Below are 72,089 nucleotides of genomic sequence, written 5' to 3' on the forward strand. Positions count from 1 at the left end.
CATCCCAAATCTCCTTTGCAGTACGAAGAAATAAATATCCTTGACTGATCCTTGGTTTCATAGAATGCACCAACCAAGACATGACTGTAGAGTTCTCTGCCTCCCATCTGTCATATGTGGGATCAGTCTCTAAGGGCTCTGTGATTTTCCGATTCAAATAGCCCATTTTCCCTTTACTGCGAATAAACATTAATGCAGATTGGGACCATGTTAGGTAGTTTAGCCCGTCCAACTTTTGAGTTGTAATCTGGAGAGTTGGATTCTCACTGAGGGAGGTCACTTGACTCTCTACCCCTCTAGTGTGAGTTTCGGAAGTCTTGCTAACTTCTGACTTTTCCGAATCAGCCATCCAAATAAAATAGCTCCACAACCGGGCTTAATACAAAAAAAAAACTGAGTAGCACAAATCAAAACATAGAGTAATATTCAAATAAAGAGACACATACCCCTTTTTTTTTTTTAATTTTTTTTTTAAGAATAATTACATGTGGTAAAGCTGGGCAGGAAACAGAAAACAAACCAGATGGATGACACCCAGAGAAGCTCTGATACCATGAAGAAACAAAAGAAACTAGTAACTAGAGAAGAGAGGAATCAAATTATTGTATTATTACTTGCTTATTTCACTATGTACAACTCTGATTAAATAGAGAAACCCTAAACTTATAATAGGAATACAATAGCAGAAATAGGAAATCAAATAATCTCTAATTACTCAGTTTCCTTTTCTGAATATTTCCTTCTCTAAATATTTCCTTCACCTTCACGCCCAAGATTATACCATATATAACTATCCACACATACCATACATAGAATCTGTCAACATAGCTCAACCCCCACTTTAATAAAATAAAGACTGCCTGCTTTTGCCAAATTGTGGAATATTTATATGTGTGTGCATGTAGAATTGTTTTTTGGCGTCACCTTATGTGCCTTAAACATTGCTTGAGGCACTCACCCAGGCACTAAAGGGTGTGTAGGTATATATGTGTGAGTGTATTGGGAATTTGTTTTAGGCATTGCCTCATGCGCCTTAAAGGGTGCCTAGGTGCCTAGGCATTAGGTGAACATCTCACTAAAGGTGCCTAGACTCTGAAGGTGAGCACCTCACTAAAGCCTCCTAGCTTCAGAGCTTTTGGAGGTGACCTTAGTGGCAGCTCATCTCACCTGAGCATGTAGCTTACTTTGGACCACACTGACTTTAGCTATCAAATCAAGTTATATTGCTCAAGCCCAACATAATACACCAATTAGAAGAAATTTCTTGCTCATTTGCTTATCCTGATACAAAGAAACACTCTATAAGCATTTTTTTTCATCTACTTATCATCTGAATGCCTTACATATCTCCTTTTGTTAACATTTCTTGAGAACATATAATTCAAATTTGTTTACCCTCTTTCTTTCCTTTGAGTGCCTCACTAGTGCATTCAATGTAAAATTTATGTGGCCACTTAATGCAATGCATCATTTAGTATGCATCATTTAGTAATAGTTTAGATCCATTCCAGCTTTTATTGATAACTGTCCATGAATATCTTCAGTTGTGCTCAACATATGATGTTCCTTCTTGCAGAAAGGTCAATTTCAATGGGTGTGTCATTTGCTGCATCAAAACCACCCAAAACATAGCCCTCTTTGGGACCATCCACTGCCCCTGGACCTTCTCCACTTTACCAAGGTATTACTGTGCTCATAATATTAACAGCTTGACATTACGTTGTTGTTAATAGTTTTCTCTATCTTTACTTATATATGTCAGGTCCTAGCAGTAATCCCTCACCAATAAGCGGTCATCATCGTCATCATCAGCACGTTAAACCTGATGCAATTGCTCCATCCCCTTAAAAAAACCATGGTAATATCCATCTGTCAAATTGAATTTGCCTACTTGAGAGTCTGTGTTGCTCACACGCACATTTGTATTAAAAAAAAAAGAAAAAAGAAAAAAAGATACTGAGATATCTACAATGAAATATGGCCATACCATTGTTTATAGTGCTTCACAACTTTGCAAGTGAGAATGCATACCTAATATAAGACTCATGACATTTCAATTTTGGACATGATATGTTCAGTGGTAACTAGGAGAAGTAGATGATTTTTTATGCGTGACTCTTTTGTGTGCCCAAATGTCTGTAAAGAACCCTTATGCAAAAAACATAAGTATCAAGATATTGAGAACACTTAAAATATTTATGACAGATAAATTTGACAAGTAACCTTGTTTTTAATATTTTAGTGTCTGCTGTCAAAAATTTTGCTTCTTGGTGAGGCAAATATCAATTTTTTTGGCTTGAAATTTGCAAGATTAAAAAGTTACCACACTAAAAGGTTAAGCTGGCACTCATGCCTTTTCTATTTTGTTTCAGATGTTATAATAGGTTTTTTTTAAAAAAAATTATAAATTCAAATAAAGCCAGTGCATATGAGGAAAATCAATCAGTGGCCTTTATCTTTTAAAAGAGGAGCATGTTTTGGGTGGAATACAGGATCAAAAAAATGGTAGAGAAAAAAGTCTTTAAAAGTTGAAGTCAAAGTGTTCTTATGATAAAATAGAAACTATCACTTAACAAAAATGGTAATTGTACCGGCTCTCTCTCTCTCTCTCTTAATGCCTTAAGTGTGTATTTATACTAGGGAAAATGGTTTGATTTTTAATTTTTTGGTAAAGTGACTCACATACCCTATGGAATAGAAATCGTTGGTAGTTTGAAATTTTGAACATTAGTTGAAAGATTGATCGTAATATCTTGTTCACCTCAAAAGCTAGAATGAAAGTTAAAGGTCTTTTTCTGTTGCTTGTTTTGAGTCTTTTAACCACTCATGTACTCGTTAATGGATATTTTGGCAGCTTGTGATCAAATTTGTATAGAGCCACTTACTGCAACTCCCATTGGTTCACCTTGTGGTTGTGTGTTTCCCATGAAAGTCAGACTTCTTCTGGATGTAGCCACTTTATCTGTTTTTCCAGTAATGAGGGAGATAGAGATTGAGATCCGGAAGGCACCTATTTGGAGCAAAGCTATGTTAAAATTATGGGTGTTATTGTTGATGGTCAAAATCAGGAAAGTACAGTTGTGGATATTAACTTGGTTCCACTGGGAGAGAAGTTTGATAATACTACTGCAGTATTGACATCTGACAGATTTTGGCATAAGAAAGTACCTCTAAATTCAACTCTTTTTGGTAACTATGGAGTGCTGTACATTAGTTATCCAGGTACCTACCCCGATTACCTTTAAATTTCTAGCAAAAGGGGAAAAGAACAAAAAGGAGTCCTTCAAGTATCCTTTTTTTTTTTTTTTTTTAATTATCATATTTTCGTCACTGAAATAGTTTTCATCAGGGATTCCTTCTTCACCACCTTATGGGAGTTACATTGGCAATGGACCAACAGGAAGTGTTGGAGACCTCCCAATCACGGCAAATTTTATCAACAAGAACCAGCGGATGAACCTCAAAACCATTGCCATAATATCTTTCTCTGCATTTGTGCTCGTATTAGTTTTCATTGGAGCATTCTCTATCCTTTTGAAGTGGAGGAAGGTTAGAAGACCATCAAATACCGTTGGTCCAGCATTTACACTCTCTACAAACAAAAGATCTGGTAAGTTTATGAATTATTATGTAGATGCTTTTACTCAAATGCAATGTCATCAAATGTTTTTGAACTTTTTATGGTGAACGATGCTCCATCATGACTGTATATGTGTTAGTCCTCCCTAGCTTGAAAAGTTTGGTTCCTTTGCAGCCACCATTTATTTTATATGCCTGCCTAGTGCCTAATTATTATATATAAATAAAATATCATGAATGTTCTATCATAATTTGTCATTTTTGGTTGCACAAAATCTAGTCATGCCTGGTGAATTATTACTCAAAAGTATTGATGTTGATCTTGTGGCTTGTGGTCATGATTTAATTCCACATTTGCATTATATTTCCTAGATATTCCATTTGTTTTGAGTCATCCTTCTGCTAAAAAATTTGATGATAATGTTCTTATTTTTTTTTGTTAATAATGTCTGAAGTAAAGAGGAAAACTCTTTCAAACACTAATAATTTACCAGATCAGTAATATGAACTTTGATGTGGTGAGGAGAACATAGATCTAGCGTAGTAGAAGGGTTTAAGAAGAAATTCCAATAAGAATAAGGCAAAGAAAAAGGATAATAGGAATGAGATTGGATCTCTAAGTAAAGAAATCATTGCAAAAAATAAAATAAAAAACGAAGCAAAGGGCAGCAACCCAATTACATGAGATGTAGGAGCAAAGAACAAAAAAAGGAGGGGTAAAAAAAGTCTTCAAAAGCATGCTATAGAAGAGATAGGAGATGTCATAGTCCATTCAAATAAGGTCTTCAAATGCAAAGCATAATCTCAAGGGAGTCCATGAACTTCGGCACTTTGGCCCCTCAAAGTAACATGCATTCCTTTTTATCAAAAGACACCACATTAGGCACCGAGGAACCAATTTCCAAATCCTCTCATTACTTCTCTTGCCAAAGAGCCTTGTACAACATGATAAACCCCCCATCACAAAATAAAGCATTACCTAGGAGACACAAAAGAAGCATAATATCATAAACAACTCCCAAGTCGTCACAAAATGTGGAAAGAGATCAAATCTGAAATTTCTTGAAGGCTATACAAAAAGGATGCCCATGATTTAAAAAATTCTATGTATAAAGGCCTTCAGCAACTCTAGAATTCTAATCTTTCATCTTATATATAACAATTAAATCTCTTCTTCTTTACTCTCTTCTGGATTGGAGTTCTGCTTTTAACTCTTTTCCCTGTTCTAATTTATTAGATATGTTAGAGTTTTGTAATTTGAGTGTTTGATGTACTGCTACTCAAATACACCACCAGTGTACCTGGGTTTTCTTTTCTTTTTTTAATCAATAAAGTTTTGTTACTTATCAAAAATAAATAAATAAATCTTAACCTACCAACTTCACTAAAAGTCACATGCTAGTCAAATGACCTTTTGAAATACTCGAGACATAATAATAAATGAAACATGAAATATAGAAATAAAAGAGAATGGATTGATGGGCCTTTTTTTGGGGGGGCTTAAATTTTCATTGGAGAAAATTCATCCTTAGTTGGGCTTCAATTCTCTACAATTTATCGGAGTTCCAAATAATATTTTCTATCTTTTCATTCTTTGTCTTCTTAAATGCATCAAGAAATAGTACTTATAAAAAAAAAAAAAAAAAGCATCAAGAAATAGCTACTTAGCCTTAATATGCCAATAAGAACTTCTGCTTAACAAGGTTTGGGACATTTCTTCAATTTGTAACATGAACAAGTCACATAGAACAAAGTACCGTCATTTAACACCATACAACTTTGTTCTAAAATTGGCTTAACCCCATCCATGTATCTCTTGGAGCTTGTCGAATTGTGTCTCGCAGCTCTTGCTCCATAAATTCTTCCTAAACACAATCAAATCTTGTATCTTTATCTTCATAAAAAGGAAGATTATCATGATTCAGCATTATGCCAATAGAAAAATTGGCATAATGCTGTTTGGGACTTCCTTTGGGCGCCAAGTTCAAGGAGGTATCAATATGGAATCTTATTTTAGAGAAGATGGAACAAAGATTAGTAGGTTGGAAGAGGCTTTATTTATCTAAGGGAGGTAGGGTCACTCTTATTAAAAGTGTCTTATCCTCCTTACCTACTTATTTCCTTTCCAATATTCCTATACCTAGGAAGGTTGCGAATCATGTGGAGAAACTACAAACAAATTTTCTTTGGAGTGGTAGTAATGATGATTCTAAATTTCACTTGGTGAAATGGGCTAAGGTTTGCAAGCCAATGCGGGTTGGGGGGCTAGGTATCAGACGATTGAGAAGTTTTAACACTGCTTTGTTGGGCAAGTGGTTGTGGAGGTATGGTTTAGAGGTAGATGCGCTATGGAGGAGGGTCATAGAGGCAAAATATGAGAATGTTTAGGGTGGTTGGTGCACGAAAAAAGGTGACTAGTTTGTATGGTGTTAGCCTCTAGAGGTTTATTAGAAGTGGTTGGTTGAACTTCTCTAAACTGTTACAATATGATGTGGGTGATGGCACTAGAGTGAAGTTTTGGAAGCACGTGTGGTGTGGGGATTGTTCCCTCAAAGAGGCTTTTCCAAAACTTTACGGTTTTAGCAGAGCAAATGATTCATCAATGGCGGAGGTTATGTTCTGGTTTGGTGGGCAGCTGCATTGGAGTTTTCTTTTTCATCGTTCACCACAAGATTGGGAGGAAGAAACTTTTGATTGGTTCATGGACATTGTTTACTCTTCGAAAGTGTGATGGGTTGGCCCTGATAAGGTTTGTTGGAAGCTAGCTAGGAGTAGAGGGTTTGAGGTTAGTAGTTTTTATGTTTCCTTCTACCCTCCTTCCCTTTCTTTCCCTTGGAGGTTGGTGTGGCACTCAAAGGTTCCCCGAAGGGTGGCTTTCTTCTCATGGTTAGCTTCTTTAGGTAAGATTCTTACAATTGATAACCTTCGCAAAAGGCGTATTGTTGTTCTTGTTTGGTTTTACATGTGTAAAAGGTGTGGAGAGTCGGTGGATCATCTTCTGCTTCATTGTCCCTTAGCCAGGGAGTTGTGGTCATTGGTGCTTTGTTTGTTTGGGCTGCATTGGGTTATGTCACTTAAGGTTATTGAATTGTTTGAATCTTGGCAAGGTAAATTTAGGTGACATCACAATATAGATTTTTGGAGACTTGTGCCGCATTGCTTGATGTGGTGTATTTGGAGGGAAAGAAATGCTCGCTGTTTTGAGGGATGTAAATGGTCCTTGCTAGAGAATAAGTCTTTTTTCTTACACACTCTCCTTGTTTGGAGTGTGGCTCTGTTGCATTTTTCTTGTTTTTCTCTTCCTCTTTCACTTGATTATTGTAATTTGGGTTCTTGATTTTTGCCCCCAAAGTACATCCCCAATGTACTTGGGTTGGCTATTTTGTTTATTAATAAAAATTTTCGTTATCTATCCAATAAAAAAAAAAAAAAAATTATTAAACATCAGATTATTCCAAGTAGAAGTATCCATCTTGACTAAAATTTTTCAATTTTGAATTCCATCGAACAGTACTAGGTTTTGCAAATTGTGTGTATGCAAATCCTCCGTGTCCAAAAGAACACTCATAGGACTTGCATCGAAATCTTGATGTGCATTACTTTAATAAAATAATTTCTTTAATTTGTATTAATTACTAACCCCTAAACCATCATAAAGAGAATCCCAATTTGTGACGCAAACTCTTTCAAAATTTTCATCCTTCAATTCAACTACACACACCAACTGATCTTCCAACCTACCTCATGCTGCATGCTCTATCTGGTATCAAGAAAGGAGTTTTCATCTTCTGTATCATCATTCTCATCCTCATGACCACTTTCCAATATGTCCAAGGGGTTTTAGTTTCCTTCCAAAATCTTCATGTGAGTCTCCCACTGGTTCCCATTGCTGAAAAGAACAACTAGCAATAAATCTTCAATAATACGCCTCATCTCATTATTTTTGTTTCTACTATCCTTGATTTCCTCTACCCTCGTGATCTCTACCACAGCTGGCCATAGCTTAAAGTTACCACCTTTGACTCAGATATGAATTTTTTGGCTTAGATCTAGGATCTTTTGCTCTAATACAACTTGATGTGGTGAGGATTTACGTTTAGCATAGAAACAGAAATTCTGGCAATAAGATTAAAAAAAGAGAAGAAAAATATAAATTGAAGTTGGAACAATTAGATATCAATTTCTAGGCTCGAAGCTCAAGAAGTATTCAAATATGAAATTTCATAAATGGATAGAAAAAGGTTACCCGCAACGATTCAAAAAAATGCTATATATAATTAGTGACTCACCAGGAGCCTTGTAACTCAACTAGCACCATTTGGTGTTTCCAACGAAGATATTTAGGGCCAAATTCCTCCATCCCCCCAATTATTGATTTATCAGGAAAAAAAAAAGCATTTGGTGACTCTATTTATGAAATAGGTTAAATGTTAGTCTTTCAAGACTTCTTTTTTTTTTTTTTTTTTGATATAATAGATAGATGTCTTTCTAGAATTCTAGTTTTTCTCGAATCATAATAGTTGCAAATATATGTGTTTGTTTGGATGTAATACAATTGCCAAGCTTGTCTGACGACTCTGACCATCTTAAATAATAATATTATATATCTATATATCTATATATATATATTGATGAAATAATATATGCTTGTTGAATGTCTATTGTCTATTACATTACATAATATATTATAATATAAGATATAATAGTATTTTTTATTATAAGTTCTGTATTTAGATTCGGAAATGAAGGTTTGAGTTTTGAGTAATTAGCTTAGAATTTATGTATTTATATATTATATTTAATAATAATTGGAGGTTTTGTTTGGTATTGGGTATGTAAATATGGTAGTTTACACATGGTTATGCTACTAAAAACCAGGTCTACAAGTTATATAACTAGTTTATAAAATTAACTGGTTATACAACATCTTTATTAAGACGTGTTGTACCCGTTTTTAGTTTTTTTAAGTTTTAAAAAAAATGTTCAAGCTGTGGGGTTAGCAATATATTGTAACTTTCTCAAATTTTTATTTATTTTTTTATAATCACATTTCAATTGGCTACTTGGATTGTTTTGGTGGGACATTTCCAGCTATATACATGCTAAAAACTATCCTAATCTGATTAGATCTATCTATTCTTCTTCATCGCCATCCTTCCCCTTTTTGTGGAAGAGAGAGAGAGAGACAGAGACAGAGAGTTTTTTGACATTCTGTTTTAATATATAACAAGTATTTAGTTAGTAATTTATGCAAATCATGAATTTTTTAAGGATAAATGTAAATCTTGATTGTATTTATTCTATACTACTATTTATAAGACTTCTCCTATTTATGATTGACTTTTCTATGGTTCAAAAATATCCTTACACCCTAACAAAATTTTAAGACAACCTAGTAAAATTATATTTTTTAACTCCACTAAAACATTACCTACAAAACATGACCACTCTCTTATTGGTTTTCAAATTGCAATTAGTTTATTAAAAAAAAAAGGGGGGGATAAGGATAAGTATTTTAAAAAAAAAAAATTTTGAGTAGTTTTATTTTAATTTATTTTTTAAATTGGAGGGGTTTTATTTTTGGATAAAAAGGAAAACAAAAGTCTAAATTTTAGGGGAAAAAAAATAGAATCAAGGGGTAAATGTACTTTTGGTCCCTACGTTTTTGGGGTCATTTCTATTTTGGTCCTTACATTTCTATTTTATCATTTTTAGTCTCTAAAACTAAAAACGCGTTTTATTTTGGTCCTTACCGTCACTCACTTAACAAAAATATCCTACGTGGCAAACAGAGTGCACTATTGCCACAGTAAATGCTGACATGTCCATTAAAATAATATTAAAAAATACTACATCAGCATCCATATCAACATCTAACTTAAAAAAATAAATTTATCAATTTTAAAAATTAAAAAAATTATAAAAAACAAAAAAACATAATTAAAAAAATGGTGGAGTTTAGATCTGTTATGTTTGTGCTTAGTTTCTTTTTCTTCTTCTTCCCCAAATATTTCTCTCAGTTTCTCTGTCTCCAATTCTTTCTTTTGTCTTCTTTCTCCCTCTTTCTTGGTGCTTAGCCTTCTTGAAATCTTTAAGCAAGTTCCTCCATTTCTCTCGTCTTTGATGAAATCTACTCCCACAAGTGCTTGTTTGACTCAGGCTTAGACCCACATCTCTTAGCTCTTGTCTTGGACCCACATCTTGGCTCGCCTTGACTTCGACTTCGACTTCGTTGTCGCTGCCACTGTAATTACCAAGAATCATTTGCTAGTGCTAGTGGTGAGAGTGGGAGTGAGTGTGAGGGTGAGGTTAGGAAGCATGGTGAGGTGGCAGGTTGCCGCCTCTGGCGCCATCATATGGGTTTCTAGTTAGATCTGAAACCCCTCTCCCTCCTCACTTTCTCATCTCTCTCTCTCTCTTTATCTAGGTTGAATTTGCTGCATTTGTTTTGGATTTTTGATAAATTTGAAAATGGATAATATGGGTTTGTGAAAGGAAATTTTTGGGTTTGTGATAGAGAATTTGTTGGGTTTGTGTATAAGGGGATTAGTTGGGTTTGTGAAAAATGTTTAGATCTTAGGATTGACATAAAAAATTTGGTTGGTTGTCAACTCTAGAATTTTTTTTTGTGAAACTGAAAATTTTGTTTGGTTGCCAAGAAAATGGATAAGAGTATCTTAATTTTCCTCAAAACCAATCAGAGTTCAAGGATGGAGTTCTTCACTACCTTGAGTCCATTGATTGCTGGGGTTTGTGTGTGTTTTTGTGTTTATGTTTATGTGTTTGGTTGACAAGAAATGACAAGAAAATGCTAGAAATTTTGGGTGTGTGTTGTTATATTTAAAATCTGTGTTTCTATTTATTGTGTTCTTGTTGAAGATGAATCTAGATCTAAATTTTTATGTATTTTTTGAATTTTAATTCTGCTGGTTTTTTTTTTTTTTTTTTGGGGGTTAAAAATTGATAAATTAATTTTTTTTTTTTTTAAATTAGATGCTGATGTGGTATTTTTAATATTATTCTATTTGCCACATTAGCATCAATAGTGCATTCCGTTTGCCACGTAAGATATTTCTGTTAAGTGAGTGATGGTAAGGACCAAAATGGAATGTGTTTTTCATTTTAAGGACTAAAAGTGGTAAAATATAAATGTAGGAATCAAAATAGAAATGACCCCAAAATATAGGGAACAAGTTTATTTACGCCAAGAATCAACATGGAGGTGTTTTATTTGGATAAAAAAAGGAATAAAGAAAGCTAAATTTTAGGAAAACTAAGATGAACTTTTTTTTTTTTTAGAAAGAAAAATCTAAGATGAACTTGAGGGAAAAGAAACCTAAATTTTAGGAGTTCATTTTTTTGAATTCAAAACGATTTGTTATTTGACATTGTTGATCTTATCTCTAAGGAGAAGTCACTATTTATTAATAAGGGTATTTTTTGAATCACATAAAAGTCCAGTTCAATAAAGAGATTTTTTTGGTAATAGTGTGATGTTATTGACTCTATTTTAAAACATTTTTAAGAGAAGTTACTAGAAATTAGATAAGGCCTTTTTTTACTATAAAAAAAGTCCAATTCAAGAAGGGGAATCCTCTTATATATATATATGAGATGGTTTTAAGTTACACTTGGTGTAACTCTTATAAAATTACACATTTTTTACACCACAGATTTTTAAGAGATCTAGCAGTTAAAAAATACATCATTGAATGTTATAGCTTTCCACTTTTTTTTCTCTCTCCTTATTTATTGTTTTTCCCTTGATTAAAGGGCACTTGTCATTTTCAACAACCTACTTCTTAGATGATTCATCCTAAAAGAGAAATTAAATAGATATTTGATGATAAAATTATATTATAAGAAATAAAATTTAGGCTAAAATGCAAAACTCACCCTATAAGTTTCACAACTTTTCATTTCAGTCCTCTAAGTTTGTATTTTGTCATTTCAGTCCTCTAAGTTTCAATCCTCCTCAATTCAATCCTTCATTAACATTTCATCCATTCTTGCCATTAGTTTTGACCCTAATTTAATATTTATTTCTTAATTTAAAAAAATGTTAAAAAATCCATAAATTGAAATAGCAAACCAAAATGGCTTCAAAAAAAAAAAAAAAAAAATGCAAACTAGAAGAACATGAATACAAACCCAGCCTAACCCATCGATAACTGACTAAGAGGGAGAAAGAGAGATCAAGAGACCGAGAGGAAGAGCGAGAGATTGAGAGGGATATGAGAGACAGATCGAGGGACGGCTCTGGCCAATAGTCAGCAGCTCCAGGCTGGTATGACAGGGCAACTCATTTCCTTTTGTACACCAATATGTTGATGCCGTCGCTGCTTCTTATTCTTCAGTTCATTTACTGTAAAATAGGACATTATATAATCAATCAAAAACCACACCAAAATCACAACAAACTACCCAGCAAACTAACTCATATCACACCCAAACCAAAACCACAAATCCAACCATACCAAATACAACCAAACCAAACAGAAGTTTACAAGAAAGACAGAAGCATCTCAAACTTGACCCAACCTCACCACTGCCAACATCATACCGCCGCCAACAACCTAAGTAAGCCCTGATTATAGTGACCCATTACCTACACTGTCATACTGGCCTAGAGTCACCGAGTATTGGCTGGAGTTGAGCCGCCAAAATACCTCATCTTCCTCTCCTTCTCGATCTCCCGATCTCTCTTTCTCCCTTTCAGTCTCTCTTTCTTCCTCTTAGTTTGCTATGTTAATTTTAGGAGGGAATGTGTAGAATAACGGTGGTGAGGGAAATAATATAATAAGTTGACATGCGTTAGAAATAAAACTACAAACTAGCATCTCGAGTTTAAAAGGGTCGAGATGCTTTCTAAATATCGAGCCTCAAATACTCGAATTCCACTGGCTGATTTGGTCAGTTTTTGCTAGATAGATCTCGAGTCTTATAGACTCGAGTTCTAAAAAGCAAAACTGAGTCTCTAAGACTCGATTTTGGTACTTGAAAAACACAGAGAACGATCTAACGAAGAACAGAGAATAGAGGAAAAACTGAAGAGGAACGATGGAGCTCCGATCTGAAGAGGAACGATGTGCAGCGTTGATGATCTGATGAACGCTGGTTGAATGCTGGAGCTCCGATCTGAAGAGGACAATCTACAGTGTCAAAGAACAACGATCTGATGAACGTTGGTTGAACGCTGGAGCTCCGATCTGAAGAGGACGATTTGCAGTGTTGAAGAACAAAGAAGAACAACGCTGGGTCAGTAGAACGTGAGGAAGAAGAAAGAAAATCAGATGGTAAAACTCGAGTTTTTAAAAATTGAGTCTTAAAAAGTAGAACTCGACTCTTACAAACTCGAGTTCCACGTAGAATTTACCTCCATGTCAGTTACCACCACATGCAAATCGAGACTTAAAAACTCGAGTTTTATATTGTAAGTCGAGTTTTAGACACTCGAGATGCTAGTTTTCAATATTGTTTTGAAACGTGAGAAATAACTAAATTTTTTAATATTTATTGTTATTTAGAAAAAAAAAAATTCTTAATTTTAGTCTCCTGGTTTTTTCATGGTTTGCTATTTTTTATTCCTGGATTTTTTAATTATTTTTTTTAAATTAAGAAATAAATAATAAAATAAATTTTAAATTAAGGTCAAAACTAACGGCAAGAATGGATGGAATGTTAATGGAGGCCTGAATTGAGGAGGATTGAAACTTAGAGGACTAAAATGACAAAATACAAACTTAGAGGACTGAAATGAAAAGTTGTGAAACTTAGAAGGTGAGTTTTGCATTTTAGCCTAAAATTTATACAATATGTACAATTGAGTTTAAAAGTAATCTACTGCTTTTCATTTCAACAAGAAAGAAGAACTGATTTGTGGAAAAATCGAAGGCGAAAAGCCTATTTTCGTCTCTACATTTTCACGCGATTCCCACTTTGGTCCCTAAGTTTTTTTTTTTACCGCTTTTAGTCTCTATTTAGAAAAACACGTTCTGTTTTAGTCTCTACCGTCAGTGCCCTAACGGCAAAGTCCTAGGTGGCAGACGGAACACCCTATTAGCTGACATGACACCGATGTGGCGCTGATGTGGCGATTAAGTGGCATTTTTATATGCTACGTCAGCATTTTAATTTTTTATAAAAAGCCACATCAGAAAATTTAAACCAAAAAAGAAAATAAATTAAAAATCAAAACTTAAGCTTGCCCAGAAAATCAAAACTTATGCTTTGAAACCAAACACAAAAAGAAAACACAAAACTCAAACCGGACTCCCTTAATATTTTCAAACCTTCCTCTCTCTCTTCCAAAACTCTCACAACTCTTTCTAACTCCATTGCCGGCCTCTTTGCTCATCTCCACTGCCGCCACCACTAAAACCGACAGTGGTTCATTGCCACACCACATCTGACCGACCCACTCTCACGATTCGCTCAAGTCTCTCTCCAACCACCTGTGACCGATCCACTCTCACAAATCGTTGTCTCTCTCTCCCAGATAGGCAAGTTTCTCTCTTTCATCTCTCTATCTCTCAACTCAGTGGTGTGGATCTGGGTTTGTAGGTTGTGGGTTTGTGAGTTTTGTTGATCTGGGTTTGTGGATTTGTGGTGGATTGGTGCACTGATCTATGGCGGATTTGTGGGTTCGTGGGTTTGTGAGATTTGTTGATTTGGGTTTGTGGGTTTTTGGCGGATTGGTACACTGATCTGTGGCGAATTTGTGGGTTATGATTCAAAGGCTGGGTTTGAGAGAATGGTGGGATTTGGAGGATGCTGGAGATCAGTGGGTTTCCAAGTTGGATTTGATTTTGTGTTTCAATGGATTGGTGGGTTTCCAACTTGGAGATTGGTGTTGATTTTGTGAACAAAGAGGATGCAGGTCTTTTGATTTTAATGGGTGTATGTTGGGTTAAAATTTTTGAATATGCAGATCTGTTTCTAGGTTTGATTGTTGGTGTATGTTGATTTTTGGATTTTCAATTTTGGTGGGTGTATGTTGATTTCTGGATTTTGGTTGGTGTATGTTGATTATTGTTTGATCTAAGTTCTGAATTTCGATTTGTTTGGTTACAAAGAAAGTACTGGAAAGGCAAAGAAAAGAAAAGACAAGAAACTAGGGATTAATTTACTAAAAACATGAAGAATATGAACAGTAAGAAAACGAAGAACACAAAGATGATCTTCCAACAAAATAATGAAAAGAAAAGAAAATTTTATGTTAATTATTAATTATTATTTAAATAATTAAATAATAACTAAAATTTTATTTTATTTTAAAATGCTGACGTGGCGTATAAAAATGCCACTTAATTGCCACATCAACGCCACATCGGCACCACGTCAGCTAATAGGGTGTTCCGTCTGCCACCTAGGATTTTGCCATTAGGGCACTGACGGTAGGGACTAAAATAGAACGTGTTTTTCTAAATAGGGACTAAAGGTGGTAAAAAAAAACTTAGGGACCAAAGTGGGAATCGCATGAAAATGTAGGGACGAAAATAGGCTTTTTGCCAAAATCGAAAGGTCCAACAATAGGTCTGTGTTCGTGGTTGTGATTCTTGAATAAATATGTGAAAAACAAAGCATTAAAGATAAAAACTCATATATGTTGCTGGCATTGATTGAAGATTAGACACAATTAAAGATCGAAACTCTACGTTCGTGGTTCTAGTAATATATGCTATATGCTATAAAATCTGGATACTGTATTAAACTATGAAATTCTAAACAGATTGTTTAGACCTTCAAGTTTCAAGTTACAAACAGATTAGCCCAAATCTAAGATCCCCAAGTTGCATGGGGATTTTTCGTTTTTCTTTTTTATATTGTTAAAAAGGTTGCATATATAGCCCAAATCTAAGAATTACAACCACACAAATCTTTTCTTATAAAGGGTTTTTTTTTTTTTTTTTTTTTTTTTTTTTTTTTTGAGAGAGAGATCTTATAAAGGGTTGTTGGTTTGTCCGCCATATAATAAAAAATCTTTTCAAATTATTTAATTTCTTTTTTAGGAAGAATCATTTGAAAAGTGGGTTGTTGAAAATGGCAAGTGCCCTTTAATCAAGTGAAAAACAATAAATAAGGAGAGAGACAGAAGTTGAAAGCAATAACATTTAATGAGGTTTTTTTTAACCGATAGATCTTTTTGAAATCTACCATGTAAAAAAAGTGTAACTTTACAAGAATTACACCAAGTATAACTTGAATCTAATCCTATATAAATATATATATATATATATATATATAAGAATTCCCTTTCTTAGACTAGACTTTTATGTGATTATTCAGAAATACTCCTAGACTGTTTAATAGGGACAAAACTTATGGACAATCCGGTAAATATATATGTCTAACTCTACTTAAAATACTTACAAAATAGAATACTATCCTACTAATCTATGTCTTTAAAACAAACTTATCCAAAATATTAAAAAAAAAAAAAAAAAAACTTCTCATCATTTGAAAAAAAAACTTCTCATAATTTGAAAAAAAAAAAAAACTTGAAAAATAGTTTTTTTTTTTAATTTTATTTTATCTAAACAATTTAATCTCTCTAAATGACAGCTCTAAGGTTTTTTTTGTTTTGTTTTGGTTGTGTCATAATCTAAAAATTGAAATAAATGGAAAATTATGACACAAGACCAAAAATAAAAATAAAAATATAAAAACCTCATCGCATGTGCAAAGTGCGTGTGAGGAGGCTATTGTGTGTCTATATATATATATATGAGCCATAAAAATAAATATTTGTAATTTTAGGAAAATTGTAGCTTATCAACTATTATGTATGTGTTATTCTCAAAACTTCCCCCAATCATTTGTTACAAAAATTACAACAACAAAAATTGTGAGAATTTTTAACGTTAACCACCACAAACTTTTGACAAAGAGAAGGAAGGTACTCTATGAGAAGAAAGTGGTAGATATGTCAAACAAAGAAAAAAATAAAAGCAATGGGATCAAATAATTTTTTTGGGTGGTTGCCTCAAATTTTATGATTATTTTACTGTGTGAATTTTAGTCTTTTTTCGCACATTGTTGCAATTTACTTATTTGTGTATTCATTTTGTATATATGTGATAACTTTACATGTTGAAAATTATTAATCTTTAGAAAAAAAGAAAGAAAAAAGAAGAGCCTTTGAGCATGCGCATAAGTGTATGTACTTGCATGTTTAAAGGTTAGTTATTTATAAACTATTGAAATTAGATATAATGTTTACAAGAAGTTAAATGGAAGTAACTCGTCTTTAAATTAGAAATTTATGATTTTGACAAAAAAGCAAAAATAAATTTCCAATCAATGAGGAAAGTATGGTTAAATGGTGTACAAAAGTTTTTCCTAATGGTTAGCCCAAGATCAAGATGTTGAATCCCCTCAAAAAAAAGATCATGATGTTGAACATTCCAGCGAACAGAGGAAAGAAGAAGAAAATTGATGCAAATCACGTTATGAAGAAACAAAGAGTTTTTATCGTTTTCATTTTCCTATTTGAATTAGGATTTATTTACTCTAGTACTTTGAATTAAAATCCCAATTCAACTAGGAAAAAGATTTTAATTCAAAGTACTAGAGTAAATAAATCCTAATTCAAATAGGAAAAGGAAAACGATAAAAACCGTTCCTTGGGAAATTTACTTCGGAGCTTGGTGAGTGATCATCTTAAATCATGGGATCAGCGCTTGTACCAGGCAAAATTTGCTTACAACCGTTCTGTTAATAGTAGCACTGGCTTCAGTCCCTTTGTCATTACTTATGGCTACAACCCACGCGCACCACTTGATTTGGCTCCTATCCCTGACTTGAAGCGTGTCAACGTGAAAGCTGAGGATCTAATCGCACAAATTCAAGAAATTCATATGGCTACTGCTAAGCGTTTATAGGAGACTTCTACTAAGTACAAACAAGCCGCTGACAAGAAACGTTGAGTAGTAGAATTTGAGATTGGTGATTTTGTTTGGGCAATTTTGACCAAAGATCGCTTTCATGTGGGAGAGTACAACAAACTAGCTGCTAGAAAGATTGGTCCTTTGGAGATTCTTGAGAAAATTAATCCTAATGCCTATCGGTTGAAACTTCCAAGTCATATGCGTACATCTGACGTCTTCAATGTTAAGCATCTTGTTCCATATCGAGGAGAAAATTCCAATCCATACTCCAAACTCGAGGACGAGTTTCTTCCAACCCAGGGAGGATGATGCAAATCATGTTATGAAGAAACAAAGAGTTTTTATCGTTTTCCTTTTCCTATTTGAATTAGGATTTATTTACTCTAGTACTTTGAATTAAAATCCTTTTCCTAGTTGAATTGGGATTTTAATTTTTTTTTCTTTTCCTAGTTAAATTGTTTTTTCCTTTCTCAAGTAGAAGTAGGTTTATTATTTCTTTCCCTAAAAGGAGTAGGAGAAATTCTATTTCTATAAATACTCTTTATAGAGAGGTTATTTATGTTATGTGTGTTTTTTAATAAAAGTTTGCTAGAGGGGTTTTCTCTATTATTTTGCCTATTAGCCTAGTGTTCTTGTAGAACTTAGGTTTAGTGGAAGAGTTGTAGTATTTGTGTGTTATAGATTCTTTTTCTACACGTCTATGCTGCATCAAAAATAATGGGGGAATTTGGATAAGAAGAGAAGTGATTCAAGTTAAGCAATCAAGTATATAGAGAGCCATGTTTTCCATTATGTTGTGTGATATTGATTTCAATTTTCAATTTTGTTTAAAAGAAAATGCTTGTTTCAATTTTTTATGCCAAAATTCAGTATAATAGAAAGTTATGATTTGGAATTTGATGTTATTATAATTTTTTTTTTTTTAATTTCTAAACTCACTACGGTTTCTTTATTAAAATGCTTTCAATATTTTTTCCCACCATGATTGGAAGGTATAAATTAAAAAGTTGATATCTTTTTGTAGGACTTTGGATAACATAACAGACTCCAAAATTATATCCATTGTAATTCAAAAATCAAAACCATACATATTCTTGTATTTTATATCTATAACGTGTCCAATGCAATGTGTGAGAGACCGGGAAAACTATCTCCTAATGGTGCTCTCAGAAAAGGGGTGAGGCATCGTCACCTTCCCTTTTCAGGATTATGTATGGAGTCACCACTTATTTTTTTGTTACAAAAAATAAGAAAAAAGAAAAAGAAATACACATTGTACATATTTGAATAACACAATCTCTCATTAACTTGAATGAATCACAATTTAATAAATGAAATATACATGGCTTTGTTTCCTAGATTACAATTGAGTAAAAAATTACAAAGCTTTGTTTCCTAGATTACAATCTAAAAAAGGAAAATTACAAGGCTTTATTTCCTAGATTACAATCTAAAAAATGAAAGGATAACGCACTTTCTACAAACCAAAATCTAGTTTCAGGGGCTAGGTTACAAAATGGGAAGATGTTAGGCACCCATTCTGCCCAGACGGAGTTTGGTCTTTTAGACTCTAAATGACCATTTATATACCCATTTGAATGATGCATTATAATGATATATTGAAATTCCCAAATTTAAGATTAATTCATTCTTTAAGGATTCAAAGTCTGCAATTTTATTTAAGAAGAAACACAAAAAACTTGGTGATATTCTACATTGAAGAAAACATTTTTTATTATTAAAAAAATGTTCAAATATGTATTTGATGAAAATACATATCAATTTTTTATATGCAAAAAAATTTAGATATATATTTAAAGAAAATACAGATAAGTTTTTAATGCAGAAAAATTTTCAGATCTATATTTAATGAAAATACAAATCAGTTTTGTATGCAAAAAAAATTTCAGATCTGTATTTAGTGAAAATACATATTAGTTTTTTATGCAGAAAAATTTTCAAAACATTTAATGAAAATTCAAATCTGTTTTGATTCAGAAAAAAATTTTAGATCTATATTTAATGAAAATATAGATCAGTTTTTATATGCAGAAAAATTTTAGATCTGTATTTAATGAAAATACAGATTTGTTTTTGTTGTTGTTCTTTTTTCTTTTTCTTTTTTTAATAAATGCTTTTAGTAGTTTGTTGCAGATCTTGAAATTTAAAGAAGAACTAAATCTTAAACCTAGACGTGTTAATCAACTATTAAAAAACAAATTAAACATGTGAGCATGGCCGAAAAAAATATGAACAAGATTGTATCAATCAATGAATAAAATCAAACATACATTCTTGAAAATCATGCAATGAACAAAACATATATATCAAAATCAGATAGGAAATAAACTAAAGAGTGAGATTAGAGACATACTTGCATGAATATACCATTCAATGAAAGAATAATTTAGAAATCAAAGAAGTTTAACCTCTTTGAAATCTAAAATATGTTCACTTACAGGAAAGAAATTCTTAAAGCCAAGGCTTCGAAAACGTCTTTAACACAAGGGGAGCAAGGAATTCAAAAAAAGAAGGGCCAAAAAAGGGGGTCTTGAATGTCGGGAGGCCTCCCCTATTTATAGAGGTGCTAGTTGCTTAGAAAATAATCTAGGTTTGCTTAAAAATTAAGTCCAATCATCTTAAAAAATAAGCAAAAAACGTATGAGAAAATCCTAAAAAAATATGAGATTTGGATAAGAGTAAGCTGATTTTTCAAATCATAATAAGTCTCAGTATTTTGATCATATCTTTTTACTCAAAATTCAGATTAAGCTAAAATTTTGACATCTGAAGGGAAATTCGATTCTCTACAACTTTTTCAGAAATAGCCTAGTCTGAATTTTGAGTTTCACTATGCCAAAAGTGTCTTGAAACATGAATCTGAAATTCTGCTACTTGATTAGCACATTTTTGAAGTGTTTTCCAACTCTAAAACTGTATTTGGACGAATTTTAGAGTTATTTTCATGATAAACCTCATTTTAAAGTGATAATTAGGATTTTTAAAATAATTATTTTGAATATAATTACTCCAAAAGCCTAATTATCTACTGTCAACTTATTTGTTTTAATCTCATGCAACAAATCTCACTTTAAGAAAAATATTTAACTAATCACAAAAGTTTATTTATTTAATTTTAATCATTAACCAATCAAAATTAATTTCAATTAATCACATGTGATCGGCTTCACCCCCATACAATGCATGCAGACCGTGAATATTTGATCTTGTGATATCTTTTAATCTGACAGTCCAATTTGGGAATCGGGCATACCATCACGACTGTTAGAATCTCAAGATCATTTTTATGATATTTAATGAATGATTTAATGCATGTAATGCAACTATGATTTTTGGGTATATGAAATGGTCATTTTAGCCGTCTTCCAAGAGTAAATTATGGGTGCAAAATTGAGTGTTTACACAATGGAATTGGTGACTATTTTATTTATTTTATTTCATTCTAATTTAAAATCATACATATTTCATATTTGTGCACTTTTGTTTATATGCATTTAGTTGTATATATAGGTATATACATAAATAGGTTGTTGTAATGATGTTTGAGTTTGAAAAATATTGTTTCATAAAGTTGTTAAAGTAAAAATTCAAGTTTTAGAATTTTCTAAGCGAAAATTCGAAATTCAGCATTTTCAATCGGTTGAAGCTTTGGCTCAATCGATTGAAATGGTAAGAAAATAATCTTGGAGCCTCTGGATGAATTGATTGCTATTCAATTCCTATTTGATTGATTGAAAAGAGAACTCGATTGATCAAAAGGAACTTTTGACCAATTGAAAGTCGTAAAACAGGATTTTCTACAGAATTTTCTAGTAACTGTTCTTAATGTTTGAAGAGGTATCAAGTTTGTGAACGGTTTTATGAAACATTTTAACTCCACGAAATAGTAAGTTAGAGAAAAACATAAGAAATCCCGTGATCATTCTCCAGAATTGTTATCTATAGAACTCAACATCTTGGTTGTATCCTGGAGACAAATTTAAGATAACCATTTAGCAAAAATAGTGTGGCGGGCAAATATTGTCTAAGGAAAACGATATTGTGCCTCCAAGTTATCTATTTTCTGTTTGTCTTTTGTGCTAATCTTGTTCTTTCATTATTACTTTGTGTAATATCCCAAACACATTCCACGCAATATTTTTTAAAAGTTAGATGACACTAAAGATGAATTTGAACCTAACTCTGAAAACTAAGACAAAAATTAAACAAGAAAAAAATAACCAGGATTAGAATTACAACACCTCATAAATATAGGGATGAAAAGTGCATTTTAGCCTATCAAAATTTACGTGCTTACAAATATAAAACATGATAATAATTTGAGATCATATATTTTAATCAGGTTAAAATGGCTTATGTCCGTATTAACCCACAAATAATTTCAATCAAACACAATCTATTTATTAACTAAATTGAAATGAGTCATATTTATGTTACCCAAAGATAACGTACTATGTGGGTCATATTGTATCATGCCGCTTAAAATTGTGTTCGGGTTAAAAAGTTTTTACACGATTATAAGATAGGCCATGTTGAAATTGACTGATGCAGTCAAATATCTCCATCCCCACATTCGCATATATGAATTGTTAACATTAGATTGCCCTATAGTTGAACTACTAGAAAGTACATTATGGTATTTTTATTTTTTAACGAAAATATCGGAGGTTCAAATCCCCCTTCCAAATTACCATGGTTTTTTAGTGAAATTTTGTAGTATATCTTTGTGTTAGAATCTTATTCACCCTCTTCCTTCTTATATGTTTGCTTCTAAAAAAAAATTGTTTCATTTTTTTTTTTCATTTTTTTGGGTCAAATATTCAATTATTGCAATAAATATTACTAAAAAATTTCTATCAAAAGTTATTTTGTTATGTAGCCCATTTTGACAAACTTGAGTTCCAAGTAGATGTTGATTGTTTGATGCAAACTTGAGTTACAAAAGGAATAACTTTTTTTTTGTGCAAAAACTAATAGTTGGAAAAAAAAAAAGAAAAATGAAAAAAAGAGCCCATTGTTTCAAATCTCGAATTTTCATCCTAGGCCTAAACCTTGCTAAAAGTTTGATTATTGAGTTGAATACTTTGAGTGTTGTCCAATTGTTGAATAACGATCATGTAAATTTGTGAATAAAACCTTTATTGTCTGAATGCAGACAGATAGAGCACACCCTACCATGAAGCTAATCAATGTATAGATGTTTTAGCTAGAATGAGATTGAGTGCTATGATAAGGTCAAGACATTTTGTAACAGACTTGTTAATTCTTAATCTAAGCTTAATCCCTTTCTAAAAAAAAAAAGGAATTTTCATCCCACTTGAATACGACAAACTAGAGGCAAACCATGTAAAGCCCAAACAGGAAGTAGAAAGGGAAAAGCAACAAAGAAAGTAGTACATAACAAGGAATCAAAAAGCTCCAACAGACAAAACCTTTGAAACCCAAACTCCAACAAAGCTGCAGAAGAAGAACCAAAAGCCGAAAGCAAAAAAACAACAAACAACAATGGCAGTCACATCTACTAATCTCAACCATATCGCCTCTCTCCTTGTAAATTCTCCTCTCGTACTCTCTCATCCCATCCCAAAGTACTCCTTTTGCTCTATTCCTCTCAGCGACTCTCGCGTCCTCAGAACCAACTTAAAAACCTCAAGAAGTCACAGACCCTTTTCTGTACAAGCCATGTCTGAATCCTTTGGGTCTCGCCTCGAAGAGAGCGTGAAGAAGACAGTGGCTGAGAACCCAATTGTTGTTTATTCCAAAACTTGGTGCTCGTGGGTTCAGATCTTTCTCATTTGCTATTAGTTTTTTGTTTTGTTTTGTTTTGATTTTGTAGTATTTTATGCTAATTCTTGTGTTTACGTTGTGGGTTTTGTTTGGTTTTTGGAAAACTAAAAATGGGTTATTCATCAAAACTAAAACAAAAATTAAAATGGGTTTGTGTTGAATTGAAGGTACTCTTCTGAGGTCAAAGCTTTGTTCAAAAGACTTGGTGTGCAGCCTTTAGTCATTGAATTGGACGAACTCGGTAAGAGTTTTTTCTCTTTTAAACTTAAAAAAAAGAAAAAAAAGAAAAAAGATCTTTGTTTGCATTGTTTTTGTTATGCATTTGAATATTATGGATTTAAAGTAAGTTGTTCATCTAGTTCCAGTAGGTTGTTTCCCACAGATATTGAATGTCTGTAGGGTTGATTGGTAATGATTAAAGTTTCAATAACTTATGTCTCTGTGTGTGTATTTTGTAATTGGTACGTTACAATGTGCAATGTGGGGAGGGGGGATTTGAACCTTGGATGTCTTCACCATTGGAAACACTAATTAGAAGGCTCTTGGCTAACTTAAGATAGAAAAAATCAAAAGAATAGATTTTTAATTGTGTGTTAACGTATTTTTTTATGAAAAGATGCACTTGTGTCGTAAACACCTTAATGGGTAACTTGTAGAGATCCACTGACCTTTTTAGAAACAAGTTTCTCCCTAAAATATGAGTCAACAGCCTAAGGAAGAGTCTACTGTTGGTGGTGAGCCAGGAGCCTGAACTCTTCAGGTATAGTTTCCGTACCTTTTGTTAGAAACCCTGCTTGGTTTTTTTAATGCTGGTCTGGCGGTCAACTCATACATTTGTTGTTTGGGCTAAAGGCTGCAGCAACCCATATGCAGATGCTTATGCAGCAGAATAACACTTGTATTGCCCTTATCAAAAAAAAGAAAAAAAAAGAAACCTTTTATTGCCTGTCATGCCTTGATCTAATATTGATACTGTATAGAGTTCACTTGTGACGGGGCATCTAAGATAGTAATCTATTACTGCAGATTTTTTATATCAAGAAACTTGTTGAACAAAAAAAAAAAAAAGCCTAGAACTCCTGTGGATTGATATGGAGAATAAAAGGTTGGGTGCATCTGGGAAGGTAGGTGGTGATGCTTTCACCAAGCAATGATTGCATGGCATTGCTAAAACCCCTTGATGAACTGGTTAGGGAAGCGTGCTTTGAATATTTGGAATTTGGTACCCTTGTGTATTATGTGGATTTGGAGGGAGCATAACAGACTAACAGTTGCATTTTTGAGGATCAGGAACATTTGATGGATCATCTCATAGCTTTATTTATAGGGACATTGTTTGACTAGTCATGAGCTTGGGGATTTACGTCTAATAATTCCATTCCATTTTTTCTAGATTCTCTTCTTTTTTGAACATAGCTTGTTTTATGTATTTTTTTATTTTATTTTTTGTATATATGTTTTCTTTTGCTACTTCATTCTCCTTGCATGAAGTAGCCTTGTTTAATAAAATTTTTCTTAATTATCCAAAAAAAAAAAAAAAAAATCAGGGATCTCTAACCACCTTTGCTTTACTACTTTGTCGGATTCTATCTAGTCAATCAATGTGTGCTAGCACAAATAGTTATAAAAAATCAAATTGCTTATTAGTTGAAAGCCTTAATGGGAGAGCATCTAAACTACATTAATTATTGAAGTATATGGACATCATTTGACAAGAATTGTTGATGTGAGTAGTGATTGTGCCATAACATAATCTTAGTCTGGGCAATTGCTTCTGTCTTATGCGAGAGTCCTAGCCCTCTCTCTTGGCTTAGGATTGACAGTCGCAGTGCTTGATATCTCAACTCTCAGATGATATAACTTTGCTTTTTGGGGTGTAAAGGTGGATGTGCTTATGCAGATTCATGTAGTGTTGATTTAAATCAACATGGAAAACCAACTTGATTTGTTTCAATTTTTTCTGATATAATTACAATCATAGCATTAAAAGCACCAGAGGAAAAGGATGCAACGTGGTAAACAGGAAGAATACAGACGGTGCACACAGAAGTGGATAAAAGAAGCGAAGCGCAGGGGGGAAGGAGTTACAAAGTGGGTCTGAAAATTGGGATGTAAAATCCAATAAATTTAACCTAAAAGATTAGAAAGCATGACTTAAAGGACGGATGAAGAGACCCCTAAGAGAATAAAGTTCTAAGAATGATCATTTTGATCACTCTCATTGACTTCCATATTCCTTCAAATGCTAGATTATTCCTTTTCATGTATATTGTACACATTGGACAGGACAATACCAATCTTCAATAAACTTAGGCTCTCCTCCCATCTATTTTGATCCCCCAATGAGCCTGCAATCCAAGAACTTGAATATATGACAGTTGGACAACTTTTATGCAGATTATCTTATAAGACTGATTTTGAATACATCTGTGGAGTTATATTGTAACTTTTTATTAGCCCATAAAATGGTATATTATAAAATGTTAAGGTGTGTCTAAGTGCAAGATATTTGAGGCATTTTGAATTTATGACTTGTAAGATCCTGCTTGTTCTTCAGATATCATATGTTAAGACATGTCTAGGCATTAATGTTTTGAGGCATTTTAGAGCCAGAGTCTTAAATTTCTCTATAATACTGGAAGTTCCGCATAGCATAGAAGTTTCAACTATCAAGAGTTCAATGACTTTGGCTAGCTGATGCCTGAATTTTTCTTGAAGGAGTACAATAAGATTATTCAATAAGAAGAAATCACAGAACCAGTTTCTTACCACTCATTTTTATCTTTGGAACACCGAAAAGCCTTATTCTCATCTAAAACTGAAATGTTTAACCCTTCGTTTGGATTTTTGAGAGGATGAGGGAGAAATAATAGACAAGGTAAAAAAAAAATTCTTTCCTTTGCCGCCTTCTTTCCAAAATTTAAACAAGGAGTGAGCTTTCCCAATGAAGGAAAGTTACTTTTTCTGTTTGTTCCTCTGTGTGTTTTAACCCTTTCCCTCCTTTCCCTTTCGTTTTTTAAAATAAATTTTTTTATATGTGTGTGTGTGTGTGTGTACCTAAACAGGGAGAAAAAAAAAGTCATTGTGTGCGTCTGGAAGATTGGCTGAGTTGTTTTAGTCATATGATGTTATACATAAGGACAGTGCCTTGTAGCTTAATTGGTTAGCACCTCCTAGTTTTTCCAAAGGAGATTTCTAGGGTTCAAATTCCCCTTCCCCCGCTCCCAATATTGAATTATCAAAAATGATGTTATGGCCTGATGCCATATTCAATATCATCAGGATTTTCTTCTTTCTTACTTTTTTTGGGTGATAATTGGGTTTAAATGCCTATTGATTTGGTCAGTGATTCAGTGCCCTGTGTACCATGTTGGCAATTTCTGCTGTTGTTGATGCCAGGCCAGGTACCTGGTTTCAACTTGGAATAACCAACTGATCAATTAATTCTATCGGTAACTTTCTATGGAGACGTCCAGGGATCAAATTCCCCCTCCCAATATTGAATTACCAAAAATGATGTTATACATAAGGACTGATGCCATATTCAATATCATCAGGATTTTCTTTTTTCTTACTTTTTTTGGGTTTAAATGCCTATTGATTTGGTCAGTGACTCAGTGCCCTGTATACTATGCTGGCAATTTCTGCTGTTATTGATGCCAGGAACCTGGTTTTCAATTTGTAACCACCAACTGATCAATTAATTCTATCATTAACTTTCTATGGAGATCCTATTTCTTAATTATGTTGTTTCTCATGGGATATATCAAATATTGCTGTTGGAGAATATTAGTGACTGCCATGTTTAAAATTTTCGAAGTCATTCCTTGAACAGAAATATCTAAAAGTTTGATATATATATATAGTTAGTTAGTTCTTTGCCACCTAATTGACAGTTACTATGAAAAGGGACCTTTGGTTATCCATTTCTTTTTTGTAGTGCTTATCTTTCAGTTCAATTATACTCTTACCTATTCATTTTTCCCCTCTTTCAGGTCCCCAAGGGCCACAAGTGCAGAAGGTTCTAGAGAGGCTTACTGGCCAACATACTGTACCGAATGTCTTTATTGGTCAGTTGTACTTTTGTAATGCTTAACATTTAATTCTACTACTTCTAGAATATACTTTTTCTTTTTTCTTTTTCTTTTGGTTTTTCTTCTCCTGAACAACATGGTGATTACTGCTTCAATTTATTTTTGAAAATGGATAAAAGCATACGATTGCATTGACTGTTTTAATATGCACAAATGTAGGGGTGTTTCCCATATGGAATTTGAAAAATGGTAAAAGCGTAATTTCTAATATAATAACTATGTCACTGGTGTAAATTCTTGAATTGTGCAAGTTTAACTCAAGGATTCATGTCCTATTGCTGTTGTGACTGCTTCCTGTGACTGCAAGACATGCGGCTTTATTAAACTTGTCAAGCATATCCTGAGAATATACCATTCTCATAATTGGATTTTTTGTCTTGATGAAAGACAGTAATCAGTTTTATTTCAATGAGAAAAATGTGCTGCAGAAATGCTGGGCTTCCTCCTTCCACACTACGACAGTTTTTAACTTGAGGCATGCTTAGCCAATGTGTCTGCTGTCCAATTAGGTCATTACAGTATCTACTAGCATGTACCACCCGAAACTATCGTAAGCCTTGAACCAGGTTCTCTATCTCATCTGCATTACACCCAACTTTGGAGCTCTTTAGTGTTTTCTGGTTAATTCTGTTTATCACCCCAGTCAAAACTCCTTCAAAGACAGCATTCCAGATCTTTAGTTCAGATGCAAGTTTATGGCTCTCAGTAGCACAATCATCTTGATTACTTTCTAATGTATCTGTGACTTTGGGTTCCCTTGAGCTCAAAGCTGCAATGACCTGTCCATTGTTGTTTGTTATAATTACTCCTGCCCAGCTGCTTCCAATGTTTTGAATATTGCACCATCAAAATTAATCTTTTAGAAGTCATGTTTGGGAGGTTGCAACTGCTTCTGCATGCGGTTATGGTATTGTGTCTGTCTTTGCCATGCACTGATTTGCTTGTATTTCTCATAAATTAATATTCCTAAGCTTCAATTTCAGTTTTTTGTGGTAGTATTGATGGTTTTCCATGCCATCGAGTGTTCTTCTGATGCCAAACTCTACAGGCTATTTCAAAAAATAACTCAAGAACTTTTTGGTTACTCCTGTTCAAAACATTGAGCACTAAGAACTAGAAATCTGTCTGGGACACTGACATCTGCAGCTGGAGCGCCAAATCGCTTGTAGAACTGATTCTTCAGTCATACTCATACAGCATGTGACACACAGCCCATTAGGGGGCACTTTCTGTGGGCAAGGTTCAGCTTTGTAGGCGCACCATGCAAAATTTGATTTTGTTTGGCACATTCATATTCCAATCCTGCTTCCACATCCTGTTCTTCACTCAGTTTGAAGTTTCCCCAAACCAGTTTACTTATTTACTAAAGCATATGCACTCTTAACTGTAAAAATGATGCCATCTTTTGTGTAGGGTCACATCATCCTATCCTCAGATCTTTGCCCACTTAGAGGAATTCTTTGGATCACCTGACTTTGGTTGGAATACTTAACAGAGAAAATTCTATCCCCCACCACTTGGTGTGGTCAAAGAGATCGCTTACCTCACATCTGGTGACAACATGATTTGAGTTGAAGATTCCATGAACGTGTAAGGCTTTGGCTGCCAATGGTCACTCCAAATCTTCACTTTCTCCCTGTCATCAATCCTCCACCTTACCTGAGATAAGATCGCTTTCACACCCCAGATAGTCCTTGATGCATTTCCTATTTTCGCTCTAAGGATTAGTTATGGAAGTACCTTGCTCTAAAGGCCTTATGAAATTAGCTTTGTTTGACCTGTGTGAGTCTCCACCTTTGTTTTGCAAGCTTAGCTTGATTGAACTGTTGTATATCTCTGAAGACTTAGGGCGCACATTCTGTCCCAACTTCATAACTGGGATTTAGTAGTCATGATTTGTGTTTTTAAAATTTTTCTTAATGCATGTATTCATTTTAGATGCATCTGTTGTTCCAAATCTTACGTCCAGTAAGTTTAACTCAAATTGAAATTTGGACCTTGAAAATTTAGCTTTATGTGTACTGATTTGTTGGATCCATTTGGTAAAGGGGATGCTTCCAGAACCTGTCAGGATGCAGCCTAGTGGTTGGACTCTTGGGATGAGCTGTAAACCCAAACATCTTGGGTTTGAGTCCCCACTAGGAGAACGGTTCTGGCAGGTAGGGTCATGTATCCGCGGTTTACTCCTCAGGGTTGTGTCAAAGGGCCCTACCTTGATGAGTTTCCATGCCATAAAAAAGGGGGATGCTGCTAGAGTGAAACACACTGGACAGCAATATTTTAGACTGCTGTCCAGTCAAAGCAGGATCTGGAAGTGTATATACTATGTGGACACTCAAATAGTCTCACTTGATTGTCTCTGAAATTTAAAACATAGAAAAGATATGTGCTCTCCAAATAACAACCAACAGAGGACAGACTTAGTAGCTAGTACCATTGAATATTTGGCTGTGTTAAGACTCTTTTTAGGGTTTGTTGGAAGCAAACTCAAACGTAGTTGCAATTTGGTTTGCTAGGAATAAGTTGAATCAGTTCACAGTTGGACAGCTAATGTATGAGGGGTTCAGGCTTCTATAACTTGCCAAATTCTAAAAGAAACTGGGAATTGAAGTTTATTTATCCCTAGTAAAATGGTTCAACATTTGAGTGCATAATGAATTTAATATTTCAAAAAATAAAAATAAAAATAAAAATGAAAATGAAAATGAAAATGAATCTTAATCTATGTTACGATATATGGGGTCATCTGATTTAGAAGATCATAAAAAAAATCTGTTGACCATGAATGTAAGGCCATGGATATTGTTCTGTCTTAACTATTAAGTATTATAATTATTGAATATTACATTTTTTGTTTTTAGATGATGCTTTTTCGTTCAGAATATTTGGCAAATTATCCATTGCAAGATATTTATCTCAGTTTTCCCTTCAAATTATGTCCATTGTTGTGATCTTACAAGTCAATACAAGATGAGCTATGACTTTCTTCTGATGGCCTTTGTTCATAAATAAAGAATGCAATGATGATTACCCCTTTGTTTTTGATCCCTTGTCTAGTAACAGTATCATTGAAGATATGACATCAATCATGACAATTTCCAATTTAAAAATGATGCCAGAAAAAATATTTTAACAATGTGAAAGCATCAGTTGACAACGTAAGACCTGATGTTGTTTATGTATGTTTCTTTTCAAACTAGTAACTATTCATTTGATGATGGGAAAATTATCAGAGCCATTTAGAAAAGATATGATTTAATGTTGGTTTTGAAGCAATAATTAGTTTTTCTTATGCTGTATTTTCTATAATGGATATATTTGGATATTGATATTATTGAAAATAGATACTTATTCTTATTGTTATCCATGACCAGGGGGCAATCATATTGGCGGGTGTACAGGTACAGGTTTTCTTCCATCATCTTTTACCCATTGGTATATGTAGTCGAGTGTTGTCTCTCCTCCTTTGTAGGGGGGGAAGTAAGGGGTTCAAAACCTTGTTTTTTACCCATTGGTTTAGGTAACAGTGTATGGTCATTAAAAGGAAAAGGAAGAAGGAAAATACATTCTTCTTGCTTGTCTTTTATACAATAAACATAGAGGTAAACATATCTATGACAGTTAATATTATAACAGTCACCTTTTCTCCCCTTAGCTTTTTCTATATTGTTCCTGAAATTCTTCTTTTATCTTCGATAAATTCATGGATATAGTGGTCACCCAAATTAAAATTTTCATTTATTTACTTCCTAGTGATTCCCAAATTCTTGGCCTGCAACTGCTTATGCATCAATCTATTTCATGTTGACCACATTTCTAATATTTCTGGCATTACATTTTGGCACCAACAATAATCTATGTTTGTCATTCTAATGACTGCCACAGATATGGATTACACTAGTTAAAAGAATTCTCTTGGGGGTTGTTTTCTTCTTTTTTTGGGAGAGAGAGAGAGAGAGAGGGGGGGGGGGGGTCGCGTGAGGTTTACATGTATATTTCTTACATAAAAGACAAATATGAAGAATGTCATCTCCTCTTTCTTCTTCTTCTCCTTCTTTCTTTTATTTTGTTTTTTTATACGTTTGTTGCTTATTATAATGCAGACACAGTGAAGCTGTACCGAAAAGGTGAACTCGAACCTTTGCTATTAGAAGCTAATACTAAGAATACAGAGAGCTAGTCCCTCGGACATGTAGTCATTCAAAGAATCTGTTCTTCATGCCAACCTGGGATTTCACAAGAAAACATATCACATTTCTGTCTCTGCAAATATCATGCATTAGATTTACAGTGAACCTTCTTAGCTAGTAAATTCGTATAAAATCCTTAAGTTCTGGCAGTTGCTGAAGGGTATGCGCATCTAAATGCTGAGGGTACCTGTGGGTGTGGTCGGAACTGTACATTTATTTGAATGTAACTTTATTATTACCCCTCCACCACCCCCCCCCCCCCCCCTCACTCTTTTTTTTCTTATTTCGGTTGCATTGTAATTTAATTTCTTATTTTTGGTTTTTAAGTTACGTTCCATGTTTTGGAAGAAGTACCAAATAGTTTAATGAGGAAATACTGTCCTGAGATTTCGGAAGTGAGAAATAACTTGGGGCCATGAAATTGCTGTGCTTCTTATGGATTCACTGATATCCATATATCTAAAGATGGATGAATAATTGTAAGGGTATAAAGAGAATGGTCTGAAAAAAAAAATCTTGTGATTTTTAGGAACTGATTACTCTGAACTAAGTTACTAAAGATGGATAAATTTTCAATGGCAACCTGAGATCATTTCTGCTACTTCAATGTGCTAGGAAACTTGGAACCTGTATTGGAAATGACAAAATATGAGATTTATGTTTTAAGTTACTAGATTATTTAGGAAAAAGGGGTGAAATTTATGAACTGCAAATTGAAATTGAAAACACCCCACAATTTTTGTTTTACAACAAAAAAAAAGAAGGAAAAATCAATTTATTTGGCTCTCATATTTTATCTAGAAATTGGTCTCGTAGTCATCACTCGCCATTTTTTAGTGAGAATAAGAAAAAAAAAAAAAAAAACTACATAATAGCAAACCTCTACATGTACAGCAGAACTGTACATCTAGTAAAATGCCAGTCACAGTGCCCTGTCTTTTGCACTCAGCCATGCAAACTTATTTGTAGAAAAACAAAACTTGAGAATTAGATTCAGGGAATGAGAGAACACAAGCTATTGAATTACAAACCAAGCTGATTGATGTATATGATGCTGCTGAGGAGAGCAAGAATTCTCTTGTTCCCTTGAAATATGTTGACAGTGCATTGCGATCAGGAAGGCTCTCTTTAACCACTGGAATTTCGTTGAAGTTTTTGATCCATGCCTGTAAACGAGGGAAGCTATTGTCTTCCAACACTTTGACCCCAGCTGCTTGTTCCAGAAATTCCAGAAAGCAAGCTATCCACCCAAAAGCTATGTCGACCAATCCTATTTTATTGCCACCAAAATACTTCTTCTCTCCAAGACCATGCTCTTCTAGGATTCTCAGAAGTTCTTGCACTTCTTTTGTGGCTTTCACTTGTTCTTCTCCACAAGTTACATAGAAGCTTAAAAAGATTTTAATCTAATTCAAAAGCATCAAGTTAAAAAGGTAACACTCCATCTTATCTGGGTTTGGAAAAAAATTTCTTTGTTGTTCAGACTTTTTTTGTGTGCGCAAAGACAATCACCTTTTATGATTTTCTCCTTTTCTGCATCTTTAGTCAAATGACATTTGAAAGAAATACTTTTGAAACTTACAAATGTATAAAAGAAAGTAAGATTTGTAGTGGAGGAATGCTAAGAACACAATATTTTTAACAAACAAGTTGCTGGTATGACATATTGTGATTGGAACATCACTTTCATTTTAATTTATCATTTGACATCACTTTTATTATGCATTAGTCACTACAAAACATGTTAATAATTGCAAAAATTTATATCATAGACTTATTGTTTGTAGCCCAAAACCAATAAAGAAGAAAAGAAGTTATTGTTGTGATTTTATGCAAGTTAATCTGAATTATTTGTAGTAGAATTACCTTGTCTTCTCCAAACTTAGTCCAGAACCGAGCCACAGCTCTCTCATGAGGATCATCTGGAAGCAAGGGGTTCTGTGGCCACTTCTCTTCAAGGTATTCGAGAATAACAGTAGATTCCGGGATGGGTTTTCCACCATGAAGAAGCACAGGAACCTTCTTATGCACTGGATTGTACTTCAAAAGCAATTCAGTCTTGTTAAATATATCCTCTTCTAAATATTCATATTTGATACCCTTGAGTTTCAGAGCCCATATAACTCTGTAAACATAAGGACTAGGCCAAAATCCTATTAGCTTTACTTCTTCCATTCTTACTCAGATTTTCTTTCTTCCTGCCCGAGTGAATTCATATATAACTAGTCAAATTGATTCCCTGGCTTTATCTACAAGCTTATGGTTGGTCAATTAGAATAAGTATTTGTTTATTCATCAAAATAATAATAAAAAAATGGTGGGTTGGACCGTTAGGTAAGGGCGGCTAACTATTAGTGCTAGACTAAATTTCTGAACACATATAGGGTCTTAATTTAAAATTGAGGGTACTACTATCCTAGAAAATATGTTCAAACTTAAATAGTGGGTTGGACCGTTAGATGCTTCCTGAAACCTTCTCCACCAAATGATTCCGTAATTTTTATTTTATCTATTTATTTTTGAGAATCAAGATGATTGCTGTACTGTTATAAAAGAATTTATCATTCCTCATTAAATAATTCTTTTGGGGCATTTCACCCTAAATAATTCTTTAGCAAGTAACAGACTAACAATTGTTTTTCTTAAGTTTCAATATATTATAAAAGATTGAATTACAATTTATATCATTAAAATTTAGGAAAATTTTGATTTTATTCCCTAAAATTTACAATTTATATCTCCATGAACCCTTCAAGCCCCAAGCAAAGCACCTCATATCACTGAGTGCTCCTTACAAGCATTAGCAAGTTCATACGCTTCTTGTAACCGGCCAGCACACCCTAAAAGATCAACTATAGCTGCATAATGTTGCCCTCTTGGCTGAATTCCATAATCTTTGGTCATAGATGAGAAATATGCCAAACCCTCATCAAGCAAACCTCCATGACTGCAAGCAGAAAGAACTGAAAGGAAAGTAACATAATTTGGTTTGAAACCTTCAGTTTTCATCCTATGAAAAGATTCCAAAACCTCTACAACTTTTCCATGCTGACCATAGCCAGAGATTAAAGCAGTCCACATAATAACATTCCTATTTAAAGACTTGTCAAATACCCAATGCCCATCAGATAAACTACTGCATTTAAAGTACATGTCCATAAGGGCACTATTGACTACCACATTTTCCCTAATTTGACACTTGATCATGACACCATTGGCCTGTTTCCCATGCTCAAGTGTTGCTAAAGTGGCACAAGCTCTGAAGACTGATGCAAAGGTATACTGGTCTGGAATAAAACCAGTCTGTCTCATCTTGTTATAAAGATTTAACCCCACTTCTTCAAGCCCCTTTTGCACATACCCTGCAATCATTGCATTCCATGAAACCAAGCTTTTCTCCTGCAAATTATCAAATAGAACGTGAGCAGTTCCTATTTAAATAGCTAAATATAATTGGTGGCCTATTTAAATACCTTAAATAATTACCATCTAATCCAGCAACTATTACTCTTTTGCCATCATGATCAGCAGCTTCACGACTGAAATCATAAAGGTCCTCAAAGAATTGACCTTCATCAATACCAATCACATCTAACTGTCACCATATACAGGTCAAAACAAAGTATCACTCCTAGTGTACATAAAAAACTGATGAGAGTTAAAGGCAATAATCTCTCCAAAAAAAGCCAGAAAACTATGCTCATTTCAAATTGAGATTTCTCAGACGCACAAACCACTTACTTGTTACTGAGACTGCACGTTTACAAAAAAAAAATAGCTTTATTTCAAACAATACACACACAAACACACGCGCACAGAGAGAGAGAGAGAGAGAGAGAGAGAGAGAGAACACACGCACACAAAAGAAAATAGTTCTGCATTTTTACAAAAGAAAGAATACTATTCGTAATACATGTATCACAAATTGTGTCATTGAAATACCTGATCATATGCCTCAAGACCAAACTTTTTTCTGAATGATGACAAATCAAGTAAGGCCAAGCATGGCAATTTTGCCCCATTATGTGTCACTATTGAATCCAATCCATATCTTGTATCCTTATTTGATTTTACTATTGCCACACTTCTGCATAACAGAGATGTAAAAAAGAAACAAAGCATCATAAGAATAATTTCAAAAACATTTAAACATTGTTCTGTAAATCAAGTATTTGAATATTTGCTGCCCTGTATTTGCATAAAGCATGGAAATTTTTTTCAAACAGAAGTTTTGGTGTTTTTGTAGTTCAAATACCCGTGCAGCAAGATGCTTCACATAGTTGAAGTATCTCTAGAATGAACAATATCAACTGTGGTGATAAGAAGTTACAAGCTCCCATGGTTAAATTGATTAAAATCAAAAGCTTTAGATAACAAATGGAAGAAATCCAAAGAGAACACTGATCTCTTTCTAATACTCAAAAAACTAGAATTCCAATATCTATATAGGGTCCTTGGGTCTTCAAGAAAATAATGGGAGAGGAAAGGGATCTTAGGGATTGTTGCACTCTTGCCCACAAAAATTGATTGTATGTAGTATTTTCCCCGTTCAAAAATCTTAAGGGAGAAAAAATTCCCTCCTTCCTCCACCACCAACTGAAACAGTTTAGATTCAATAAAAAAAAACTTCAGAAACCACCCATTCCGAACCACTAACAATATGTCCGTCTATAGTTTGGTGGTACATCTTGCACTCAAAGGATATTTTTACCTCCCTTTTATTGGAAGGGATAGGAGTCGGACTAGACAAGGTATCTTTTCATTACAATCTTCAATCTTAATTCTAATTTTGTTGATTCCTAGGCTAAGCCCAGAAATCTAAAAAGATCTTAGGGCAATTTGCTTTTGGAACAAAGGTAAGAAACTAAGACCTGCAACTTTGATTTCCATAAATCTAAAGAAAAAGACCTTAATACCTTGTAGAACACAACCCTATTCCCAAAAAACTTTTAACTTCTCAAAGGGAGACAACAGTTCACAAGCAAATGATTGATATTATTGGGGTATCTAAGATATGGCACCTGAGAAAACTATACTTTAAATTTTAAACTTTCATACTATACATGAATACAACTATCGACTATGAACATTTCTTTAAGAAGAAGAAAATAATAGAAAAAACCTGTTTCAAATTCACATTCACTATAGTTTTATATTTTCCAGCAATGTATATTGATGATAATTAAAGCATCTATCAAACATTGACCACATAAATAGATGTAACAATATCTACATTCTTGATAGGGACCGAAAGATGTAAAATTCCTAACTTAATTGCAATTTCACCATTGACAAGTTGTGTAGACTACAAGGCAGAGCATACTAGGAAATTTCAGATTTCCTACTAAGCAGTTGAACTATGCATAAGAGAAACACTGAACGTTTTGAGATTCCATGACAGTCTTTGCAACTTCCTTGACTACTTATCTGCTGACATAGTGCTGCTGACACTCAAGCATGTAGACAGACCAATCAGTTCGGTCTGTGTCTCCATTGTTTTCCTTAGTTGAACTATGCATAAGAGACACACTTTGAGATTCCAGGACAGTCTTTGCACCTTCCTTGACTACTTGTCCGCTGACATAGTGCTGCCGACACGCAGGCATGTTGACATCAGCCCCACCAATCAGTTCAGTCTGTGTCTCCTCTGTTTTCCTTAAGGTGAAGAAAGCATATTTACCACAAAGTTCACAGCGAGCAATTAATTTGGTCACAGAATCAGCCAGGGGAATTATATCCAGCACAGAACCAAAGCTCCTCCTATCAACAATATTTATATTCATCATTAGAAGTATCTTGTTAGAATTTCCAAGCAATTTAATATGATATGATGCCATTTAATTGCAAAAAAGCTTTTTAAGTTATAACCTAATTGTTTCTCAAAAAAAAAAGTTATAAGCTAAAACTCTCAATCCAAAAAGAATGGGTAATGACCTAAAAGCCGTTATATGAATGGTGGTAGATTATAATTAGGTAATTTTTTTTTTAAAATCATGAGCATAAAAATAGCTAAATATAATTGGTGGCCTATTTAAATACCTTAAATAATTACCATCTAATCCAGCAACTATTACTCTTTTGCCATCATGATCAGCAGCTTCACGACAGAAATCATAAAGGTCCTCAAAGAATTGAGCTTCATCAATACCAATCACAAAGGTCAAGACTAAGTATCACTCCTAGTGTACATAAAAAACTGATGAGAGTTAAATGCAATAATCCCACCAAAAAAAGCCAGAAAACTATGCCCATTTCAAATTGAGATTTCTCAGATGCACAAACCACTTACTCGTTACTGAGACTGCACGTTTACCAATAAACAATAGCTTTATTTCAAACAATACACACACAAACGCACGTGTACACACAGAGAGAGAGAGAGAGAGAGAGAGAGAGAGAGAGAGAGAGAACACACACACACAAAAGAAAATAGTTCTGCATTTTTACAAAAGAAAGAATATTGTTCGTAATACATGTATCACAAATTGTGTCATTGAAATACTTGATCATATGCCTCAAGACCAAACTTTTGTCTGAATGATGACAAATCAGGCAAGGCCAAGCATGGCAATTTTGCCCCATCATGTGTCACGATTGAATCCAACCCATATCTTGTATCCTTATTCGATTTTACTATTGCCACACTTCTGCATAACAGAGATGTAAACAAGAAACAAAGCATCATAAGAATAATTCAAAAAACATTTAAACATTGTTCAGCAAATCAAGTATTTGAATATTTGCTGCCCTGTATTTGCATAAAGCATGGAAATTTTTTTCCAACAGAAGTTTTGGTGTTTTTGTAGTTCAAATACCGGTGCAGCAAGATGCTTCACATAGTTGAAGTATCTCTTGAATGAACAATATCAACTGTGGTGATAAGAAGTTACAAGCTCCCATAGTTAAATTGATTAAAATCAAAAGCTTTAGATAAAAAATGGAAGAAATCCAAAGAGAACACTGATCTCTTTCTAATACTCAAAAAACTAGAATTCCAATATCTATATAGGGTCCTTGGGTCTTCAAGAAAATAATGGGAGAGGAAAGGGATCTTAGGTTTAGGGTTCGGGTCCTGACACAATATTTCCAGCTTAAATGTTGCAGCACGTTAGAATAGACCAAGATTTAGAGGCAAATAAGAAACTTAGTCAGACATAATATGTTTTACAGACTATACTAGGCTCAAGAGAAGGTTATTATGCCAATTAAATGAAATTTGATATCAATTACTTCTAATAAATGGAAAGAAATGAAATTGAAAATTACAAGTAATATGACATCCAAAATAGCTTGAGAAAAATAATGGGCTTAGAGTGATAAGGATCTTGCAAAAAATGACTTTGGATGTGCATATGGACAAAGAGGATTAAGGAAGGGGGCCATGTAATTTCTAGAAGGATGAGAACTAAGGAGGAAAGGTTGAGAAAGCAGTGGGGAGAAGTGATTACATATCTTGCATAAATCACACATAATTTGATAAGCTTCTATTTCAATTTTGAGGTTCTTTTTATATAATTTATATCTAGTTTGGGAACTTAAGGAAAGTGGAGTAGCGAGAAATGCCAGGAATAAACAGCTGCATTTCTCATATATCACACTAAACAACAACCAAGCCCTCATCCCAAAACTTTTGGGGTTGGATTCTCATATATCATATAGTATCATGCAGGATTTTACATATATATCATTGATTATATATCATATCATAAACAACAACATCAAGCCTTAATCCTGAAATTTTGGGTTGTCTTCTCATATATCATATCATACAAGTAAATTTTCATACACTTGTCATTGATCTAGATTGCCTGTGAATTCAATAAATTTTGACCTTTACACATCATCAAAAAACATGAATAGACTGAACACAGATACATATGCAAGCATCAATATGCATTATTTGAAATGAAATTTTTGGCATTAGCAGGAGTCTGGACTCTGAACAGGTCAACCTATATGCTTGGACAGATGGAATGGCTCTATCACTGCTATGACCAGAACCAATAAACTGAAACTAAATAATTTTCTTTGGTAACAGATAAAAATATGTTTAAATTCTTGAAGAATGAAATAACTAAAATGATCCAGATGCCTAATTAGATAATATTTGATATGTAACTGATATCTATTGAGCCTTACCCATAAGTGGACCTTCCAGATTCTACAAAATTTAAGAAAGCACCAAGGTTTTAGGCATACAGCTCTTACTCTATCAAATAGCGCTGCTTCGCAACAGAGAGATATTCACAGGAAATGAGTCATTTTCCATGATGTGAGTTAGTTGTCACTTAGATCAGGAACATAACCTGCATCCTTTGAAATACAAGTCATTTCTATTATCAACTCATATAGTTCCTCAGATTGTTTATCACCCTTGAAGAAGAATTGGGACCCATTTTGAACCTCTATTCTGCTATAACCAGGCTCCTTTATGATCGCTGATTCCCGCATCACAGCCCTAACCTCTGCAGCATTTTCCCAAAACCCAGAGGTGGCATAAGCATTAGACAAGACCACATATTTTCCAGGATTTTCGGGTTCCAATTCAAAAAATTTCTTTGCTGCAAGCTTTACCAAGTTCATGTCTCCATGAACCCTACAAGCCCCAAGCAAAGCACCCCATATCACTGAGTGCTCCTTACAAGGTGAGTTCAGAACAAACTCATACGCCTCTTGTAATCGGCCAGCATGCCCTAAAAGATCAACTATAGCTGCATAATGCTGCCCTCTTGGCTGAATTCCATAATCTTTGGCCATCGATGAGAAATATGCCCAACCCTCATCAAGCAAGCCTCCATGGCTGCAAGCAGAAAGAACTGAAAGAAAAGTAACATAATTTGGTTTGAAACCTTCAGTTTTCATCCTATGAAAAGATTCCAAAACCTCTGCAACTTTTCCATGCTGACCATAGCCAGAGATTAAAGCAGTCCACATAACAACAATCCTATTTAAAGGCTTGTCAAATACCCGATGCCCATCAGATAAACTACTGCATTTAAAGTACATGTCCATAAGGGCACTATTGACTACCACATTTTCCCTAATTTGACACTTGATCATGACACCATGGGCCTGTTTCCCATGCTCGAGTGTTGCTAAAGTGGCACAAGCTATGAAGACTGATGCAAAGGTATACTAGTCTGGAATAAAACCAGTCTGTCTCATCTTGTAATAAAGATTTAACCCCACTTCTTCAAGCCCCCTTTGCACATACCCTGCAATCATTGCATTCCATGAAACCAAGCATTCTCCTGCATATTATCAAATAGAACGTGAGCAGTTCCTAGATCCCCTGATTTCACATACAACATCAACAATTTAGTCTTCAAATACTCACTGGGATCATATCCAACAACAACCATTAGTGCATGGATTCTTCTCTCCTTCTTATACTCTTTTCTAAATATGCATTCCTGCAATAGAAGGACATAGGTTCATGGTTCCACTTGCACTACAGTAGTGCACAACAGCCCCACAGCTTCGCTCAATCTTCCTGAAATACAAAGACCCTTTAATGTTTTATCCAATTGGAGGTAGCTCTAGTAAGGCTCAACCTGAAAGCTGGTGATCATCACATTCCATCAATTGAACCAGTACATTGCCAAAATCTACTCTTTCCCAATTCTAAAAATAATATATGCAATTACACATGCCATTTCCATCAAACCTTAAGCTTTACAAAAATCACATTACATACGTATGTATATAGTAATGGAAATTTCCATTCAAATTGCCAAATATTCAAATTACCCAATTCACCATTCAACCTAAGGATCTCACATTTGGCACAGAAAATAATACTACCCACCAAATAAATGCAGCATTTTATCAACAACCTGCACGAATTCAAGCTCAAATTCAATTATAATACATACATACATATATATAAAAATGTATGTAAGAATGGAAAAATTCCATTCAGACAGTCAAATATTCATACAACCTAATTCACCACTGAATCTAAAGATCTCATCTTTGGCACAAAAACAATACTGCCTGCCCACCCACCTAAAAAAAATTATCAACAACCCGAAAAATTCAATCATAAAGCATACATAAATATGCATATAAAAGCAGCATAATTCCAATCAACACTACTGCACCTAAGACATCTCATATTTGGCATAATAACAACACCGTCCACCATAAAAGCAACAATCTTAAAAACAACTCACGTAAATGCAAGCTCAAGATCAATTACAATACATAAATTTAAAAAGGGAACATTTCCATACAAATAGTTAAACCACCCAATTCTGCACTGAACCTGAAAGATCTCATGTTTGACAGTTGACACTAAAATAACACCAACCACATAAAATGGGCTAAAAAAAAAAAAAAACCATCCTCCAAAACGAGCTAAAATTTTATCCACAACCCACATAAATTTCAAGCACATATATAACACACATAAAGAAAGTAAGTAAAACTAGTGAAGGTTCACAAACCTGCCATTGCTGCTCTCAGATTCAATTCTGCGAAGAAGGGTGGTGGTTTTTCCGTCGAACATGGGGCCAACAATCACGTGCATCTCTCCAAAAGACGCAGGAGGAGTCAGCAGCTCCACGTGCACGCCATGACTTTGGATTGAATGAACGGAACAAGTAGGAGAAAAGGTTGTGGCTTTTAGGGGAAGGAAAATTGTGAGGTTGCATGGAAAGGATTGGGGGAAGGGGGGACATGGGGTTTGAACTATAGACATCAAACATTATTATGAATGCCATTACTACCAGGTTATCACTTAAACCCATATTCTACTACATAATGGTATGTTTTCAAGTTTCAACAATAATTTTGCTAATCAGCAAATGCAAAATCTAATTGTTAGCTTCCTTGAAAATATGCAAATTTTGAGCACTCAAATAATAAATTCCAACTAACCTAATACAACAACAACCAAGTCTTGGTACCAAATTATTTTGAGTCGACAATCATGGATCCATTAATAATAAAGTGACTAAATTTTATGCGGCTATGTACCGCAACCCTCTTCCTTTTTCCGGGCTTGGGACCGGCTGTGAACAAAACATATGGCACTAAGCACCAACACAGGCGGAGTTAAATTTTTCTAACCTAATACGCATTGAAATTTTAAAATCCTTCAAAACTTATGCTACCAAATACCATTAAGATAGCATTAGCTATGATGTTGACATTGCAGTCTTTATGGGCATTGTCATTTAAATCAATAGGATAAACCGATAGGGTTCTGCAGTACAATACCTTACCTCAAATAAACTGTATATAGAATGAAATGATTCATGTTTCAAAAATATTAAGTTCTAACTTCCAACCACATGGTCCATTGTAAAATGAAAGAAATTCAGACACAGATAGAAGAAGAGCCACTAGTGACAAGCTGTGCCAGGGTGATTATTTAAAGAATAGTCCAAACTTGAATAATAAAAAAAAAATAACAGATATTGACAGCATCACCAAAACCAGAATTTAAAAAAAAAAAATACAAATATGCTACCAAAATTTGTTGATAAGTAATTCTATTACCGACCAAAACTAGTCATTTACATGAAGGCTAAACCTCAAAACAGAATCCAGCATGCATATACAAATATCCTACCAAAACTTTTTGATAAGTGATAACTAACAGTACTAATAGTAATACTGACCAAAACTGGACATTTACATGAAGTATAAACCTTAACACAGAATCAGTAAGGGAATAAAAATACCCTACCAAAACTTTTTGACAAGTGTACTAATACCGACCAAAACTAGACATTTACACGAAGTCTAAACCTTTAAAAGCTCACTCCAATAAGTGGTATAAGTGGCATACTGTTAAAGAGCCTGCTAAAATTTCCCCAATCCAAGTTGATCAGCATCATAACCAAAACCCAGCACTGAATCTGTGTTGCCAACAGGATCGTTTAATAGAGCCATAATTTCATACATAAAATTTTCATTTTCTGAACAGTCCAGCAAGTTCTCCTGTCCATTATCCCCAAAATAGTTTGTAGACTCATCCTTAGCTTCTGTGACAGGATAATACAGAGTACCCTCATCAGCACAAAACTCAGACACACCAGTAGACTCACCCTCGGCCTCTGTCCCCACCAAACTTGGCATGTCGGCTTCAGTGACAGGATAATACAGTGCACCCTCATCAGCACAATACTCAGAAGGGTTTGCTGCAGTTGTGGATTCAGATCCCACAGGACTTCCCATTGAATAAGGGACCGACTCAGAGGAACTCCAGCAGCAATCCTTCACAGATTCCATTGGGGATGTGCGACTTGTGATATCTGGAAAGTTAAGTCGAGCAGAGGAACCATACATTGTTGAAGCAGCTTTGTCATACGCGGACGCAGCATCAACGGCAGTCCCAAAAGTCCCTAGCCAGAGTTTTTTTCCACCATTTGGCTCACGAATCTCCACCACCCACTTACCCCATGTCCTCTGCCTAACCCCTCGGTAATGGCACAGTGAGTTTTCAGGTCCACCTTTTCCTTTTACACAACACCCTTTCTTTGACCCTTTGGCTTGAACTTTAGGAGCCCCACAAGACGCAAACTGGGCAGTATTTTTTTCTTTCCACTTCGCCAGTGTCTCAGCCACAGAGTCTCTACTATTCTTCCTCTTCCTCTTCTTCTGATCAGGATCAGGATTGTCCATGACCATGTGAAACCTTTCCAGACAATTCCAATAATGCACCCTCTTGCAACGTGGAATGAATTTCCCAAATCGCAAACCCTCTTGCAATAAATCCCACAACAATCAAAAACCCCAAACAGAAAAGGAAACTGAATTTCCTAATCTGAAAAAACACAAACACTTTTATATCAAACCCCAGAAAATTCAAACCCTAAAAAAATAATCAAGAAAAACCCAAACAGAATATTTCCCCCACAATCAACGAAAAACCCAATATGAAACCCTAATATTCAAGTAACAATATTGAATTTTTCAAAAGAATCAAAACAGAAAAAAAAAATCACAAACCCCAGTAAAAAAAAAAAAAAAATCAAACAATAAAGAAAACCCAAAACGGAAAAGAAAAAGTATAGTCTAGAAACTGGTACCTCTCAGTCTGAGTCTGAGTCAGTGGACGATTTCTTCTTGATGGGAACGTGTTTGTGTTTGTGTTTGAGAGAGAGAGAGAGAGAGAGAGAGAGAGAGAGAGAGAGCTTTCTTTGGTCCCAAGTTCAGAGAGCTTTTGAAAGTGAAAAGGAGCCGTTATGAATCTAAGGGTATTTATAGGGTTCCCGCTTGTTTAGTTGCACTGTTTTATTTTTATTTTTATTTTTTTAGGGCTGAATATTTCTTTTATTTATTTAACATATTTCTTATGTGATTTGTACCTCATCAAAAGGCTAATTTTTAAAAGAATTCTTGAAACTGATTTTAGTTAATGTAATATTTTAATTTTCTTGAATTTGAGTAGTAAATTTTTTTTTTAAAGTTAATTACCTTAATAATTATTAAATTACTTGTCATTTGTTTCATATAAAAAAAAAAAAAAAAAACTTAATAATGAATTATTCAAGTGGAAAAAAAAATCATTTCATAAAAAAATTTCAAAAATCATACTATTCAACTTGTGACACGTTTGCTGATATAAAATAAATGGCAAAATCATTCCATCTTTGTCGGCCTTGAACTGTCTTGATATTATAGATTCAAACGTAAACATATCATTTTGTATACATCCTTTCCTATAATTTTCATGTATATATACCCAATAATAAATATATATTATCAAATTATAAATTTAAAATGATTCCAACAAGAAATATATATAAAAATGAGTATCAAATTATAAATTTAAAATGACACATTTATTTTGTAAGCTGATTAGAAGCTACTAATCACCTAACAATGTACTCAATTCAACCCATGTCTAGCCCTGCAACATTTGGAGTAACACTTGTTACTCACCACCTGTTTCAAGTAGTGTATTATTAGATTTTTCTCTCGAAAGGGAAAGGGGGGGGGGGGGGGGGCGTAGTGGCCTAGTAGGTATGATATTATATAAACATTAATTATTGTTGCACGTGATGAGTTATACACTACACACTTAAACTGAAATTATGTTTTAAAGACACGATTTTAGTTATAATCGTGAAATGGTGTTCACAATTAAAACTAAAATCTTGTTTTCATTTCACAGTTATAACTGAAAACACAAAAAGACGATTTCAAATGTGTACCCTTACAAACAATGTGTAACACTATAATCATCTAATTACCACTACTGTTTTATGTAATTATCACTACTCTTATGTAAAGGTATTCTAGTGGTTGTCTCATTAGCTTCATCTTGAGATAAGCCTAACGGAATCATGACTTTGGGTGTATGCATTTGAATATAAAATGATTTTTTAGAGATGATAGAGGGAAGATTTGGATACAATTATACTTTATAGAATCATAACTCATAAGTCTTCATTGTGTCATTTTTACCTTTTTATTAAACGTTGGTGATATATGATGATCCTAATGATATGGATGCCAATTTGGTTAGGGTGGGAATCAACAACACGGACAGAGAAAGAAAATTATTTAACATATTATTTATGAACTCCTTCGTGCCTCTTGGGAAGACATTCCTTTTCTCTAAAAGATATACTTTATCTAAGAAAAATACATCTTCAATATATGACTAATTTTAACATTAAATTTATTCTCTTTTGCATATTGGTGAAGCAACATCATCCACCAAGTAGAGGGTTATTGTATAAGTGAGGGTGTATCATTTTATTGTGTGATCACCCGTTACTATTATATACTAACAATATGTCCATCTATAGTTTGGTAGTACATCTTGCACTCAGACGATATTTTTACCTCCCTTTTATTGGAAGGGATAAGAGTTGGACTAGACAAGGTATCTTTTCATCACAATCTTCAATCTTAGTTCTAATTTTTGTGATTCCTAGGCTAAGGCTAGAAATCTAAAAAAATCTTAGGGCAATTTGCTTTTGGAACAAAGTTAAGAAACTAAGACATGCAACTTTGATTTCCATAAATCTAAAGAAGAAGACCTTAATACCAGGTAGAACACAACTATCTGACTGTAAACAGTTCTTTAAGAAGAAAAAAAGAAGAAAAATACCTGTTTCAAATTTACATTCACTATAGTTTTATATTTTCCAGCAATGAGTATTGATGATAATTAAAGCATCTATCAAACATTGACCACAGAAATAGATGTAACAATATCTACATTCTTGATAGGGACCTAAAGATGTAAAATTCCTAACTCAATTGCAATTTCACTATTGACAAGTTGTGTAGGATACAAGGCAGAGTATACTAGGAAAATTCAGATATCCAGCCTAACAAATGGGAGGTAAATGGCAAAAAATTCAATCGAAGATTGAACCACAAAAATATATTATAACATATATGATATAGGGAGTGTTCAACTTGTATCTCCAACTTGTATTTGTTAACGAATGAAATATTTCCAAAATTAGAAGTCAATCAATCTCTCTCTCTCCAAACACGGTAACCGTAGAAATCACAAATACCTAAACTACACCAATCTTCCTCTCAATAAAAGCACTGATTCTTTGGAACTGTACAATTCGAAACACTAGAAGGAAATCTTATACCCAATACCCATCATTCCAAGCATGCCTTGGAAGGAGACCCCATGCTCACTCCTAATTCTTGTAAATCTATACAAGGCCACCTTCCTTCGGACTGTTCTCAAGGGACCTGATCTATTCCCATGCCTAATCGGTAAAGACATCTCATCCCTAAACAAACTTAAAGCTGAAAACAGTCTGTTTTCCATCTCTTCAATTGGACCAGAACTGTACTCCATTGTGATGAACGCAGAGGCATGCCCATAAGTTAACCAAGGGGTGAACCCACCTGCATTCCACCAACTGCTATCAAAAGGGGGAAAGTCTCCTTTAAAGTCAGATTCTAGAGCAGAAGACTCCTTTCAACTACAACAATCTCCACAAGTCTCATCTGTGTCATTGTATATTAGTTTCAGAACTGGCACAACTTCACCCATAAAAGGTCTGTGAGTCACCTCTGGGTGAACACATATGGAAGCAATGGCTACCACCTTAGCCATGTCATCAAAGTCATAACTTCCAGCAAAAGAAGGATCAACCAACTGCTCCAAACCTTTTCTACTGGTCAGTAGTGGCCATGCCTAAGCTACCAGATTCTCCTGTCCAGTAGGTTGGGACATATCCACAGGTTTTCTTCTAGTGAGAAGCTCAGGGAGCACAGCCCCATAACTGTAGACATCATTCTTGACAAGTAGATGCCCTGTCATTGCATATTCTGGGGCAACATACCTGCAAACCCATTATATTCAAAGTTCATCAATATTTGGAATTGCTGACTAGAAATATGGTAGTATATATACAAATGAATACTTCTTAATCCAAAGTATGTCATAGAATATGTGAAGAGAGAGAGAGAGAGAGAGAGAGAGAGAGAGAGAGAGCATGTCCAATCAAGAGCCTATGTGAATTGATAGAATTGTAAGACTATGACTTTAAAATAGTATGATTACCCAAAAGTTCCCATGACCCGAGTAGAAATCTGATGACTTCCTTCAGTTGCTTCCCTGGCCAACCCAAAATCTGAAACCTTGGGGTTGAAGTCATCTTCTAGTAAAACATTACTAGCCTTGAAATCACGGTGTATTACACAAGGATTAGAATCTTCATGAAGATAGGCCAATCCTCTTGTTGCTCCAAGGGCAATCTTCATTCGTGCATCCCAATCTAGAGGGTCCTAGTTCTTGCCAACACCTTAAACACCAATACAGGGGCAATGTGGAAGTTTTCCAACTTAGATTCCACTAAATAATTACAAACAAAATAAAATAAAAGGTAATAAAGAAAATATAAAATGTAAATGGGACTCAACACTGCCATTGCGAACAAGCTCATACACCAAGCACCGTGTCTACCCTTCAATGCATATACCAATCAGTTTCACAAGATTATGGTGATGCAATCGACTTACCATCTCAACTTCTGCGATAAATTCACGGTCCCCATTTTGATTATCCCCACAGTAAACACGTCCAAATTCTCCTTCACCCATAATCCTCTTTGAACTGAACTTATCTGTTGCCTTCTCAAGCTCAACCAGTGCAAATGTTTTAGCAGAGAACGGCTACTGATGATGGACATGAGGGATACTGATGTTGAGCTTGCAATACTACTTGATAATACAGACCCTATGCCTGCGTTAAAAGGAGAGGACTAATTATTTTGACTAAGAATAAAGTGTGTTGATGCAACTCATTAGGTAACACTCAAATTGATCAGCTTATTATTCAATTGTTCATGCAAGAGGAATCTTCCATGATTGGCCAGTGTGCTGATACATCAAAAGTTAATAACCCAGCTTTAAAAGAATGGCCAGCGTGGGCTAAGAAGATGTGGTACCAGTTTTAAATGATAGCTCTGCAAGACTTAATGACAAAGTTATTAAAGGTATTGTGATTGATATAAAATATTTATTTATTTCACTAAATTTTGTAACATGGTTCTCTTGCTAGCATTTGACATAGCACAACTTAGACCTTACAGGATATTCATCATCCATCAGCGGTGAATGTCCAGAACCTTTTTTTTTTTTTTTTTTTTTTTTTTTCTCTTGCTAGCATTTGACACAGCACAACTTAGACCTTACAGGATATTCATCATCCATCAGCAGTGAATGTCCAGAACCTTTTTTTTTTTTTAAAAAAAAAAAAAAAAAAAAAAAGGGTTAGAAACACTTACATAATATAGATGCTGTGACCCAGTCAACTTGAACCCACACCCCTTGGGGAGGTACCAACTCCCCCAATTGGGTGCTGGTGATACATTACTAGGGTTTGAAAGAGCATTTTCTTATAATGCACAAATTATTCAAAAAGGTAAAATAAAATAAAACAAATGGGACTAGCTTCCCCCTTTCACTGAATTGCCTTTTTGATAGTACAATTTCCATTTTTTTGGGCTAGAAGAAAGAGATTATTTCTTCCCTTTTTGTCAATTATTGGGCAGTTTGCAAAGAAATGAATATTTTCAACATCGTATGTGTGAAAAAAAAAAGATTAAATTTTTTTTTTTTAAGAATCAAAGCATGGTATGTATGCTTTTCATGGGATCCATCAGTGGTGAAAGTCTCATGTAGGAATTTAAACCCAAAGAAAAAAAAAGGCCCATTAGTCTTTATTTTAATAGATCATGTGATTTTCAATGAAGTTGGATCAATAGGATTTATTAATTATATGTAAGATTTCTAGAGTCACCAAATGCTTTTTTTTTTTTTCCCCTGATAAATCGATAACTGGGGGGATGGAGGGATTTGAACCCTAAACATCTCCATTGGAAACACCAGATGGTGCTAGTTGAGCTATAAGGTTCTTGGTGAGTCACTAATTATAAATAGCATTTTTTTTGAATTGTTGCAGGTAACCCTTTCTTATCCATTTTATGAAATTTCATATTTGAATATTTCTTGAGCTTTGAGCCTAGAAATTGATATCTAATTGTTCCAACTTCAATCTTATTCTCTCTATTTTTCTTCTCTTTTTTTAATCTTATTGCTGGAATCTCTTTTTCTACGCTAGACATAAGTCCTCACCACATCAAGTTGTATTAGAGCAAAAGGTCCTAGATCTAAGCCAAAAAATTCATATTTGAGTCGAAGGTAGTAACTTTAAGCTATGGCTGGCCATGGTAGAGGAAATCAAGGCTAGTAGAAAAAAAATAATGAGATGAGGTGTATTATTGAAGATTTATTGCTAGCTGTTCTTTTCAGCAATGGGAACCAGTGGGAGACTCACATGAAGATTTTGGAAGGAAACTACAACCCCTTGGACATATTGGAAAGTGGTCATGAGGATGAGAATGATGATATAGAAGATGAAAACTCCTTTCATGATACCAGGTAGAGCATGCAGCATGAGGTAGGTTGGAAGATCAGTTGGTGTGTGGAGTTGAATTGAAGGATGAAAATTTTGAAAGAGTTTGCGCCACAAATTGAGATTCTCTTTATGATGGTTTAGGGGTGAGTACTTAATACAAATTAAAGAAATTACTTTATTAAAGTAATGCACATCAAGAGTTCGATGCAAGTCCTAAGAGTGTTCTTTTGGACACGGAAGATTTGCATACACACGATTTGAAAAACCTAGTACTGTTCAATGGAATTCAAAATTGAAAAATTTTAGTGAAGATGGATACTTTTACTTGGAATGATGTGATGTTTAAATAATTTTTTTATTGGCATAATGCTGAATCATGATAATCTTCCTTTTTATGAAGATAAAGATGCAAGATTTGATTGTGTTTAGGAAGAATTTATGGAGCAAGAGCTGCAAGACACAATTCGACAAGCTCCAAGAGCTACATGGACGGGTTAAGCCAATTTTAGAACAAAGTTGTATGGTGTTAGGTGATGGTACTTTGTTCTATGTGACTTGTTCATGTTACAAATTGAAGAAAATAGTTCTGTATTTTTATACAAGAAAATAGTTCTGTATTTTTATGCAAGAAAGGATAACTGTTCGTAATACATGTATCACAAATTGTGTCATTGAAATACCTGATCATATGCATCAAGACCAAACTTTTGTCTGAATGATGACAAATCAGGTAAGGCCAAGCATGGCAATTTCGCCCCATCATGTATCACGATCGAATCCAATCCATATCTTGTATCCGTATTTGATTTTATTATTGCCACACTTCTGCATAACAGAGATGTAAAAAAGAAACAAAGCATCATAAGAATAATTCCAAAAACATTTAAACATTGTTCAATAAAATCAAGTATTTGAATATTTTCTGCCCTGTATTTGCATAAAGCACGAAGATTTTTTTCCAACAGAAGTTTTGGTGTTTTTGTAGTTCAAATACCCGTGCAGCAGGATGATTCACATAGCTGAAGTATCTCTTGAATGAACAATATAAACTGTAGTGATAAGAAGTTACAAGCTCCCATAGTTGCAAATTGATTAAAATCAAAAGCTTTAGAGAACAAATGGAAGAAATCCAAATAGAAAACCGATCTCTTTCTAATACTCAAAAAACTATCCAATATCTATATAGGGTCCTAGGGTCTTCAAGAAAATAATGGGAGAGGAAAGGGATCTTAGGTTTAGGGTTTGGGTCCTGACATAATATTTTCAGCTTAAATGTTACAGCACATTAGAATAGACCCAAATTTAGAGGCAAAAAAGAAACTTAGTCAGACATTATATGTTTTACAGACTTTACTAGGCACAAGAGAAGGTTATTACGCCAATAAAATGAAGTTTGATATCAATTACTTCTAATAAATTGAAAGAAATGAAATTGAGAATTACAAGTTGTATGACATCCAAAATAGCTGGGGAAAAATAATGGGTTTAGAGTGATAAGGATCTTGCAAAAAATGACTTGTGTATACGGACAAAGAGGATTAAGGGAGGGGGGCCATGTAATTTCTAGAAGGATGAGAGCTGAGGAGGAAAGGAGTGATTACATATCTTGCATAAATGAGACATAATTTGATAAGCTTCTGTTTCAATTTTGAGGTTCTTTTTCTATGATGTATATCTAGTATGGGAACTTAAGGAAAGCGGAGGAGCAAGAAATGCCAGGAATAAACAGCTGCATTTCTCATATATCACACTAAACAACAACAACCAAGCCTTAATCTCAAAATTTTTGGGGTTGGATTCTCATATATCATATAGTATCATGCAAAATTTTACACATTTATCATCGATTATATATCATATCATATAACTACGACATCCAAGCCTTAAACCTGAAATTTTGGGTTGTCTTCTCATATATCATATAATACAAGTAAATTTTCATACACTTGTCATTGATCTAGATTGCTTGTGAATTCAACAAATTTTGACCTTTACACATCATCAAAAAACCTGAATAGACTGAACACATAGATACATATGCAAGCATCAATATGCATTATTTGAAATGCATATTTTGGCATTAGCAGGAGTCAGGACATGGAACAGGTTGACCTATATGCTTCGACAGTTGGAATGGCTCTATTGCTGCTGTACCCGGAATTAGTAAACTGCAACTAAACAATTTTCTTTGGTGCAGATTAAAAATTGTTTAAATTCTTGAAGAATGAAATACTTAAATGATCTGGATGCCTAATTAGACAATATTTGATATGGAACTGATATCTATTGAGCCTCACCCATTAGTGGACCTTCCAGATTCTACAAAATTTAAGAAAGCACCAAGGTTTTAGGCATACAGCTCTTACTCTCTCAAATAGCCCCACTTCGCAACAGAGATATTCAAAAGAAATGAATCATTTTCATGACATGAGTTAGTTGTCACTTAGATCAATAACATGACCTGCATCCTTTAAAATACAAGTCATTTCTCTGATAAGCTCATATAGCTCCTTAGATTGTTTATGAGATATATCACCCTCGAAGAAAAATTGGGACCCATTTTGAACCTCTATTCTGCCATAACCAGGCTCCTTTATGATCCCCAATTCCCGCATATTTTCCAGGATTTTCAGGTTCCAATTCAAAAAATTTCTTTGCTGCAAGCTTTACCAAGTTCATATATTCAGATGGCTTGTAATGATGTCTTCTGCCAACGGACCAAGCATATCAAAATTGATTTCAATCTTGTTTGGCATCACCTCCTTCATTGTTCCTTTTGGCTGATCTTTGTTGTCTCTCAAGATCAACTTGTAGATATCTTTATCAAATCGCATCCTCTGGATGCTTTCGTAATCCAGTTTCTAAATTTAAGTTGGTCTCTCATCTTTCGTCTTGAAGTTGAGTCGGGCTATTAGTGTACTGTCACTGTACTTATGTACAATATTGTGTCATTGGCGTATCTCTATATAAAGGACTCATCTTGGACAATATTCTATGCATCAATATATTGAGAATTCATTCTCAATTCTAGCATATCTATAATGTTGAGGGTAACTGTAGGTGTGCTGGAAACTGTATTATATTTGAATGTAAGCTTTGTTATAAACCCCCCTCCTCTTTTTTGGATTGCTTTATAATTTTTTTTAAAGAGTTTCAACCTATGGTATCCGCTCTTAATGATAGCTCTTTATCATCAGACCAAGACACCAATCGATTTTTAGGATAGATAGAGATTGAATCCTAAATCGATTGCTGATGATAGCTCTTATTCAATCATTAAAGACTTTATAATCTATTTTCTTATTTGGTTTTTAAGTTACACTCAATATTTTGGAAAAGTACTAAGAAATTTAATTAGGAAATAAGTATTCAGAGTCCAAATGTGAGAAATAAATTGGGTCATAAAAATGTTGAGCTTCTTATGAATTCCCTAATACTTTTTTTGTGTGGATACATTGATAATTGGAGGTGGAGGAATTTGAATTTTGAATGTCTCATTTAGAAACACTAAGAGATGCCAATTGAGCTAACATGACAAATGTCGGGTCAGTTAATCGGGTTGCAGGCCAAAACGAGGCGGGTTCAAAAACAGGTCGAGATAATCATGTTGAGAGTGGGTCAGGTCGGGTCGGGTTGGGCTGACCTGTATTTTCACATGAAAAAAAAAAAAAAAAAAAAAAAAAAACATATGCCAAATTTTTAGAGAGAATGAATCAAATCAATCAAGGGAACGAATTGCACATAATACTCTTTTTTTTTTTTTTTTTTGTTAATTGGATACCTACTATTATTAGACTATTGGTGTTACTATTATACATTTGAAGGGGAAAAACAAAAAAATTAAAAAATATAAAACTTTCCATATCCTTCCAATTCTGATAGTTTTGTGTATGACTAAAATTCTTTATATTCATCATAACAAAATCTTCTATATTAATAATTCACAGCCAGAATTCTTATAATTACAAATTTACAACTTGAGATAGAGAGATAGATTCTAAGGAGCACAAAAAATATATATTTTAAGTGTACACACTTCAGATTCAAAGTTCACTAATAGTATGTACTTTTGAACTTTTCTTTTATTTTAGTTTTGTTTTTGTTCTAGTTAGATTTAGTGTTAGTAACTTATACATGGTATTTAATTCTGCTACTTAGTATTTAACTTAGTATTAGATGTTTAATAGTATAGACGTGTAGTTGTAGATGCTTTTACTTTTTGTATTTTTTTTCCTTTTAATTAACTTTTTTTTAATAAATGGAGGCGCGGTCACTACCATTGGTGGCTACTAAATGGCTAGGTAGTGTCAGTGCAATGCTTTGCACTTTTATGTTTATGCACCTAGCACCTTGGCATGTAGTCTACATATTTTTCAAGAAAAAAAAGTTTAAAAAAATGAGTGGGGTCATGGGTTAGCTGGGTCGGGTTGGGTTGGCCCCAGAAAAAGGGGCAGACTGCTGGTTGGCCCGTTATTTATTTGGGCCAAAAAATTCGGGTTTGGGCGAGGTCAAAATGGTGGGTTCAAATTGGGTCAGCAAATTTTTGCCCATTTTGCCATGTCTTTGTGCTACAAGGCTCTTGGCAAATTCCCTTATATCTATATCTTTACTAAAGATGTATGAATAATTAATAATTGGTTGTGTTAAGGGGTATCAATAGTGGTCTGAAACCTTGCAAAAATTGAGTTAATAATAAAAATTCATGTGATTTACTGTCCAGGAACAGATTTCTCTGCACTTTTTTATTTGGGGGGAGAAAGATTTCAGTACATTGGGTTATTCACTATTGTAAGTTTCTTTTTGGAGGTAAATTTTCAAGCAATGGCATCCTGAGATAACTTCTGCTACGTAGATGTACTAGCAAACTTGGAACCAGTACAGGAAGTGACCAAGGTGAGATATGCTTTTAGTTTTTATTTTTATAAGGAAAAAGGGAGGAAATTTATGACTTGCAAATTGGAAAACATCAATTAGCCAAAACACCCCACAATTTCATTCTTCAAAAACACACACACACAAACACAAAAACAGTAAACATCAATTTATTTGTGACTTCTATTTATCTGGAAAATGGTCTCAAAGCTTGACCATTTTAAAATATAGGGGAAACAACACTCAATATTTGCAAACCTCTACTTGTAGCATTATACATCTAATAAATTACCAGTCACACAGCCATGTTTTTTTGCACTCAGACACACAAACTTATTTTTAGAATAACATATCTTGAGAACTGGATCCAGAGAATGCGAGAGCACACAAGCTGTTGAATTGCAAACCAAGCTGATGCTAGTAGTGTTTAATATGTTTATGATGCTGCTGAGGAGACAAAGTGTTCTCTTCGCCTCTTGAAATGTGTCAACAACTCATTGCGATCGTGAAGGCTCTCTTTAATGGCTGGAATTTCATTGAAGTTTTTGATCCATTCCTGTAAGCGAGGGAAGCTATTAGCCTCCAACACTTTGACCCCAGCTGCTTCCTCCATGGTTTCCAGCAAGCAAGCTATCCATCCAAAGGCCAAGTCAGCCAATCCTATGTTATTGCCACCAAAAAACTTCTTCTCCCCAAGACCATGCTCTTCTAGGATTCCCAGAATTTCTTTCACTTCTTTTGTTGCTTTCACTTGTTGTTCTCCAGTAGTTACAAAGAAACCAACCAAGTTGTTGTTCTAAATCACACAAAGTATCCAGTTAGAGTGGGTAAAATATCCATCTTATATATTATCCGAGTCTAGAAAAAATGTTTAAAGCTTGTTTGTGTGTGCAGCTCATTATAGTTAGATTAATCAAATCTACTTAGGTTTCGGTTAACTCAACTAGAAAGTTTTTTGTCATTCAATAAGGAATTTGAGTTTGTACTTCACATATACCAAAAATTAATTGATGTCTAACAATTATTATGAAATTGATGAATTAACTTTTTTTTTTTTTTTTGAGGAAAGATGAATTAACTTTAGTTAAATGACATTTACAAAGGAAATACTTTTAAAACTTTCACATGCATGTATAAAAGAAAAGTAATAACAACAAAGGAAACTCGTAAAAAAAACAACAATAAAGGAGAACAAAGTTGTAGGTGTGATTTTGTGCAATGTAAGAAAAAACATAATAATCAATTAGTTGACGCATAATTACCTATCCTCTCCAAACTTTACCCAGAACCGAGCCACAGCTCTCTCATGAGGATCATCTGGAAGCAAAGGGTTGTGTGGCCAAGTCTCTTCAATGTACTCGAGAATGACAGCGGATTCTGATATGGGTTTCCCACCATGAACAAGCACAGGAACCTTCTTATGCACAGGGTTGTACTTCAAAAGCATATCACTCTTGTTGTATATATCCTCTTCTACATATTCATATTTGATACCCTTGAGTTTCAGTGCCCATATGACTCGATGAGCATATGGACTTGACAAGGCTCCTAGTAGCTTTACTTCTTCCATACTTGACAAGGCTCCTACTCCTAGTAGCCCCTGCTTCAGCTACAAGCATATACAATTTGGACAAGTCTATATAGGCCATTATTGACTAATGGAGGTTGATAATGTGGGCCATGGAGGTTGACAATTATTATTATTATTATCATCATCATCATCTTTCTAACGCCCCAAAATGGGACTAGGAGGTGGGGTCGTGGAGAGGGAATATAAGTGAATTAACTTTAATCGGTGATCAAAGAGGCTTACGGTGTAAAATGATCTTCTTTATTAGGAAAATTGGGTTCAAATCTCCTTAACTTTACTACAATATCAAAGTTTTATTTTATGTACTAAAATTGGTGAAGAAGAAGTACATGGATCTTACACCAACGACATAAAAATTCAGAGAGTCCAAGTGTATTTTACCCAATTTTTTTGGCCTCTCCCTCCCTCCCTTAAAAGTTATCTTGGCTTTTGAGTGGAATTTGTACACGCCTTTGTGTTGGAATCATTTTTCCTTTCTTTTGTGTTTGTGTGTGGTTGTTTCTAAAAAAAAAAGAACAATTGTCATACATTACTTAAGAGAGTATGTTGTGTGTAGTATAACTTGTTTCATCTTCCCTTAAAAATTACCATGGCTTTTAAGTAAAGTTTGTGGTATGCTTTTGTGTTAGAACTTCTTTTTATTTCTTTTGTGTGTGTGTTTGTTTCTAAAAAAAAAATGAACTATTTTTTAATAATAATATGCTTAATATGAACTTAATAATATACTTGTATTGGATTTTGAGTTTAAGAGCATGATATTGAACCCAAGTTTGAGCTTGATATTGAGCTCAAACTTGTCAAGATGCACTTGAACATTTTACTTTTGTTGTTGAGATGAGTTTAAACATTCAATACACTGACAAATTTCAGCTTGTTTATTGCCACCACTCAAATACTAATGACTTTTGAAATTGAAATAGCCTATACGGCCTTCAATGGCTGACTAGAAAAAATAATGCATAGAAATTCATCTTACACAACACATTCATATCATCTTATTTCAAATCATTTTAGATTATTATAAGAGCTCCAGGTAACCGCGGCTAATTATTGGTGCCGGACTAAATTATGAATTCATAACTTAAAATTGTGGGTACTATTGTGGAAAATATGTACAAATCTAAAAGGTGTGATGAAAATACTATTTCATCCAAAACAAATAATACTCATCACACCTCTAAGTATTTTTATGATTGAAAAATGTAGAAATCCCAAATTATAATGGATGCAAATTATTAACCTTTTACCAAAAAAATATAAGAACCTCTAAACACGCGCATGAGCTTATTCCAAGAAATAAGGATTTTTTTCCATCCAAACTAAAAAAAAAAAAAAAAAAAAAAAAAAAAAAAAAAATCAACAATGACAAGAGCATGTTTAGCTAAGAGATAAGCAAGTTTATTCCCTTTACGTTGCACATGAGAAAACCTTACATTGCTAACCTTATGACAGGAGTCAAGATCCCATACACAACAAAAGCCATCATAGCTGATGGAGGAGATAATCCAGCAAGAGCACAATAAACAAGAAGGGAGTCACCCTCTAAAATAAATTCCTGTAATCCCAGATCCTTTGCAAACTGTGGATCGGACAATAGTTTGTATTTCTATCATTTAGTATATAAAGAACTGAGCTCTTGTAATGTAATCTTATCTAGTTAGCTTAATACATAATTAATTTTTCCACATTTTCGCTTAAAGTTTGTTACTATATAAACCTGTTTCATAAGATAATTATTTCAGCATGAGATAAAAGATCAAAGGACCTGGATAGTGGGTTGATTTTACACATTGTGATTTTGGGTCCATAACAGATTGCGTCAAAGTAGGATAATGTTTCCCTTTAATTGTAATAGCAAAAGTTTGTTTTGAAAGTTTTGTTTTGCCACATAACCAGGCATGTGGAGAGAAAACCATGAGTGTGAGGCTTGGGGACTTGATAAATACTGTGCCCACTAATGAATAAGTTCTAGCTTCCAAATAAAAAACATTGAAATTAAATTTTCTTATATCATTACTGATTTTTAAGTTCAATCATTTTCACTGTACTATAATTCAAAATAACGGATTCCATATTTTAAACTTAAAAAAAAAAAAAAAAATTGCAACACTAAATTGTTATTGCCTCCATCCTTTCATTAAGGTTTTTATTTTTTTTTTTCAATGACTTGACTTTTTATAGATTCAAACTCTGGTCTTTTGCTATAAACTCAAATATTAAATAATAACATTACTAGAGAAAGAAATTGGAATTCTACATATTTTTAAAAAGCAATCAAGGAAGTAAGGCAATATACTTTTTTATTAATATATATATTACTATACTTTTAACACTTTAATTTATTTTGAGCAATCAAATTATACGGTTGCCGAGTACATTATTATATTATTTTTTATTTATCTTTGTTATTGTCAATTAATTAATTTTTTAATTTTTTTTTTTTAAATTTTATCATCCTAAATTGAAATCCAAACTCCAACACTGTATGCATATATGCAATGTGCGACACTTTTAGGCTCTAGGAGAGGAAACGAAGGGTGCAAATATCTGCAAAATGAGAGAGAGAGAGAGAGAGGCACGTTTTAAAACAAAAAGTACATGCATTGCTTATATACATGAGACGTGACACTGACAAGGACTTCCACTTACAAGCTTTCAACTTCCTCATAGAGCCGACCGCAAAAATCACATGACAAAGAGATTGTCGGCAGAGGGGTACGTAGGTGGTTCTGATTGATTGTTGGCATAACAAATAAAAATCTAGCTATATATAGCTACCTCATTTTCTGCTCAATTGTGTGATTTTAATCTCCTAATTGTAAGAATTACTTTCCTTTAAACCTTAACCACAAGGTGATAACACTAACTTTTGGGCACGTTCATCACATTGCCATGTTTCACACCTTGATGTGCAAGGTGCATGTACACCTCTTAATTTTACTGAAACCGCTAAGAAATGCATTCCTTTTCGGCTGCATGGGGGCCTTGGCCATGAAAGATTATTGGAGATCTATATCTCCTTTAAAAAGAGACCTGATTCAAAAGAAAAACGTTTAAATTGATACGCTTTCACTAAAGAAAAAGGAAAAAAAAAAAAAAAAAATCTATCTTGAGTACTTTTTGAAATGCTTAAAACAAAGAAGAAAGAGATGAGCATGACACTGGTCAATAATCAATTTTTGTGCTGCTTTTCTTGTCCAAAATCCATTGCTTCGTATAATCAGTTAATCACAAAGTATGTTTGGATCCTCACAAAGTATCTTTTCACTGTATACTCTTGCAAGTGAAAGACAAAATAGGACAGATCACCGAAAGGCGAGATCACCGAAAGTAGACCTGATTGATTTGAATTGTTCTAATTAAATTCTAATAGTTATAGTTTGGCAAGCATTGGTCTCAAATCAATCTAATTACTTTTTAAAGAAATTTGATTCCCTAAAGGAAATAAATAAATGAAAGGAACTGTTAGTAATTGTGTCGGATTATGCCCAGTCCATGACCCATATATGGAACATTCAAATAAGAGGTTCATGGGTTTGAATTAGAATAATACTAGTCCCTAACCCGTGCTATACACGGGAACCTACCTATTTGTGAGGTAAATTAAAATAATTTTATAAAAATTTAAGAAACTACGCCATTATATGATTTGCTCTTGTATGACTTTAATTTGTGCTACAAATATTTGATGAAGAAGTCATTGCTTAAACTTACAATGGCTTACAAAAAATTTGTTAGACAGTTTCAGATACAGCAAAAAAAAAACTCAAAAATTCAGATATTAAAACTTCTGAAAGACCAAAATATATTAAAGAATCAGATGATTTACTATTTAGAAATTATTGAAACAAAACAAAATATATATGACTAAAAAATAGAGAAATATAAGAGAAAGATGAGTTACATTCAAAAGAATAATTTCAATTATTGCAAGCTTTTTTATCTCATAAAAAAAGTTAGAGGGAGTTTGGTGATTCATGTACGAAAATTACTTTTTAAAAAATACATGAAAAACCATAAAATAATAATAATATTTAAAAAAAAAAAAAAACAAAATAGAGGAGAAGAAAATAACATAAGAAGAGCTCATACCTTTACTCAGCTTAAAAAAAATAATAATGGGGTTTGCTTTGCTTTTATAGTGTTCATGATTAACCTTGCAAATTTGGAGATAAATTATCAATGTTTGAGTTTGAGTTAAAGTTTGACTTGTTAGAGAGATAGAGTTTCACTATTTGTAAGTTTGAATTAAACAAAAATAATTTTGTATAAAAAAATGATAATGCTGAGTTTTAGTTTTAGTTGAACTTGTTAGAGAGATAAAGTTTCACTTCTTGTTAAGTTTGGATTAAACAAAAATTATTTTATTTAAATAAAATATTAATTTTATTTAAATATTTTAAAAAAATGATAATGATGAGAGAGAAGCTAAGTAGTGGTACACTCATGGTCGCTCCAGAAGCTTATAAACCATGAGTGGGAGGGTTACTTAGGTGATGTGGAACTTGGGTAAGCCTAGGTGTCAATCTCCTAAGGGCAAAAATCCTTAGCTCCCACCCCTTCATGACAAAACTGTGAGAGACTGGCTCCCTAAAGCGGACAAAAACTGCTTAATGCAGGAGTGGTACACTCATGGTCGCTCTAGAAGCTTATAAACCATGAGTGGGAGGGTTACTTAGACGATGTGGGACTCGGGTGAGCCTAGGTGTCAACACCTAAGGGCAAAAATCCTTAGCTCCCACCCCTTCGTGACAAAACCGTGAGGGACTGGCTCCCCAAAGCGGACAAAAACTGCTTAATGCGGGAAGTGTTCCCACAGCATACAATTGCTAATAGTTGATTCAAATTTCTTGAAATAGTGGATTTTTTTATGGGTCTTTATTACTGTAAGTTTTATTATTGGAATTGGTAATTAGAAAAAAGAAAGTGTTTCATGGTTTTAGACTAAAAAGTATACGTACAAATATATGGTACCGATACAAAATACAATAAAACAATTCTTGAAAAACTAGGTTACGAAATAGCCGGATACATATATTAATTAATTATCAACATTTTGTATCCAATTTATGAAATTATCTAATAGTTCTATCAACATTTTGTATCCAATATTTGGGTTAGAATTTTTGTGTTCGTCCTTAAATTATATACAACCAATTCCTTTCATATTTCGAATAAGAAGTTTTATTTCCATTTTATGCAAGTGCGTTCTCCTAAAAAATAGTTATATATTGTTTTAAATATTATTTTTGAAACTCACTGCTAACATACACGATGATAAAAAAATTTAATGATATACATTTTAAAGTATCTTTTTTAATGTTTCATTTTCTCATAATTTGTGTCTTATTATCAAAGAAATTTTACTGTTTTGCCTTTTTATTTCCTTCACATTAAGAATAATATAAATATTGTAATACTAAAATTTTATATATCATAATATTTTTTTAAATAATATATACTATAGTTATAAGAGTTTTTAATAAAGCAAAAGTATAGTCTCATATTTTATATAAAAATCTTTTGAGTGTTACATAAATGATGTTAATACATTGAAATATTTTCACGGACCTTTTATGTACTACTATTGTTTTTCCTTGATTATGATTATGTTTTTGTTAAACTGTTACTTTTATCTAATATTTAAAATATCAATACTTATGAGTTATGAGTTTTCATGCATCATAATAATAATGACATCCAACAAATAACATTTAAAAAAATTTAAGTGTGCAATGCACAAGCCTATCATATACATATTTAAAGCTAAAGTTGAGAGAAAATTCAATTAAGATGACAATAGAAAATTCGAGCTTAAATCCAAAAAATTGGTTCTGTTTATTTATTCTATTCTATTTTCTTGGAAATTAGTATTTTGATTTTTTGAACAAGGCATACATGAATTCAGGGTGCATGTATACCAGATCCGGACTTATGGCTTGTTTGGATGTTAAAAAAAGGAGTGGGAGTAGAGTAGAGGGAGGGAGAGTAATTCAATTATCTTGTTTGGAAGTTTTTTAAGGAAGGAGGGAGAGGGGTTTGGAGGGGTTTGGAGGGGTTTCAATTACCTCTAACCTCTCATTTTTAATTCCCCCAAATTGGAGAGATTTGGAGGGAGAGTAGAGTAGATAAATTATTGACAAAATGAATTCTCCAATTTACCCTTTCTAAATTAACAAAATTACAAAACCTCATCGGTGATCCCGACGCCACCAAAACCACGCTCCTCCAAATCCAATTCCAATTCCATCTCCGATCCGAACGAGTCGGCATTCATCTTCGTCGAAATTAGTGATTTCTCAGCAACGATAAGGACAACGTCGTTTGTGTGAACGTTGAGATGGAGCAGAGAGTGGGCAAGCATGGAGACCTGGAGTTTTAGCTGGCAGAAGGTTAGGATTTCCCCGGAATCGGCGTCAATGAGAGCGAGGCTATGTGGGGAAGAAGAGGAGTTTTGGAAGAGGAAAGAGGTGAGAGAGAGGTTGGGATTGGTGGGGAGGTGAATCGGTGGTCTTGGGATGTGTAGGCTTGGGTTTTGGGGTTGAAGGTGGCTGTTGTGCTACCATGGGTGTTTGGGGAGTGAGAAACTTTGGGAATTGTTTGTTTCTCGAGAAAGTTGAGGAAAGGGGAGGTTTTTGATTTTTTATTATAATTTTTTTTGAGGTAATAAAAATTATTTTATTTTTTATTTTTTTATGGGGATAATAGTTAATAGTAGTTTTATATTTTTATTAGTGGTATTTGATGAAATGAGAATGTTGACTAAATAATTATTTAATTTAACAAATTAAGCATAGACCAATGTTGCAAGTCCATTTTCAAATAGGGGTAAATTTGTCTATTTTAATCATTTACTCTCCTCCTCATTCCAATTTTTAAAACATCCAAACAAGGGGAAGGGCTAATTACTCCCTTCCCCCTTACTAATTTTAAAAACATTTAAATAAAGTGGAGGGGAACCATTCCCCTCTACTCTCCTCCCCACTACTTTCCTCCACTCTACTCCTCTCTACTCTCCTCCATTTCTAAACTTCCAAACAGGCCATTAATCCAAGAAAGAACTTGCTTGGCCCATGAAATATATAATTGTGTGCTAGAAATGGGCTAAAACCAATATGCTTGTCCCAAAAAACGAAGCCCAAGAACTTAAATGGGCACAACATTCCCAAGCCCCAACCACAAGCTTTCGAACTCAAACTGGTACATTTCGCTGATATTTGGTTGATAATGTGGCAAATGGCCCTCAAGAACTTCCATTCTATTCAGTCTTGGTACAACATTCAGATTCAAGTTGTTTGTTTGATTGCATCTGGGCCCATCTCCACTTCTTAATCTCTCTTAAATAAATTTTGTTCTTGGTTTTTGGTTTAGTTGTTGTAGTTCTTTTTTAATTTAATTTAATTTTTTGAATTTAGCATTTAAGAAAAAGTTAAGTTTACTACTATTACAAGGTCCAAGAAGGATAAGATTTCTGTCCAGGGCACTATAGATTTGAACTTGATACAAGACTAACATGTTTTAAAAATTGGATGTGTGTCTTGTCTGTGTTGTGTTGAATGTTTCAATGCATTAAAGATGAACCAAAATTATTTACTAATATTGTAATTTATGATTCATGAATGGGGAAAAAAGAATTATTATATTTTATTTTTAGAATTTTAATTTTAATTTATTATATTTTATTAAAAAATACTAATAAAGTAGTTGTGGTGGGCCTTTCTACACTTCTGGGCCGGATTGCTTCCTGTTGCGTTGTGGCCCAATAGTTCTAAGGTAGGAGAGTCGAGACTAACTTGATTGAAACTCACCTCAAGCCAACTTGTGCGCAAGCTAGGACTCCTTTGCTAAGATCTTGGTCATGTGCCCACGGCGGGAGATGCTATCACAAAAATGTTATAGTAGGACATAATATAATGAAATAAAAAGAATATATTTACTGCCAACTAAAGACAATGATTAGACCACTTTCTTAGTAAGGAAAAACACAGTACTATGAGTACGGCAGAAATATGTCAATGACAATAATAAAAGAAAAATGAGTAATGTTAATGCTTGATCAATCAGTAAAAGAAAAAAAAAAAAAGGAGTGGTTAGTCTGCTGTGCTTGATTCCTTCAGAGATTTAAGTCCAAGAAGGGAACCACTCTTCAATGTGGGTAATCTCATAGGGAAGTCCTGCCATGAAAATTGTCCACTTTGAAAGAATGGGGCTAAATGGCTTATCCTCGAATCTTTTAATCCTATTAGAGAGTAGGCTGTTGAGAGGGAGAGAAGGGAGTAGCCTATTAGTGCATGCCCCTATCACACTCTTGCTTCCTTACTTCACTTTTTAACCTCTCTGTTTTTCTATACTCTCCCTTTTCTTTCTTATTTCTCTATTCCCTCTTTTCTTCCTTATTTTCCATTGTTTTCTTTCTTGCTATTTTTTCTCACTTGTTTTTCCTTGTTCTCTGCTTGCCTATTGTTGTTCTTTTTCCTCTTCTTGCTTTCGTTCACTGTGCATAGCTAAGACCTTTTTATACGGCCTGCCGTGATGAGTTTTACTATTTTACCCCTCAACTACTTTTGGCCCAGTGTGGGTGTCCTTCCCAAACCACTCATTGGTCTGTCGGCTACCCAGCCATCACCACTATCCTATGCTGGCCATGCCACGTTCCATTCCAAGACAAAACAGTTTTGTTTTGTTTTTTTGCTCTCCGTGGCATTCCCATTCAAATAAGGGTTGGATATTCTCTCTTACTAACTCCTATGGCATGCACCTAGTGATTTTAGCTCATTTTTCCCTCTTTTTGGTGGTATGTCATCCTAGAAGGATATTTTCCCTAAAAGAGCTTGAGCGGGAATCTTGGAATAAACTTCCCCCTTCTCCCTACCGCCAAACCATACCCTCTCTTACCTTTGACCTATGACCCACCGCCCCCGTATTGGCTGGGTACAAGTAGGTGGTGCCTGAGCCTTATGCGTGCTCCACTTTCATGTGAGTCCATGGCCTGCCTGCTATTCATGCATTTGCCATTGCCTGGGGGTTTATCTGGTCTTTGCTGCACGTTCTGTTGCTCATTCTTAACTTTTTATGGCATGGATGAGTCACTGGGTCTTCATTCTTTTCACCTCGTTTTTACATTGGGCTAGGTCTTGCTTAGGTATGGGCCCTTCTTCCTTCAGTTTGGCCCCTATCTCTCTTTACTTTTGGTTTGTGGGTTGACTAGTGTTCCTGCCATGCCATTTCATTGCTTTTGCCATGTTACCACTTGACTTGTGCTTGCTGGGCCTCTTTTGGACTTGCCATGCATCGTGCCACAGCTCTCTCATGAGGATCATTTGGAAGCAAGGAGTTGTGTGGCCAAGTCTCTTCAATGTACTCGAGAATGACAATGGATTCTGCGATGGGTTTCCCATAGGAATGGCAACGGGTCGGGTTCGGGCCGGGTTTTTCAATACCCGGACCCGACCCGCGGGCCAAGACCCGCAGCCCGAACCCGGCCCGTTTACTAAACGGATTTTTTTCCGGGGCCCGGACCCGCCCCAGTCGGGCCCTACGGGCCCCGTTAAACCCTGCCAAATTTGGGCCCATCCGTGGCCCAAATATTGGCCCAACCAAAAAAAAAAAAAAAAATTTCCTCAGCTTTTCTTGAATGTTCTGGGCAGCCAAACACTACAATCCATAAGAACAATACAAACTCAGAAACACTACAATCCAGAACAATACAAACTTAGAATTCTTCTACCGATTTTAGTTAATTTTTTTTTTTTTCAAAACTCTTCCTCTCTCTCAACCTCAAAATCGGAACTCCATGGCCAGACTTTCATGCTTCGCAACTCACCGTTCACCACCGTTCCCCACTTTTCTTTCTCTTCGCAACTCGCCGTTCCCCACCGTTCAAAATCGGAACTCCATGGCCAGACTTCTCTTTCTCTTCACTCCATGGCCAGCTTTTCTTTCTCTTCTCTTTCAAGCTCTCTGTCAGTTAACACCCATTAATTGTGACCGCCGCTTGCCACTACCATCTACCGCCATCTAGATTCAATCTTCATCAACGATTCACTCTCTCTCTCACAAACGGTTCGACCGATCTGACCGAAACCCATTTCGGCTGATTTCAGAGTGGTGGGTTTAATTGACTCAGTGGGAGTTCATTTGGATTTGTTGTTAAGTTAATTTCAATGGTGGTGGGGAGGTGAGGCGTGAGGCAGTGACTGAGAGAGTGAGTGAGCTGAAATGAGGTGGTGAGGGTGAGGAGGGACTGAGGGAGGCGTGAGTTGCTGCGGAAGAAATGAGAGATTTAGGGTTAGATAATAGCTATATATATATATATATATATATAGGGGGTATTTTTGTAATTACAGGGAAACCGGGTTTTATCCGGGTCGGGTTTCGGATTTTTTTTATAAAACCCGGACCCGTTTCGGGTTTTTTTAAAAAAACCCATACCCGACCCTATTCCTAATCGGACCGGATAAAACCCGGCCCATTAGGGTCGGACCGGACCGGGTACCCGCGGGTCGGGCAAAAATTGCCATCCCTAGTTTCCCACCACGAACAAGCACATGAACCTTCCTATGGACAGGGTTGTACTTCAAAAGCATATCACTCTTGTTAAATCTATCCTCTTCTACATATTCATATTTGATACCCTTGAGTTTCAGTGCCCATATAACTCTGTAAACATATGAACTAGACCAAAATCCTATTAGCTTTACTTCTTCCATTCTTACTTTGATTTTCTTTCTTCCTGCCCGAGTGAGTTCATGTATAACTAGTCAATAGATTCCCTTGCTTTATCTACAAGCATATGCAATTGGACAACTGGACAATTAGAAGACTTTTTTTGGTTGTCTTTATAGGCTATTATTGACTAAGGTAAGTTGATAATGTAGGTTATTATTGACTGTGGTAATCTTAATCAACTTCTCTATTCTTGTGGTTGGAAGAATTCATAATCAACTTCTCTAGTCTTGTGGTTGGAAGAATTCATATGGGTTGTCAAATTTTTAATGAAAAATATTGTTCAATCAGTGTCTGTTTGGTACTATTTATTTTTATAATTTTTTGAAGACACTTTTGAAATCAAAAAATTATATTTTAAAAAAGTGAGGTTTAATAAAACTATACACCAAATGGCCAAAAAACATTGGTTTTTTAGTCATTAACAGTAAGGTTTGGTATAAGCATTTGAAAATTTATTGAGAAACTTGAAATAAAGGGGAAGAATATTGCATAAATTTGAGAATTTCATACTTCTCTTGCAAATAGGTAAGCATAGAGATAAACATATTAAAATATGGCAAAAATGGCCAAAAATACCATGTGTACATTACACCAGCCAAGGCATGTGTGAATGTTGATGCGACTGGATTTGGACCCTACATGTGGGCTAGCTATAAGGAAGGAAAGGGGGACGTTGGCTGAAAAAGAGGATCTTTGGCTTGTGCCAATGGCCTGACCATCTTAGGAAAGAGTGAGATTTGCACCTAACGTGAACACTAACACTAGAGTAAAAGGGAGATAGCGACCCCCTATGGCTAAATGCTATAGAGCACCCTTTATTGGTTGAGCTTGTGTTGGACCACTACTGAGGACACGTCCATCACTCCTAGTATCCCTAATGTCCCTTTCCTTGTCTATGACTTGCTCCCTACATTGTAGTAGAGCCACCTTTCATCCCACTACCCTAACATTAGCATGTTTTCTTTCTCATCCAGCCTTAACATGGTACAATAGCTATATTTTGGATTCAAATGGAGGGATCATGGTTTGACACCTGTCCTTATGTACCTAACAACATTCCTTATACTATAAGAGGAACATGTTGCTGAACAATTAGGGCAAGAATCTAGAAAGATAGAGAGAAAGAGGTAGAAGCTTAGGTAGGAAAGTAAGATAGAAACAAAGAATTGGGAAGAATATCGCCATTGTATGAAAGCCTTGACTTTCACATTATAGAGAGCTCTAAGAGTGAGGGACATTCTTCCCTCTACTCACCCGTGGTGTTTTTATCCCTTTCAAAGGGTTTTTCACGTATTTTCCTGTGCCTTCCTTACTTTCTTTGTTTCACATTTGCATTTCTCTAGACGTTAAAGTGTTAAAGTTTCCATTTCTTATTGTTCTTAAGCTTTTTCACTTAAATGTACCATTAGATTCATCACTCGTTCTCTTACATTGTCTTGATATTCTAACTTGCACTTACACCATGTTTGGCCGAAATAATTAGTGTTCAACCACTATTTGGGAAATAATTAGTAATCAACCACTTTTTAAAAACTTGACTTCCATAAAATCTGCCATGATGGTACCCATTGACTTGGAATTTATTAATAAAAAAAGTCTAAGTGGAACTCGAGTTTCATAAACTCTAGTTCCTTGTAAATAAAATTCAACCTTTATAAGGTCTAGCTATTTAAAAATTTGAACATAGAACTCAAGTTCTGTGTAAATTTCTTAAGAAACAACATATAAGCATGTGAAAATCTACCCATTCAACATGTTTAAGTAAACGATAATGACCAACATCCTAAGAATATAATCAAGGAGAAACCAAAGAAGAAAAAGAATTGGAGGGGAGATTGGACAAAGATTATGTTCGCAACCCCCATTAAATAGCAGTCCAGCCGAAAAAGAAGGACCAAAAATTCAGTATATAAAGATTGTAGTAAGTGTAAAGTGTTAGAGACTACCTTCAATATAGTTGATGAATGAAACTTGAAAGCTTGTAGTTCAGTTCTTTAGTTTGGATTCTGGGTAATGCTCAGGGAGAATGGCAATCACAAGAGAGAGAGGGTAGGTTTAAAAAAAGAAATTGCAAATAATTAATAGAGAATGACTTAATGAATTGTCGCAGGTAGGCTAGTCGCCAGACACCCATAGCCAACCTACCAGGGTAGTTGACTCAAAAATCGTTTAAACTATAGGCATAGAGGTTAATGTAGAACTTGAGTTTAAAGAGCTTGAGTTCTATGTTCAAAAGTTTTATATAACTCGAGCTTAGAGCTCGAGTTATATTTACAAAGAATTTGAGTTTATGAAACTCATGTTTTACGTGGCCTTTTAATTAAGAAATTCTAGGTCAACGGGTGCCATTGTGGCATATTTTTATGGAACTCAAGTTTCTAGAACTCAAGTTATATGTCAAACTCAAGTTTCATGAACTCAAGTTTTAGAAAAGTGGTAGATTGCTAAATATTTCCCAAATAATGGTAGAACACTAATTATTTTGAGCAAACATGGTATTTTGGCCATTTTTGCCATTAAAATGTAAGCTATTTATTCCTAGGAAAAAAGAAATGCATTACCTTATCCTTTTCAAACTTCGTCCAAAACCAAGCCAATGCCTTCTTAAAAGGGTCATTTGGTAGCAAGGGATTTTCTAGCCAGACCTCCTTAATGTATTCAAGAATAACACTTGTCTTAGCAATTGGTTTTCCACAATGAACGAGCACCAAAACTTTCTTGTGAACTAGGTTGTACTGTAAATAGGGATGAAGTCAGAACTTTGAGTTAGGGGGACAACTTTACTGTTGGCTATGTGCATTAGTTTTAACCTTTGACTTTGCTACTACTTAACTGCTAAGATTTTTATTTTATTTTATTTTGTGTGAGTAAGAACAAAATTATTTTTATTTATAATTTTTTAAAGAGCAGGGTTGTTTATTTTGGACAAAATTGGTAAATTGAGCTTAATTTTTTAAAATTTTACTATTGGTAATTTTTGTTGTTGAGATTTTTTTTTGGACTTGTATATTTTGTTCTAAATTTTAGATCTATAAATTTTTTACAGCTACTACAATGAGGAAAATACTAGAGTTACAAACTTTTTTTATAATTTACTTATATGATAAGTGATTATTGGTAAGTAAAAAAAAATGATATGAGTGGTGGGCTCATATGTAAACCAATAAGAATTTGCTACCAGAACAATTTGTAAAAATGTTTGTGAGTATAATTTTACTCTTAAAAGAATCAATGATATTGTTTAAGGGAAACAAAGTGTAATTTTATAGAATAAAATTGCTAAAATTAGTACACATATATACTAATATTTTTTAAAAAAAATTGGGGGGAGGGGGGCCATTGGCCCCCCTAGTCTAATGATGGCCCTAATTGTAAAAGAAGATCACTCTTGTTGGATAGATCGTCCTCTACATATTCATATTTCACAACCTTGAGTTTTAATACCCATGTGACCCTAGAGCAGTAAACATTGTAGGTGCTTTTTATGTTGATGGGCCAAGGCTTGTTCTGCTAGGTTGAGGCTTGTTCTACTGTGGGCCAAAGAGTTGGGCCTGACCCATTATTCTAGCAGGACCTAGCTAAAGGGCCTTTTTGCACAAGCTCAACATCTAAAATAAAGACAACAAGCATTAACAAATATATGCATATTAGTCCAGGAATGTCAGTATGCGTTTGTAGTTTTCAGAGCAAATATTTAGCGGGAAGATTAGTTACAATAGGAGATCAGCGTAACCAATATAGCATAATATAAGATGATATAGTAGAATGTATAATGACACTATAGAATGCGAAATAATATAGTAGAATGTAAAATAATAAGTTCTTTCGCTAGAAGTGAACCAAACCCTAGCTTGGATAATCTTTCTATTGGGCTAAGCCATAAAAGTTATGCATTTTGGGGAACGGGCCTGGATGGCTACTCGTTGCTTTGTTGGGATTTCAAAGAGTGGGATTGCTGTAAGAGGGAGGAAAAAGATGGTTTATTGGTGCATGCCTTTTCTGTCGTGTTCACTATTTTTTCTTTTATTTCATTCTTTCTCTTTTCTCTGTTATTTCTCTTTCAATTCTCTTTGTTTCTTGCCTTAGTCACTATCCTCATTCCATTTATGGCTACTGTTCCTATTTATATTGGTTTCAGCCCATGGAATTTCTCTATTTTACCCTTATTGCTCACCAACCGTTTTTGTTTACTGTGAGCACCCTTTTGGAGTTGCCCACTAGTGCAATAGTTGTTTGGCCTCCACTACACCTTGACATACTTAGTGCTTTCTCTCTCTTCCACTACTTATTTCATGACAAATCCTTATTTGTTTTGTTTTGCCGCAGGTCTATCTCTCTCATCCGGTGGGCAAAACTTTGAGTTTTTCTCTACCTATCTCTATGGCATACATCAAGTAGTCCTAGCCATTTTCTACCTATTTTAAGCAAAGATGCCTTCTTAGCACAGCACCTCCCAAAAGAGGCATTGGCTGGATACTA

The 72,089-nt window shown here is 34.3% G+C and overlaps 4 protein-coding genes and 3 pseudogenes across 4 annotated transcripts; 1 reads left to right on the forward strand and 6 right to left on the reverse strand.

Moving 5' to 3' along the window:
• Positions 1 to 22,865: 22,865 nt before the first annotated feature.
• On the forward strand, positions 22,866 to 31,963 carry LOC115960567 (glutaredoxin-C5, chloroplastic-like). The gene is made up of 5 exons (XM_031079508.1): positions 22,866 to 23,263; positions 23,444 to 23,517; positions 27,272 to 27,346; positions 30,745 to 30,771; positions 31,474 to 31,963. The coding sequence occupies exons 1-5, from the start codon at positions 22,995 to 22,997 to the stop codon at positions 31,548 to 31,550; spliced, it is 522 nt and encodes a 173-aa protein (XP_030935368.1). The 5' UTR covers positions 22,866 to 22,994; the 3' UTR covers positions 31,551 to 31,963.
• Positions 31,964 to 32,314: 351 nt separating this feature from the next.
• On the reverse strand, positions 32,315 to 33,838 carry LOC115960564 (probable glutathione S-transferase). Its single transcript, XM_031079506.1, has 2 exons — positions 33,427 to 33,838; positions 32,315 to 32,966 (listed from the first exon to the last, which is right to left on the reverse strand). Exons 1-2 carry the CDS (start codon positions 33,733 to 33,735, stop codon positions 32,520 to 32,522), a joined length of 756 nt encoding a protein of 251 aa, XP_030935366.1. The 5' UTR covers positions 33,736 to 33,838; the 3' UTR covers positions 32,315 to 32,519.
• Positions 33,839 to 34,307: 469 nt separating this feature from the next.
• Positions 34,308 to 36,585, reverse strand: LOC115960563 (pentatricopeptide repeat-containing protein At4g16470-like). The gene is made up of 2 exons (XM_031079505.1): positions 35,503 to 36,585; positions 34,308 to 34,959 (listed from the first exon to the last, which is right to left on the reverse strand). Exons 1-2 carry the CDS (start codon positions 35,683 to 35,685, stop codon positions 34,333 to 34,335), a joined length of 810 nt encoding a protein of 269 aa, XP_030935365.1. The 5' UTR covers positions 35,686 to 36,585; the 3' UTR covers positions 34,308 to 34,332.
• An 89-nt stretch (positions 36,586 to 36,674) lies between these two features.
• LOC115961791 lies at positions 36,675 to 42,091 on the reverse strand (annotated as a pseudogene).
• Positions 42,092 to 43,021: 930 nt separating this feature from the next.
• LOC115960562 (dehydration-responsive element-binding protein 2A-like) lies at positions 43,022 to 44,721 on the reverse strand. Its single transcript, XM_031079504.1, has 2 exons — positions 44,601 to 44,721; positions 43,022 to 44,335 (listed from the first exon to the last, which is right to left on the reverse strand). The coding sequence occupies exon 2, from the start codon at positions 44,197 to 44,199 to the stop codon at positions 43,372 to 43,374; it is 828 nt and encodes a 275-aa protein (XP_030935364.1). The 5' UTR covers positions 44,200 to 44,335; positions 44,601 to 44,721; the 3' UTR covers positions 43,022 to 43,371.
• Positions 44,722 to 47,116: 2,395 nt separating this feature from the next.
• Positions 47,117 to 53,034, reverse strand: LOC115961792 (annotated as a pseudogene).
• Positions 53,035 to 55,454: 2,420 nt separating this feature from the next.
• Positions 55,455 to 57,016, reverse strand: LOC115960566 (annotated as a pseudogene).
• Between the last annotated feature and the right edge of the window lie 15,073 nt (positions 57,017 to 72,089).

Source organism: Quercus lobata, chromosome 9 (genome assembly GCF_001633185.2).
Source record: "Quercus lobata isolate SW786 chromosome 9, ValleyOak3.0 Primary Assembly, whole genome shotgun sequence".
Taxonomy (NCBI): Eukaryota; Viridiplantae; Streptophyta; class Magnoliopsida; order Fagales; family Fagaceae; genus Quercus; species Quercus lobata.

Bases quoted from the DNA above. Each gene is read 5' to 3' on its own strand.
- LOC115960562 (XM_031079504.1), bottom strand. From the start codon at position 44,199: ATGGTCATGGACAATCCTGATCCTGATCAGAAGAAGAGGAAGAGGAAG.
- LOC115960564 (XM_031079506.1), bottom strand. From the start codon at position 33,735: ATGGAAGAAGTAAAGCTAATAGGATTTTGGCCTAGTCCTTATGTTTAC. The intron at 32,967-33,426 runs GTAATTCTACTA...CTTTTGAATTAG, and splicing joins CTAAGTTTGGAGAAGACAAG to ATTAAAATCTTTTTAAGCTT.
- LOC115960567 (XM_031079508.1), top strand. From the start codon at position 22,995: ATGGCAGTCACATCTACTAATCTCAACCATATCGCCTCTCTCCTTGTA. The intron at 23,264-23,443 runs GTGGGTTCAGAT...GTTGAATTGAAG, and splicing joins TATTCCAAAACTTGGTGCTC to GTACTCTTCTGAGGTCAAAG. The intron at 30,772-31,473 runs GTACAGGTTTTC...ATTATAATGCAG, and splicing joins TCATATTGGCGGGTGTACAG to ACACAGTGAAGCTGTACCGA.
- LOC115960563 (XM_031079505.1), bottom strand. From the start codon at position 35,685: ATGATGCTTTGTTTCTTTTTTACATCTCTGTTATGCAGAAGTGTGGCA. The intron at 34,960-35,502 runs GTATTTCAATGA...GATAATTTGCAG, and splicing joins GTCTTGAGGCATATGATCAG to GAGAAAAGCTTGGTTTCATG.